The 67,459-nt window shown below is 44.7% G+C and overlaps 1 protein-coding gene across 1 annotated transcript; it reads left to right on the top strand.

Annotated features, from left to right (window-relative positions):
• The first annotated feature begins 10,610 nt into the window (after positions 1–10,610).
• Positions 10,611–65,898, top strand: CMTM7 (CKLF like MARVEL transmembrane domain containing 7). Its single transcript, XM_081286822.1, has 5 exons — positions 10,611–11,242; positions 55,767–55,940; positions 59,787–59,885; positions 63,029–63,110; positions 65,502–65,898. Exons 1-5 carry the CDS (start codon positions 11,096–11,098, stop codon positions 65,513–65,515), a joined length of 516 nt encoding a protein of 171 aa, XP_081142948.1. The 5' UTR covers positions 10,611–11,095; the 3' UTR covers positions 65,516–65,898.
• Positions 65,899–67,459: the final 1,561 nt, after the last annotated feature.

The raw sequence follows: 67,459 nt of genomic DNA, 5'->3' as shown, positions 1-67,459 counted from the left end.
AAACACAGGAAATAATTAGAAAATGAAAGAAAAGTATCAAATAGCTTCACTGTCTGAATCGAAAGTCAACTTGCCCTCACTGGCCAGGGTCAAACTTCCCTTCTGGCTAGCTGTTTTGAAGCAAACAGCTGGTGCCAATCTGCCAGATAGCATTGTACCTTATGGTGGCCTTTTCAGAGAACCATGCAGGGGTGGGGGAAGAGATGCAGGGACCTCTGGTGTGTGCAAGGCCAGAAACCTCTCACAGGCAGGAACTAAGCAGAGGATAGGAGCAGGAAGCAAATGTTAGCCATTTCCCCTGTCCCTTCAGTTGAGCAAGATCAGGCTCTTCATCTGATGCTCTTTGCATTATACTCTTTTCTTAAATCTCCAAATGTATTTCCCCATTTTCCAGCAAAGGATTATTCTGTATGCATGCACACACGCATATACCACACACACGCACACACCACGAACATGCACACACAAGACATAATGCAAACCGAGCTTTCATGTTTAGAGTTAGTTTAATAAAACAGTGAAGTCAATCTTACTGTTTATTAATATGCATAATTATTCTTGGATTCTGTGGTCAGTAACCATGAATATATGGTAAACAATTTTCCCACTATCAGATTTGGACATGATAAATCTGGACTACCATGTACCAGGCACCTTGGATGGTGATAAGGATGTTGGGATGAAGGCCAAGAAGAGCCGGCACACTTGAAAGCCTGCTGGCAGGCTCCGTGTCGAGCGCTCCAGGCCTTACTGTATTGAATCCTCACACAGGTATGGCAGATTGTGCTTTTAAAAATGGTCATAGGGATGGGTTCGTGGCTCACCCGTAGAGCACTTGCCTGGCATGTGTGAAGCCCTGAGTTCGATCCTCAGCGCCACATAAAAAATAAATAAGTAAATAAGGTTCATCAACAACTAAAAAAAAAAATTTTTTTTTAAATCGGTGAAGTTTATTTCAGCACCCCCTTAAATGTAGGCGGGGCCTTGAAGGTTCTGACTATTAGAACATAGAGGAAATAGTGATGGTCCCGTTCCAGGGATACCCCTAACTGTCTGCAGTTCCTCTTGCTGCTTCTTGGAATGGTGCGCCCCTGTCAATGCTCCCTCTTAGAACCCAGCTGTCAGGCTCTGAGAAATCCAAGCCCCGGGGTGAGGCCTCATGTAGACATCCCAGTCCCAGGCCTAGTTGAGCTCCAGCCAATTGCCAGCATCAACTGCCAGCAATGTGAGAAAGCCATCTTAGATGTCCACCCCAGGGGAGCTTCGGACCACTCTAGCCCTATCTGCCCTCTGACTATAACAGTGTCATAGACCCCAAATAAGAACCACCCAGCTGAGCCAAGTCAAATCACAAAACCATGAGAGAGAATAATAAAGTATTTTAAGTCACTAAACTTTGTGGTGATTTGATATGCAGCAGAAGAAGTTTATTTGTTTGTTTATTTATTTATTTATTTTGGGTTACCAGGGAATGAACTCAGGGGCACTCAACCACTGAGCCACATCCCCAGTCCTATTTGTGTATTTTATTTAGAGACAGGGTCTCACTGAGTTGCTTAGCAGCTTGCCTTTGCTGAGTCTGGCTTTGAATTCACCATCCTTCTGCCTCAGCTACCCAAATCGTTGGGATTACAGGCATGCACCATCACATCCAGCAGCAGAAGAGATTTGGATTAGGAAGTATAGGTATGCGTTTTCACATCCATTCGACAGATGGAAACTGAGTCCCAAAGGGGGTTAGAAATTTCCCACTTTCTGGGCACAGTGGCGCACACCTAGAATCCCAACAGCTCAGGAGGCTGAAGCAGGAGGATTGCAAGTTCAAAGCCAGCCTCAGCAAAAGTGAAGTGCTAAGCAACTCAGTGAGACCCTGTCTCTAAATTAAAATACAAAATAGGGCTGGAGATGTGGCTCAGTGGTTGACTGCCACTGAGTTCAATCCCCAGCACCCCCAAAAAATAAGAATAAAAAATAAATTTCCTACCTTTGAAGAGCTGGTGGGTGACAGAATCAGCACATAAACTCAAGCAAGCATGGTGCTGCATGGTGATTTTTTTCCCCCGTGTGAACTCCCAGTGTGGGAAGAGAGACAGCAAGGCTAAAGTGTGAGAGGCCACATACTTCCAGCGTGGGTGCAGGGTGGATGCACATACAGGAGTGAGGGGACCATATTTGCCATGTTGTCTTGCCACCTTTCCAGCCTCATCTATCACTTGCCTAAAACACTCTTCTCCACCCACCTGAGGCTGATTAATAGCTTTTTAGCCTTCCCAGACGTTCCCATTACTTCCCTTACAAGGTGAGGCGCTCCCCAGGGTCCCCCTAGCACTTCACTTTAACCCTACTTTTAGTTTTCATACTGTATTAAAATTGCCATTTTGGGGGCCAGTCGTGAAGCATCACCTTTAATCCCAGAGACTGAGGCAGGAGGATCACAAGTTCAAAACCAGCCTCAGAAAAAAGTGAGGCACTAAGCAACTCAGTGAGACCCTGTCTCTATAAGTAAAATACAAAATAGGGCTGGGGATGTGGCTCAGTAGTCGAGTGTCCCTGGTCAATCCCTGGTACCCCAAAAAATATAAAATAAAATAGTTTTATTTACAGTCTGGTCCCTTCATGTCAGGAAGCCCCAGGGGAAAAGAACATAGCTCTCGATCCTAACATAGAGCCTGGCACTTTCTAGATGCTCAGTAAATATTGGCTTAATACATGGCATGGAGAATTGCTCTTGCTCAAAGAAGGCCTCACAGAAGTAGTGACATTTCAAGGGACTTAGTTAAATTGCCAGGAACTTTGCCAGGTCAGTAGTTTTCAACCAGGCTCATGAAGGCATTGAAACTACTCACGAGGGCTAGTGTTGTAGCTCAGCAGTAGAGTACTTGCCTAGCACATGCATGATCCTCAGCACCACATAAAAATAAATAAATAAAATAAAAGTATTGTGTCCAACTACAACTAAAAAATAAATATTAAAAAAAAACTACTCATGAAACTTTCTTCATCATAATAAACTCATCATCATCATCTCCATCATAAGGGCCAGCAGGGGTTCTCAGCATTTGACATGTTTTAACTCTCATTAGATCCTTTCCGCTTCCACTACCTATATAAAACCTGATCCTAAAACTGGCATCCACAATCCTGCAATATCCCCCACAGAACTACCTCTCAGTCCAGCCCCTGTCAGTTTTCCACGTATCCTTACACTCTAGCCACCCCAAACCACTGGTAATACCTGGGGACCTGTCGCGACCCCCTTGCCCGCAAGGAAGACGCAACAACAGGAATCTTCTTTCAGCCGTTTATTCAGGTCCTTGATATTTCTTCTTCTTCCTCTCGGACGCCCCTCCCAGCCTTAATAAAGCATCTCAAGCCCCAATGCGAAGCTGCCACGTGGAGCTTTCTCATAGGGTGTTAAAAAACCATGCGCCAACTCTCCCAAATAAGGAGTTGTTTGTTACAGACCACAGCGGAGCCAGCGCCATCTTGTAATGGCGACCACAGTCCGCAGAAACGGCTCACCACAGTTCCCCCTTTTGTTTTCCAAAAACAATACAGGCGAGAGTAGAGGTCCTATCCCACTGTGCAGAAGTGGCTGCATAGTATGGCTCAGCCCCAAGGAGGGCCCTTCCCCAGATCTGAGGCCATATCAGCCGACGCCTTTTTTCGTGGGACGGGGCGTGGACGCGTCTAACCCGCATGCAATAGGACATGCTCTCCTTGAGGTCCACTTCAAGGATCACTCAAGTGCAGTGCCTTGCCTCGCATCCTGTATCGTGATGATGGTGGACGAAGGGGGATGGCTGAGGCTGAACTGTGGCTGTATAGAAATACGACGACAAACAAGTTGGCAACACCCTAAAAGAAAGGCACGGGTCTTAAGGCGATAGAAAAGCACTAGTGTGGAAACCCATCTGCGTGCAATGGCAGTAAAGCCGGCAGAGTGCAAGGGCTTTCCAACACTAAGAGAATAACAAAGAAAGACATGTCGATCCCAGTGCAATGTTCATAAAACTTGGGGTGCAACGACCATGTCAAAGATTTACTGTTTAATCTGCGCAAGCCAGACTTGAGATGAGATGCCATTTTCTAAAGCTGCAAGAGCTTGTATGATCATAGCTTTATCTGGACCAATTTCCGGCCAAATATTCGCCAATGATACGGGAGGCATTCCTGGAATCATTAAATCATGAACCGGCATCGGCATTGGCCAAGCCTGTGCCGCTGCCCACCACTGCATTGGTGTCGTCCATGTCATCGGCACCAGCACCAGAGCCAGAGCACTCAGCAGAATGAAGATCCTCATCACGGGGTTGCTGTGGTATTTCTTGTTGCTGAGTAGCTGGCGTCAAGACTCTTCTTGTCAGGCGTTCAGGGACCCACAATGGTTCCGTGCGATCCTGGGAAAAAACACATACAGATCCTCGTGCCCATGTCAGCACGGGGTCGGGGCCGTTCCATTGGCCCGTAAGAACATCTTTCCACTTAACATAGCCAATCACAGAGGGCTAAGGGGACACATGTCTATCGGCCGCAGAGCGACCGTGAATATCCAAATTCAAAAAATTAATGGTAAAGAGAGCTAAGGACAGGCGTTCTTTAGGAGTATGTTCAGCTCCTATTCCCCCCTTTTGTTTTTGTAAAGTTTCCTTTAAGGTGCGATGAGCACGCTCAACAGTAGGCTGCCGCATAGTGGCAAGCACACATAATTGGAAAGGTTTATCACTCTGGAGCCTGCATAAAGTAGCATGTTGTATAGCTTCTTCTACTGTCATAAGGGCCGCTCTAGCCTCTTTAGTGAGGCTACGAGGGGAAGTAAGATCTGGATCACCCCTAAGAGTAGCATACAAAGGCTGTAGCATAACATTAGAAATATGTAAATATCCTCGTATCCAATTAATATCTCCCAGCAGTTTTTGATAATCATTTAGAGTTTGGAGATCCTGAGTTCGTATGGTGATTTTTTGTGGTCGTAATTTGCCATACCCAATTGTTGCTCCCAAATACTTAATAGAATCCCCTGTTTGAACCTTTTCAGGTGCAATATGCAGTCCATATTGAGCTAACAACTTCACTAGGTCTTTATAGGCCTCATGAATTGTCTGCTCTAATTTAGCAGCCAATAATACATCATCCATATAATGAATGATCTTGATGGAGGAATACTTTTGTCTGAGAGGTGCGAGTGTCTTCCCCACATACATCTGACACATCGTGGGACTATTAGCCATTCCCTGCGGCAACACTACCCACTCAAACCTTTGATCTGGTTCCTCGTGGTTACACGATGGAAGGGTGAAGGCAAAACGCTGCGAGTCTTTAGGATGCAAAGGAATAGAAAAGAAACAGTCTTTAATGTCAATAACAATAATGTGCCAGCCTTGAGGAACAGAGGAGAGCAGAGGCAGCCCTCTTTGAATGGGCCCCATAAGTTGCATTTGAGCATTAACTGCTCGTAGATCATGCAGTAGGCGCCACTTCCTTGATTGAGGAACAGAGGAGAGCAGAGGCAGCCCTCTTTTGCAATCCGAAGGACAGCAGCTGCAAGACCTGCATTAGTTAAAGGTCCTCCAATCTCTCTACACACCTTCATCCATGCTTCTATGCCTTTGTTCTTATAAGGAGCGATTGCTGCTTTACATTCCTTGGTGCATTGCTCAAAGACCAATTGCTTAACAAGGGGCATGGCTCTATCAGGATCCCCAAAAATCTTTCCAGCGGCATCCACCATCCTTGCTACAAAGTCTGAAAAGGGTTCTGTAGGGCCTTGTATAATCTTGGTCAAATTACCAGATACCTCTCCTCTGTTTGGAAGTGACTTCCATGCCCGAATGCAAATGTTATTAATTTGATCATATACCTCAAGAGGGAATCCTGTCTGTTGATTAGCAAATCTACCTTGCCCCAAAAGCATGTCCTTATCCCAATGAGGATGTCCCGCCGCATGGTTTTGGGCGGCCTGTTCTATTGCGCCCTCTAACACAAATGTTCTCCAGTCCAAATATTTACCTGGGGAAACACAAGCCCGAACAAGGCTAGCCCAATCAGAGGGAGTCATACAGTATCTAGACAGACTCTCCACCTGAGTTAGTGTGAAGGCGGCATCCACCCCATAAGTGCGCACAGACTCCGCCAGGGTCTTCACAATTTTAAAATCTAAAGGCTCATGGAATCTTCCCCTATTATCGTCCTGAAAAACTGGATAAGCAAGACCCATCTCAGCGTGAACAGCCTTCCATGTTTGAGCATGGAAAGCTCTCCCCGAAACACCCCCACCATACGGCGGTGGATCCGGAGGATCACATTTCTTGAGCCCCTGCTTATCTTTGCTCCCTTCTCCTACAGCTAAACTCCCTAGCTGGCGAGACAGCCTCCCAAGCTCCTCCTCCTCATTCTCCTCTTCCTCTGACCCACTTTCACATGGAGGTGTGCGCAGCGCACTGAGATCTGGATACAATCGCCTCTTCCCCTGTTTCACGCTCCGCACACTTCCATCCTCCCGAGATACCTCACTTCCTGCCGTCTCTGATTTCTCCTCATGTAATTGTTCTAGAACTTCCTGTCCTTTAGTAAGTGCGTCATGACATCTGTCCTCTGTGAGGCAACTACGGACTATTCTCCAAAGGGGTATCACCCCGCCCTCTAATATGCCCTGCTCAGAAGCAAAGTCAAGATCTTTGCCTAATTTATCCCAACTAGGTATGGTAAGGCTGCCCGAAAATGCAAACCACGGTGCAGCAATATCTATCTTCTGTAAAAATCTCTGTAAAGTACGATGCTTCACTTCCAGGCCCTTGGAACGTAACAGGCCATCTAGGGCCAGGAGAAGCGGACTTGAAGATGCGGCACCCATGACACAACAACAAAAGAAACACAGAAAACAAAAGACACAGACGACAAAAGAAACACAGAAAACAAAAGTGAAAGTACACATTGCAGCTGCAATAAAATATGAGGCTCTCTCTTTCTTTGTAGAGGAGCTGACCCCGCTTTGGTCGCGGATCCCACTTACTGGGACTATCCCCGCTTTGGTCGCGGGTCCCACTTACCTGGGACTATCCGGTGCACCACCCCTGACGTCTGAAAGTTCTGGTTCCCGGGTCTCGGCACCACTTGTCGCGACCCCCTTGCCCGCAAGGAAGACGCAACAACAGGAATCTTCTTTCAGCCGTTTATTCAGGTCCTTGATATTTCTTCTTCTTCTTCTCGGATGCCTCTCCCAGCCTTAATAAAGCATCTCAAGCCCCAATGCGAAGCTGCCACGTGGAGCTTTCTCATAGGGTGTTAAAAAACCATGCGCCAACTCTCCCAAATAAGGAGTTGTTTGTTACAGACCACAGCGGAGCCAGCGCCATCTTGTAATGGCGACCACAGTCCGCAGAAACGGCTCACCACAGGGACCATGTTGCTATTTTATGCCTCCTTGGGGTGGGCCATTCCCTCTTGCCTACCCAGTAAGTTTGTTTGTTTTTGTTGCTTTTGAAGTACTGAGAAATGAACCAGAACCTCCTGCTTGCTGGGCAAGTGCACTGAGCTACATCCATGCCCCCACCCCCATCCCCCACCACTATACGTTTTAATCACTCTTCAAGACCCAGTTCAAACACCACTTCCTCTACGAAACTTCCCCCTGGTTCAGGACAAGTTGGTTACTCCCCTCTGTGGACTATCCCTGGAACTCTACATTAATTCCACAGATATATACTGAGTACTACTTTGGGCCAAGAATTCTGTTAAACACTGCATGAACAGGGAACTTTTAGTCCAGACCTGGACTCCACTCCATGCAGATGACAATCACAGCTACCTGCTACCTAACTCCATTTCCCAGTATTACTAAAATTACAAACTCCCTGGGGAAGGAGTTCCTCTTCCAGGAATTATTTGGTCTGAAGAGTGCATAGGTGAACCACCTTTTCCTGCCTCCCAGACACTGAAGAAGTGAAATTTCCCCCAGATGCTCCCTCAATTTCTCGTATTGCCTAAATCCAGAAAAAAAATCTTTTATTTCTTTATTAAGCTAGAAATAGAAGCCCTGACCAGATCTGATTTGAATTCCTGGATCAAACCATGCCTGATATAGGAATTCACCTCTGCATATTGTAGTTACACAAAGCCAATGAATTCTTTTTGCTCAAGTTAAGTTTCTGCTTCTGCAACAAAAATCACTATGACAAATACAGAGCCAACTCTTGTTTTTATTAATTTTTCCTTATATCTGATCCAGATATATCATCTTAATTGTGTTGGTATAAGAGTTGCAGTCACTGACATTCCACTTGAAGTCTTGGAACTGTTGATAAGCACCTGAAACCCTCAGAGTAGAGAAAAGGAGAACTTGGAAATTCCTGAATTCTCAACAGCTACTCAGGACCACCCATCTGGCTCCCTCTTATAGTGTGACATATTTATTTATTTATTTATTTTTTTAAAAGAGAGAGAGAGAGAGAATTTTTTTAATCTTTATTTTTTAGTTTTCGGCGGGCACAACATCTTTGTTTGTATGTGATGCTGAGGATCGAACCTGGGCTGCACGCATGCCAGGCGAGCGCGCTACCACTTGAGCCACATCCCCAGCCCTAGTGTGACATATTTAGAGGACTACAAAGTCCTTTGTCCAAGCCCTTGCTCCCTCAAGGGGCAATCATTAACACCCAGCAGGCAGTGCACCGTGCAGACATCTCCTTGTACTTGGCAAGATCTGATCTCTGCAGCCCTTTCTTGTACATCAGGCCAGTGAAAGTCTCTTGCATTGCAAGTATCTTAAATGATTATGATAAAATGATTAGCACAGTGGCCAGCATTGGTGATTATTTCCAATCAGGATTGGGTTGCACAATGGTCAACACCAGGCAGAGAAACCCAGTAATGTGTCAGCAAGCTCTCCTGGGTAATGACAGCTCTCAACCTGGAGCACGCAGGGTGGGGATGAACGCCGAGGACTTATTCAAACACAGACTGCCACGCCCCATACCAAGAGCTTCTGATCCAGCAGACCAGAATGGCATCCTAGAATCTGTATTTCACACAGGTGATAACGGTGCTTCTGGACTGAGAGCCATTAAACTGAAAAATCACCAGACGATTCCTAGAGATTTGCACGAAGACTCTTCAAAGGAAAAATTATCCAGCGCTTGTGTTTTCTGCTTCTTTGAAGCCTTCACTTTAACAGAGATCTCCTGTCACCTCTGTTGTGGGTTTCAAAGACTTGGACAAGTGCAGGAGTGAAAACATAAATCTACATGAAAAGTGATGAGCAATACCAACTTCATGCCAACTTCATGCTTTGGCACGTCTGCTTGTCTGTCACATTGTTGCAGCAGCCCCTAGTTGCAATTATACCTGTTTTACAGAGAAAGAAATAGAGGTATCAAGCAGATGTGCATGTTATTTAAAGAGAAGACAGATGCTGAAGACAAAAAAAAAAGTGTATATCAAAGTAGAAAAAAAGTAATGTAATGTCTCAACTCTAGTGTATCTGATCATGACAGTGGTTCTTGAACTTGAATGTGCCTCAGAATCACCTAGGAGACCTGTCAAAACAGAGAATGAAAGAGTATTATCCACCCTCTAGAATTATTAAGACTTTGCCATGTTGGAAAATCTTCTGATGCCAGGACAGTACTGGTACCTAATAAGCTCACGGAAGCAATCTTTGCTTTTTTTTTTTTTTATTGTGTTTGTGCATGCGTGCATGAACACTTGTGTGTGTGTGTTGCTGAGTATTGAACCCAGGAAGATAGATTATTTTTGCTGTTTTCTCTATATGAGTAAATATAACCCAGGGAACATTAATAACATAACTCTTTGGAGCTGTGTGCAGTGGTACACACCTGGAGTCTCAGCTACTTAGAAGATTAAGGGAGAAGGATTGCTTATGCCCAGAAGTTTGAGGCCAGCATGAGCAACCCAGCAAGATCCACTGTCTGAGGTAGGAGGACCCTAGACTCAGCAACATAGTGAGGCCCTAAACAACTCAGCAAGACCCTGTCTCTAAAATAAAAAAGAGTTGGAGATGTGTCTCAAAACTATAACTCATTTAGAGTCCTGCCACTTGGAAACTATTTGATAATTTCTAATAGAAGTAAACATTTGCTCACCTTGTGGCCCAGCAAACCTCTTTGTAGATGTTTACCCCAGAGAAATGAGAATTTATAGCCACCAAAAAAGAAAAAGTTCCAGAATATTCATCAATGCTTTATTCATAATATCCAGGAAAGGAGAGAAGGAAGGAAGAGAGGGAGAGAGGGAGGAAATAACCAGGTCCTCATCAACAGGTAAATTAAAATTTTAAAACACAGTAGAACGTTTACTCAGCAATAAAAAGGAAGGAACTACTGATCTGAATCACTGGTATTCCCAACAGAATGAATCTCAAGTGAGTTATGTCGAGTGAAAGAAACTGGACACAAATGAGAACATTCTGCATTGTTTCAAGTGTATGAAGTCCAAGTTCAGCTAAAACTAATCTAACAGTGACAGAAAGCAGACCACTTGGGTTGCCTGAAGTCAGAGGAGGGTGCTGAGGAGAGGCAGCAAGAGGAAAACAAGAAGCACAGGGAAACTTTCTGAGATGATGGGTATGTTCCATTCGTCGTTGGGTGATGGTCACACAGGTGCACACATTCATAAAAATTAATGGAGCTGCATGGTGCGGCCTGGACATTCCGCCAAGTGTAAGTTAAACTTCAGTAAAGTCTCGAAGCACACATCCGCAGCCTCAACCCACACAAAAGCCCAGGAGGCTCAGTGCCAGCTGTGACCCGGGTCTTGCCCACTTGGGAGAGGCCGCGGCCCCAGGCGTCCGGTTTCCTCCTCGCGCCAGTCCAACTTCCGTGCGTCTCTGAGCTCCGGGACCGCTGCAGCCTCCCTGGAGAGCGCCGGCCAGCTGATCCCGCGCTGGGTCCCGCCACAGCTGGCCGGGGTCTCGCGCGCAGGGGTGGCGGACGAGTGCGCCCCGCCCTCCCAGCGCCGGAGACCGCCGCGAGGGCCCCGCCCCGCCCGCCCTCCCGCTCGCCCGCCTGCCTGGCCCGCCCCTCCTTATCTGGTCCCGGGTCCCGGGCCGGGGAGGCGGCCAGCGGGCTGGGGCCACGCGATGTCGCATGGATCGGGGCTCGTCCGCACCACGTGCAGCAGCGGCGGCGCGCTGGGACCCGGGGTGGGCGCGAGCCAGCCCTCGGAGGGGCTGCTGGACTCCGTCTACCCCCGCACCCAGGGGGCCCTGCTCAAAGTGGCGCAGATGGTAAGAGAGGGCGGACGCGGGGCCGGGGTCACTCCATCGCCCGGGGAGGACTGGGCCGGGGAGCGCACGCGCCGACCGCTGGACCTGGCCGGAGTCCCTAGCCTCGAGCGGCGGGTAGGGTGGGGGCCGCGCCGCCGAAGCCGAGTCCCCGGGAAAGTTGCCGGCGCAGCCCGCGCCCAGCCCGGCCCCCAGCGGTGCCCGCCCTGCCCCCGCCCGATCTCGGGGCCCCCGGGCTCCCCAACCCCCTCTGCGGGCCTGACCCGCCTGCAGATAGAAACCTCGGCCCGAGTTCCTTGTCGCCTTCCTTCCTCTTCTCTGGGCCGCGCCGCTTCGAACCCGCGCCAGGGAGGAAAAGTCTCCCGGCCAGCGGCGCTGAGCCGGCCAAGCCCCACCTCCCGACCCGCAGCCGGCCCTTCCCTGGCCGTCGCCGCGGGGCTTCCCCGCTCCGGGAGCAGTTTGTCCCCCACGATGAGGGCGCAGGGCTTTGCATTCCCTTAGGTGGCGAGGATGACCAGGGAGAATGGGGACCCTGGGACCGCCTCCGGGTCCCCTGCGCTCTCCAGTTCCAAGGGAGGGCCCTGGAAGGCAGAGGATTGTTTGGGAAAGACCGGTTCTGAGGGGCTTGTCCTGTTTGGGGAAGCCAGTCTCCTGGATAGAGCCATCTGGAGCCAGGCAGCACGAAGTTGCGGGCTCTCTGAGTGACCACCGCAGCACCAAGAAGTTGCCCTATCTGTTCTCTAGTTCCCTGATCTTTTCTCCCTCCCATGTTTTTCTTTGAAAATATTTGATCTTAAACACCTTTCCGTTTGTATGATGCGTTTTGAAACTGGGTTGGGCTGTTCGCGACTCGTCCCTCACTGTAAGGAGCTCAGCAAAAACTGTAAAGAGGGGAGGGGTAGTTTTTGAGATGTGGGAAAAGAAGTGTGGGGAGAGGTATATAGGCTAATGGAACCAGAAGCTGGGGCCTGCGAAAGTGGAGCGGTCTCTCCGGAGCTGGACACAGGGTGGGAATCCTCTATGCTTCCGTAGCTCTTATTGCAAATGCTGAATGTGTTTAAAAAAAAAAAGTGGCTCCCTGTCTGGGGAGACTAGAGGGACCTGGACTCCGTTCCTTCCTCTCTAAGACAGTACCTAGCTAAACCCAAAATTAGGAAGTAGAGGCGTTTTAGCAACTACCAAAAAAGGCCTGGTGCTGAGCAGTGTTGAACATTTTTATTTTTCCTTCCTTCTTTTTATTATGGAGGGGGGGAGCTGATAAGAGATTTGATCAGCTAAATGGAGCAGGCAGCCTACCTCCTCCATCCTTAAAAGAGGCTGGGGTGAGCAGACCCTGCCTGAGCTTTGGAAGTGATGAGTTTGATGGGCACGGATGGGGAGCAGAAGCTTCAGCTTTGGCCCATATGTTTGGTGGAGAAAGATGTTGAGGGGGGGGACGGCAAGAAAACTCCTTGTTGGTCTGGACTTTGGTAACAAAGGTAGTGGAGGTGAGAAGCTGTCATGCTGGCCCATGAGTCTGAGGAACAATGGTATTGGGGCATGAGAGACCTCCATCTCTCATTACAAATGCCTCTTGCCTGTGGCCCTTGTGCTAGGTTGCAGGTGACCATCGATGATGGAGCCTGTTCTTCAAAGAAGAGAACAAAGACTTGGACAATTACTTTATCTGGCTTCTGCTTTTCTGTGTGCTCTCCTTAAAACCATGCTACCCCTGCAGGATTGTCAGGTAGCTACAGGCTAGTTTGATCAAACCCTGTGGGGGTGAAGTTGCCCTTCCAGGGTGGTCATATTATATAATAGACCACTTAGGACTGTCTGCTGGGGCCTCCTGTCTAACTCCTCGCTGTTCTTCTCTTTTCCGGGGTTCCTATTCGGGCATTTGACATTCATTTGTCTTCATTTCTGGACAGCACTCAATTAGCCAAGTTTTAACTTTGAGGAAAGACAGAAGCAGTTAAAATAGTGCCACCCTTTGTACATTCTATCCCTGGATATCTCTCTCTCTCTCTCTCTCTCTCTCTCTCTCTCTCTCTCTCTTTGTACTAGGGCTTGAACCCAGGGACCTTACCACTGAGCCACATCCCCAGCCCTTTTTTAAAATATTTATATATTTAATTTAGAGATAGGGTCTCCCTGAGTTGCTTAGAGCCTCCCTAAGTTGCCGAGGCTGGCTTTGAACTCACAATCTTCCTGCCTCAATCTCCAGAGCTGCTGGGATTACAGGCATGCACCACCACTCCAGGTGGGTCTCTCATTTTGACTGCAGATGTCTCAATTGCATGCAGGCCCTTTTGTCCTTGGCTTCTCTAGAAGTAGTTTCATCATGGGATGATTAACAGCCTTTCCATGTGTTCCCTTAAGAAGGAATTGCAGAGGCTGGGTCTTTAGAGAACAGCTTCCTCTACCTTGGGTGGGCCTCTTCTGAATCCTCCACTACCAGAAAGTGAAAAGAGAAGAAAATAGGAAGAAAGCAGTTCTCTAAATGACTGTGGTACTTGTCATGTCCTTTGTCCATGTATAATTCTTACAATTCTGTGGCCATGAGGGCTTCATTTCTTTCATCTTCCTTATGAGATCAGAGACATAGTCACAGTTCTTGACTTAAAGGAACCTTAAAAAAAAAAATAGCTGTTTTTTGAGCCCTACTATTGTTCTTGATAAAGCCCAAGGAATTGTGTACTATATACCACGTATATATCCTCTCATTAAATGTTTTTAAGAAACCTGTGGAGTCGCCTCTTTGACAGATGAGGAAACGGAGGCTAAGACTTACTAAAGCCACACAGCAGTCAGCAACAGCAGTAGAGCCTACCCAGGCCTCATTGCTTGTTAAGGGATCCAGTGAAATCAAAACCACAGTGAGATAACTTTACAGTCACAAAAATGACATTAACTGAAAAAGACAGATAATAACAATGGTAAGAATGGGGAGGATGTGAAGAAATTGGAACTCTGGGATATTGCTGATGGGAAGGTAAAGTGAGCTACATCCAGGAGATGTGAACACATGCCCAAAGACATATGTTCATACATGTTTGTGGTAGTATTATTCATTATAGTCAGAAAGTGGAAACAACACCAATGTCCATCAAATGATGAATGTATAACACCAACAATAAGGCAAGTGATACATTCATACAGTGGAAAATTATAGAGCCCCAAACAGTGGAGACTGAAGTACCAACATATGCAACTGAATGGATGACCTTTGACAACATTGTGCAGGTAAAAAAAGTCAGTCACAAAAACCCACATATTATATGGTTCTACTTGTATAAACGATTGAGAATAGGCAAATTTATAGACACAAAAAAACGAATTAGAGGTTGCTTAGGGCTGGACATGGTTGGTGATAGGAAAGCAGAAGTGATTGCTAATAGGTAGGATTTTGCAGGGGCAAAATGAAAAATTTTCAAAGATTGATTATAGTCATGGTTGCACAATCATTGAACTTTATACTTTAAATGGGTGAATTGTATAGTAATTGAATTATGTCCTACTTAGCCACTAAAAAGAGATCTAGAGAGGAGATTGAGGGGGGCATAGTGCTCTACATGCAACCACAAGATGTGAGGAGCACAACTATATTAGAGGAAACCCCCTTTGAATCCCCACTACACCTACCACTAGAGGAAGGAGTGTTCACTGCAGGCCTCACAGAGTCTGGGCTGAAGGACCAGGTCTCCTGTTATCACCAAGAGGCCTGGGCTGGAAGAGACCCCCCTTGGCTGGCCAGGAAGATAAAATTTAATAGTTGGTCACTTAAGGGAAGAAGGTCAGAGGCGAATCTTGACAGATGATCATGTTGGGAGTTCTCATTCACTTCTTTATACAGTATGTTTGATTTGGAGATTTCTGATATGTTGGAGGTGGTGAGAAGGAAAAAGATGTAGGAAGAAACAAGCCAGTATTGGGTAAATTCTTTTTTTATTAATTGATGCATGATAATTGTACCTATTTGTGGGGCATAGAGTGATATTTTAATACACACATATGTGTTTTGATCAAATCAGCATATCCGTCACCTCAAACATTTATCTTTTTTTTTTTTCGTACCAAGGCTAGAACCCAGGGTGCTTAACCACTGAGCAACATCCCCAGCCTTTTTTTTTTTTTATTGATTGATTGATTGATTGAAACAGGGTCTTGCTACGTTGTTTAGGGCCTCCCTAAGTTGCTGAGGCTGGCTTTGAACTTGCAATCCTCTTGCCTCAGCCTCCCAAGCCAGTGGAATTAGAGGTGTGCACCCCCATGCCTGGCTATCATTTCTTTCTGAGAGACAATTTTTAATCTTCCCACTGCAGACATTTCGAAATTGGTTTTATTTCATTGAGCATCTGCTATACTTTAACTCTATTCAAATTGTGCACAGTATATCTGTTAGCAAGGTAGACCGCTGTAGGAAAACAAAGCCTTTTTTTTTTTTTGCACAATTTTTGCACAATCATAATATGGAAGGAGAATGAGGATGTAGTTCATAGGTAGCAAAGATAAAAAGCTCAGTATCTTCTAGGAAGTTCATCTATTTATTCAGCAAATATTTATTCAGCACCTACTGTGTGCTATAGAAAGAAGACTACACAAAACAGATCATCCCCTGCCCTCCTTATACTGCAATGGAGGAAGCAAACATTAATCAAATGACTATAGGCAAATGCATTCATCCCTTGGTATCTGTGGGGGTGGATTCCAGGACCCACCTCTGATACTAAAATACACAGATGCTCAAGACCCTTGATTAAAATAGTGACATAATTACTAGGAATTTCCACACATCCTCTCAGATATTTTAAATCTTACTTATAATACCTAATACAATGCAAATGCTATGTAAATAGTTCTAGGTATTGTCTAGAGAATAATGACAAGAAAAAAATTAGTTCATGTTCAGTATAGTTGAAACCAGGTACCCCTTGTAATTACAAGCTGGGACAAAAGTTGGAGAGGAGAGCTGCTCTCTACTCAGTGGGTAAAGAGTATTTCTAGGAGTCCAAGAAATACTTTTCTGAGGAAGGGATATTTGATGTGAATTTGAGGAAACAGCATTACAAGAAGAAGAAAGCGTAGACAGTGGTCCTGAGTCTGGAGGAAGGAGTATCGTGTCAGATTGGATGAGCCTGGAGAAGTATGCAGACATCAGACCCCAGGTCTGCCAGATCATGGTGAAGATACTGTTCTTATTCTATGAAAATCTTGATGTAGTTCTCAATCAGTGGTTGTACTGCCCCCTAGAGGTCATTGTGGAATTCTATGGAAACTTTTTGGTTGTCACAGGAATATTAGGGTCATGTTACATATACATGTTATTAATTTCAGGAGAGTAATTGAATACTGCAAAATATTTTGTTTTCTAAAAATTTCTTTTGCCTGAAATAAGATTAAAGGAAATTACTCAGTTTGGATGGCACCTTGGATGTGAGTCTGGGGAGAGAATATACAAAGTTTTCTGGCAGAAAGGTGAGTCCTAAAGACACTGAAGTCAGGGCAATTCTGGGCCTCACTTTAGGAATTCACAGTACAGGTACCAAATGGAATTATACCATGAGGGATCTCAGCCTCTGGTGTAGCTGTGAATAGACCTGCGAGTGGAAAATGGCCTAATATAACCCAGAATGGGCCACCCCTTTGTGTTCTGACTTAACTATATGGTAGAGGGTGGAGAGGCTCTGGCTTGGTTTATGCTATGGTTTGGCTGTCATTTTTCCCCCAAAGGTTCATGTGCTGGAAGTTTGGTCCTCAGTTTGGCAGTGGGAGGTGGTGGGCCTTAGATATGAGGGGTCATGTCCTCAGAAGGTTTATGGGGTCCCAGCCTCAGTTTCCTTTATTGAGATGTGACTTCTTCCTCTTGCACACACTCTACTATGCACCTTGGGGCCCTTGCCAGAGCCTGCACTATGTTGTTTGGACTTTCATCCTCCAAAAACTAATTAAGCCTCTTCTTTTTAAAGTTAGCCTGCCTTCAGTATTTTATTATAGTAATGAAAAATGCACTAATATAGTTCCTAAGTGTGATCTGCACATCCATGTCCTACCTCCTGGAATATAGAGCATTCATTGAAGAAAAGAACCTCACTGCCAAGGTTCTTTGGCCCCCAACCCAATCCTGAATCCAAAAACAAGAAACACTTTCTCCCAATGGCCAAATAAAAAATAAAAATAGAAGCTGGGGTTGTAGCTTAGTGGTGGAATGGTTGCCTCGCACATGTGAGGCAGTGGGTTCAATCCTCAGCACTGCATAAAAAGAAGTAGATGAATAAATACATAAAGGTATTGTGTCCGTCTACAACTAAAAATATGGACACAGTACCTTACTTCCCCCACCCCAAATTAATATTTAAAGTAACTTTAGGGGCTGTAATTATGGCTCAGTACTAGAGTGCTTGCCTGGCATGTGTAAGGCACTGGGTTCGATCCTCAGCACCATCTAAAAATAAATAGATAAGACAAAGGTATTGTGTCCATCTACAACTAAAAAAAATATTTTAAAAAAATAAATAAAGTAACTATAGTATTTTATATTGGATACATGTAATCTTGTTTTTAATTAGGATGATGCTATACATGTTTTATAAGATGTTTATTTTTGCTTGATGTGTAATGAATGTTTTCTCCTATTACATGGTGTTCACCTGCAGTTTGATTTTTAGCAATATTGTCTGTACAGTCATGTGGGTTCCATGGTTTATGTGACACCCCAGCCCCTGTGGCTCAGGAGCAGCCAGTTCAGCTCATGTACAAACAAGGCTGTGATGAATTTCCTCATTGAGAAGTTCTGGTGTACAAACCTGTAAATACTTCCTCTGGATAAATGGCATTGACCTTTTGCTGAGAGAAAAATGAAGTGCTTCTTGCCTTTCTGAGGTGGTTGGCATTAAACAATTTTCTAGGCTATAATGTCTACAAATTAGTGGATGTTCCTTTATCATCCAGGAAACTCAAGGAGCCAAGTGTAATAGTAATAATAGTTTTAAATTATAATAGTATTTTTGGTGTCTGATGATTTGGGAAAAGAATAAAGACAGAGACTAGAAAGTTCAGTCCGGCTTTTAAATGCATTTTGTATTATGTAATGTCAATGGCATCTGCAGATATTTGAAGGATGATGGTACCACACAGGTGGAAGACCTTAGGTAGGCAGGCTACAGATCAAAAAGGCTTTTGTTATCACTAGTGAGAATTACCCTCCTGGGCACGGCAAATGACCACCTGCTGCAAATGACCACCAGTTGGGAACCACTGGCCAGAGGTGATTTGATACTGATGAATACAGTCCGGGAGGGTCCACCAGGTTGCAGGATCCTAAGTGGAGGCGAGGGGGAGACGCCCTGTGAGCCTGGAGAGTTCCACAGGTTTTCTGGCACTATAATGGGCACCAGAGACTCTCCCGCGCCTGGCATGGGGGATTCTGTGTGTGAGCTAACATTTATTTAAATTCTTGTTTCAGGGAAGGCCTCCTTTCTCCCCCTCCTCCCAGCCCTGGCGCTTCCAGTTCAGCCCACTGGACATCCATCTGTTTCCTCCCCTGCCATCTGCCCCGCCATGCTGTGCAGCTCTGCCCCAGCCTGCATCCCTGGAAGTCTCCCGGTGACCCGCCGGCCGCCACATGCCGGCTTTCATTGTCACCAGTTTGGCTCAGAGGTTTCCTAGCTGGCGGCTCACTCCCTGGCATTCCTCCCTGGGGCCTGTTGTGACTCCGGGCGCTGCGGGGGCCCTGGCTCCGAGCCGGGAGGGCGCTGGCTGGCTGCTCTGCCGCCCGGGGGCGTATGAGCGGAAAGGATGGGACAGAATAGCTCCCGCTCCCCACGCCCTGCTCCCAGCGGAAACCACGGAGACTCCTGCGGGATAGTTAGGATAGATGGATGGATAAAGAGAAAGCAATTGTCCCTAAAACAGGAATTACTCTGAAAGTGTTTTTTTTTTTTTTTTTTTTAACATGGAGAAAATAAAGTTTCTTCCAAAGGTAACAGGAAAAAGAGACTAATTAAATCAGTTTTGGGTACAGAGTAAATTGGAACTTTCTGGACAGCAGAGAGAAATACTAGCTATAGCATAATCTCAATTTATTTGTATTCCCTTCTTCCATTTATATTTTCTTTATCTCCCCCTCCCCCAGAAGGCAATCACAACTCTAAATATTATTCATGATGGTCTTTTTTTTTTTAAATTCTCTTTTAAATTAGAAACTAGAGCTGGGGTTGTGGCTCAGTGGTAGAGCGCTCGCCTCGCACGTGCGAGACCCTGGGTTCCATCCTCAGCACCATATACAAAAATAAACAAGTGAAATAAAGGTGTTGTGTCCAACTACAACTAAAAAATAAATCTTAAAAAAATAGAAACTAAATAATAGCTATCCCCACTCCTTCCACCCTTTTTCTTTCTTTCCTTCTTTCTTTCTTTCTTTCTTTTTTTCTTTTTTCTTTTTCTTTTTTTTTCTTTTCTTTTTTTTTTTTTTTTTTTGATACCAGGGATTGAGTCTAGGCGCGCTTAACCACTGAACCACATCCTCAAACCACCCACTTTTTTTTTTTTTTTGAAACAGGGTTGGGCACTATATTTTTACATGGGTTGATTTTCATGATATTACACGATGGGTCCTACCAAACCCCTAATTTACAGACTAGGAATTTGAGGCACAGAGAGCTTAGGTGATTTATCCAAGGCAAATCTTGGTTGAACCAGATGGTTGGGGTCTAGAACTTGAGCTCTTTTTGTTTCTGTTTTGCAGCACTAGAGATTGAACCCAGGGCCTTGCATGCTGATTAAATGCTCTACCACTGAGCTATCTGCCTGGCCTTACAACTTGAGCTCTTAAAAGGTCAAGTAGGGTCTTCCCCTCCACCCCATGATGAATTACTCTGTGCAATTTGCCAAATCATTAAACATTAGAAAAATGATGTCATGGGACTGAGGTTGTGGCTCAGCAGTAGAGCACTTGCCTAGCACGTTCGAGGCCCTGGGTTCAATCCTCAGTACCACATAATAGTAAATAAACAAAATAAATGTATTGTGTACAAATAAAAAATAAATATTAAAAAAAAAGAAAAAATGATGTCATGATACTGCATTCAAGTCTACCATAACTGACTGTGGTCCACAGAAATGGGCAGGCTGTGGTCCATCTAGCAGGAGGTGCTATGAGACATGGCAGCAGGTGCTATGATGGCCTGGCCTTTGGCCAGAGATGAAGTCATCTGGAATGTGGAAAACCCCTCCCTGGGGTGCTGAACAGACAGAATGTGCCTTGTGTTTTAGAAAGCATTTTCACAGGATACCCGCCATTATCATTCTTGCTTTTGAGTTGTAAGTTCCTCCAGGAAGGGTTGGGAAGAGAGAGAGAGAGTCCAGAAGGGTAGAAAAGATTTAAGTTCCTGTTCTATGTCAGGCATCGTCACTTGAAGTTTTCCTCTTTAACCCTTCTAATCTCTCTCTCTCTCTCTCTCTCTCTCTCTCTCTCTCTCATTTTCCCATTCTTTTGGTTTACCAGAAGCTGCAAAGTAACTTTGTAACTTGCCCAAAGTTTAAAAAAAAATCTGTTAAACTCTGTCTGTGCCTTTGAATCCAGGGCCAGTCAGGTCACCTTCTCCCAGGGGGCATGCTACTTCTCACTGTGTAGTGAACAGACTCCCAGCCTAGCCCACTGTGGCAGGCACCCCAGGGTGATGCCCTGTGCGTCCCCCATGATGTAAGTCCATTCTCTTGATTGTGGCTGGAATCTCTGACTTTATTCTAAACCATGTAAGATGGCAAAGGTGATGGGATGTCAATCTCTCATATGTTACATCAGATGCCAAGGTGAAGCCTTGTTACAGATGTAATTAAGATTCCCAATCAGTTGATTCTGAGTTAATCCAAAGGTGCTTTTTCCCCAAGTGGGCCTGACTTCATCAGGCAAAAGTTTTTTAAATACTGTGTCCTCTCCAAGGGAGGGCTCTGAAGAAGGAAACTGCCTTATTAGGAGGTGCTGGTACAGAGTCCTCATAATGAGCACTAATGGGTGGTGACTAGGAGCTAAAAGCAGCCACCAGCTCACAGCCAGCAAGAAAGCAAGGACCTTGGCTACAGCTGCAAAGAGCTGAATTCTGCCAATACCCATGTGAACTTGGAAGAGAATTCCAAGCATCCGATGAGACCCCAGCCCAGCCAGCATCTTGACTGCAGCCTTCGAGATCCTGTAGCAGAGAACTTTTGCCCCTCTGAGATGTCTGTTGTTTTAGCTCCTAAGTTTGTGGTCATTTATCGACTGCTTCTGTAGATAAATGACCCATCCACAGAAGCCTGTGTATCCCACATCAGAGTGCCTGTGGGTGTTCCCTACCAAAGGAAGATGGGAGCAACACTAGTGCAGGAGGCAAGAAGCTACAGTGGCTATCTGTATAACTGGGCTGTGGTCATGGCATTGGATTTCTGTGGAGTAGATCCATTTTTTGAGTTTTGATCTGGGCATTGTGAGGAATACTTTAATGCAAGAGCTCATCCATCATCATAACAACCCTATGAAGTGTTAGTATATATTTCCATTTTATAGATGAGGAAACTGATGAGTGGAGCTTAAATATCTTGTCTGCAGTCACTCAGCTGTAAAAACTAATTCCATTTCCCAGCTGTCAGTCTGTCCCCGCGTGGGTCCAGTCTAAAAAGTGTTAAAATTTCTGAACCAAACAGTAACCATGATTTTGCATTGTTGAGGTTATATTTGATCTTTTGAAATAGATAACATTTACGTGACCAAGATTCAGAAAGTAACCCAAATCCCCCAATTCCCATTTTCCCTCCCTGGAGGCTGCTGGAGGCTCCCTGTGATGCTGGTTTCTTATATGACTGTCAGAAGTTATTCATAAAGAGTGTCCTCTTTCTTCTTTCCCTGCATTGAAGCTGCATTGTGTTCCAGAGAATGGGTTTACTATAATAAGTTTAACCAGTCTCCTATTGGCAGACATTTGGTTATTCCCATTTTTGTCATCTAATGGAGCTAGAGCGGCTGCTTTTGTACATATCATAGTTTTGTGTGTATACAAGAAACTTCTTAAAGGAAAATTCCTGGACCAAATACTATGTGCCCTTAGAAACTTTTTTCATCTGCCCTGAAACTCAGACTCTAGAACATCACCTTTTGATCTTCCCCTGAGGGTTTCAGGGGTCTTCCATGTCCTTTGTCATTGCAAAGGACTCTAGTTTGGGTTCCAGTGTGTTTGGAGATCCATTTTTCTAATAATGCCACTTTTATTTAAGATATTAGAACCAGAAAAATGTAGGGGACAAGAAGACCTGTGTGGCCAGCGTTTTTCTTAGAATTTCTCCATCACAATGAGAGTTGGAAGAACAGAGTGGATGAGGAGAATGAGCAGCTAGTTTATTGAGTGAGGAAAGGAAGCCAGGGCAGAGTAACTAGACAGAGGTGAGTTTCTGAAACCTAGCCTCAGCTAGATCTTACTGGGAACTCTGGAGAATTAGGTGCACCACCGAGATTGTCATTTGAGGCAAGAAGCTGGGCCTTTAGACTCTCTTCATTGGCCATAGGTTAGGAATGAGGGTGGATGAACTTCCCAAGAACCCATGAGCCAGACAGCTCCTATCATCCAAGGGAAATCGTTTGCAGAAGGATGCAGGGGGAAGAGTTAGCAGAGCACCCCAGCAGTTGGGGATAGATGCTCTGACCTGGCAAAGACAGCCCTGGGGATCTGGGCAGCAGTCACAGCTTGTGTGTTGGAATCATCTCCAATCAAACTGATCTCTGCTGAGCCTCTAAGCTGATACTCTTTGTGGACATGCAAACCTGACTGCATTTTCCTCCTACCTGCAATCCTGACCCGTCTATATTCTCCCTAAGTGTCCCTCTGGATCTTCAGTCCCAGGCAGCTGCCTGACAGACCTTTCAGGACTTTTTTTGGTATTACTTTTTGCTGTCTACTTAAAGAGTTGTGTTATTTTTTTTTTCAACTTTAATCTGAAACAGGAAGAGAAAAACATCAATGTTTACTGAATGAAAAATACCATTCAATAGGTAGGAAAATTATTTCTGTTACCTTTTAAAGGAGAATTTCAAGCAATGACATGGTAATATAAATAACTGTATCAGTTTTAACTCCTTGGAAGGATCTAAGTGTGTAGCCACAGACAAATTTTCCTGGAAAGCAGATATTTGATTTCCGGCATGGGGACCTTATTGACACCTACTCTTGTGGGTTTCACTTGCAAAGGTAAAAGAGGCACCACAGACTCCCATATTGATAACGTGGTGTTGGTTTTACAAGGGCTCCTCCTATTATCGAACAGAAAATCCTGTTTTCTGGCTGCCGCTCTGGGCAAAGGAAAGAACTGTAACACAGCACACATCCCCTAGGCCCAAAGGGGGTCTGTTTGCTGACGGTTGGTCTACCGACCCAGTTCACACCCAGTTCATGATGACATCAATTCCTATTTTGAGAGAGCTGATTGCTACTTTAACTTACTCTGGTTAAAGAATGAAAAATCACTTTCCAGATGCAGTAGGTAATATAATGGCTCTCAGAATATACCTCCACATCCCAATCCTGGAACCTATGAATGATGCCTTGTTGGGAAAAAGGGCCTTCTCACATGTAGTTAAGAATCTTGGGGGCTGGGGCTGGGGCTGGGGCTCAATGGTAGAGCGCTTGCCTCGAAGGTGTGAGGCACTGGGTTCGAGCCTCAGCACCATATAAAAATAAATTCATAAAGCTATTGTGTCCATCTACAACTAAAAAAATAAAAATTAAAAAAAAGAATCTTGGGGGGGCTGGGGTTGTGGCTCAGAGGAAGAGCGCTGGCCTAGCATGCATGAGGCACTGGGTTCGATCCTCAGCACCACATAAAAATAAAATGAAGGTATTGTGCCCACCTACAACTAAAAAATAAATGTTTTTTTTTTTAAAAAAAAGAATCTTGGAATAAGGAGATTACCCTTATTAGCTAAGTGGGCCCTAGAGCCAATGAAAGTGTCCTTGTAAGAGACACACAGAGGAGAAGGTGATAGGTATGTGGAGAAGAGTCAGGGGCTGTGACAAGCCCAGACTTTCCAAGGCAGCCACCAGACACTAAGAGAAGCAAGTTCTGCTGCTGTAGGGTCTGGAGCAAGCATGGTCCTGCTGACACCTTCACTGATATTAGACTCTGGTCTCCAGAACTGTGAGAGAATAATAACTATTGTTCGAAGCCACCATATTTGTGGTAATTTGTTATAGCAGCCACAGGAAACTAATACAACCAATTAAAGACTTTCCATTGTGGTCAGAGTCTAAGTATCTTCAGCAGTGCAAACTGTAGGCATTTAATATTTTTCTCCTTTTTGATACCCTTTGCTCATTTCCAGGAATAAACCTTCAAAGAGGTGATGGCCGCCCTCTCTGCCCCTGAGTGGTAATTAAATCTCAGCCCTCTTTGAGTCCATCGTTCTCTTTGATAGCTCATTCAAAGACAGAAGCAGTCCTTGAATTTCTGCTGAGAAAAACAGAACAAGAAAGATGGAACATCAGAGAGCGATTCTCAGGTAGCAGGCTGAAGGCAAAAGATAAGAAGTATATTCCAAAGTAGTGTTGCTCTGGCTTTCCACAGACATTGAATAAAGAAGTTTCCTCAGATTCTCCACACATCAGGATGCCAAATAAATCTCACAGCATTCTAGTGGAATCTTTCAAGATAAGCTACTATAGCTCAAAAACATATGTCTGAAGGTGGTCAAGTTAGTGCTGTTTAATCAACTATATATGAGATGCTTGCTATTAAAAAAAATGTTTGTAGACATGTTGGATGATTTGTGTATGATTTTTTTTCTTTCCTTTTTTTTTTTTTTTTTGGTACCAGTGGTACCAGGGATTGAATCCAGGGGTGTTTACCACCGAGCCACATCCAGCCTTTTCTATTTTATATTTTGAGACAGGGTTTCAATAAGTTGCTTAGCGCCTCCTTAAGTTGCTGAAAGCTGGCTTTGAACTTGAGATCTTCCTGCCTTAGCCTCCCACTTCTGTAATTTTTATCTACAAATTATTCTAGATACCCAGAAATTTTACAAAAACAAGTACATAGAACTTCCCATAGTTTCTTCCCTTGATTCTCTAATTAGCATGTTACCGCATTTGGGTAATCCTTTTAAATTTATGTATGTAATATTGTTTTTTGCTTGAACCATGCATGCTCTTTTTTGGAGGGTATGGGTCATTGAGGATTGAACCCAGGGGCACGGTAGCACTGAACTACATTTTTATTTTTTATTTTGAGACAGGATCTCACTAAGTTGCTGAGGCAGACCCCAAATTTGTGACCCTCCTGGAATTACAGGTGTGCACCACCCCACCTGACTGACATCATGCATTTGTCTATCAGTACTTTAGTGTGTCTTTCCTAAGAAGGACCTTCTCTTGCATAACTGCAAAACAGTTACCTAAATCAGGAAATTAGTGACACCAGTGCTATTATCTACAGGTCTGACTTGGATTTCACCATTGACCCACTAACTATTCAGGTCTAGGATCCCATCCTGGATCACGTGGTACATTCAGCGGTCAAGTCTCTGTAATCTCCTTCCATCTGAAACAGTTTGTTGTCTTTCATGACCTTGAAAAGTGTGAAGAGTCCAGGACAGAGCAGCCCCATCATTGGATATTAAAGCCAATTTGGAGGGACCCTTTGATTCTCATTCTCATCATTTTCTAACTACAGTGGAGGAGAGAGCTGGGGAGAGAGAGAGAGACCCTATTAGGACCTTGGGATAGTGACTAAAATGTATCAAAGTCTTATCCCCAAACAAGTCCTCTTCTATGAATTACATTTAATCTTCAAACATTTTGGTATTATTACCTTATAGATGAGGAAAGAGCATCAAGCCCAGGTCTAGGGCATGGCTGCTTCTATCCTGTCCTGCTTCCTTTCTTGACCCACCTCTGAACACTCCACCCTGCAGCCACCACCCCATCCCCTGGCCTGGTTCCAGTTGCATCATGGCACTCTGCCAGTTGAAATCCCCTTGTTCTCACCTTGCTCCTCCATCATGGTGAATTTTCTCCACCAGGACCTGAACTGCAAGGTGGTACTTGGAACTCGAAAGCGCTCCCAATCTCTCTTTCTCGGAGACTAAATGCATATTTTCTTTGACAAAAGTTTTGGTAATATAACTCCTTTCAAAAATAAATATGAGGGCTGGGGATATAGCTCAGTTGGTAGAGTGCTTGCTTTGCATGCACAAGGCCCTGGTTCAATCCCCAGCACACACACACACACAAAAAAATGAAGTGCTTGAGATGAAATAATGCATGTCTTTGGGAGCCTGCAGAGAGAGAGGGCTGGGTAATGGGCCCAGCTGTGGGAAGCACCCCTCTGAGGGCCCAGACCAGGCCATGGGGCAGGGATATATAATTTGAGGACTGCAGCAAGTAGAAGGCACAGGGGGACTCCAGTAAGGAGAGGCTTGGACGCCTGTCTTGGAGCAGCCTCCCAGGTCTCTGATAGATGCAGTGTTGTGGTTTGGGTGCAAAGTGTCACCCAAAGGCTGATATGTTGAAGGTGGTGCTCAGAGGGAAATTTGGGGGAATGATTGAATCATGAAGTTTCTGTCTGACCTCATCAGCTGAAAGGACTCCTGGTAGGCTGTGGAAACTGTTGAAGGTGGGATATGGCTGGAGGAAGTAGGTCACTGGGGACATGCCTGGAAGGGTGTTTCTTGTCCCCAGCCCCTCTCCCCTCACCTCTCTCCCCTCTCTTCTCTCTCTGTGACTGTCTCTGCTTCCTGGCTGCCGTGAGCTGAGCAGCTGTCTTCTGCCACACCCTTCCACTGGGGTGTTCTGTCTTACCTCAGGCCCAGAGCCGTGCAGCCAGCTAATCATCAAGTGGGAACTCTGGAACCGGGAACCAAAATAAATCTTTTCTCCATTAAGTTGTTTATGCCAAGTATTTTGGTCACAGTGAGGAAAAGCTAACACATGCCGTTTCTGTAGGTTTCTAGGATAACACCTTTCTATCTTATTTAGTTGACTTTGACTTGACAGGTTTCCACTGACTCACCTCGTCAAACAGTGGGTCCCTACACCAAGGCAGAGACAGGCAGAGGAGGGAGAAAAGGACCTGTGTGTTTGTCAGAGTAGGCTTCCTAATTTGAAGCAATACCAGGAAACACTGAGTAGTGGCAGTGCTGTCACATGAAGGCCAAAAGAGTCAAACGCCGGAAGTGGCAAGCTGGCTTTCAAATTTGCAGGTCTGGCTCAGGCATTAGCCCTGTGGCATGGTCCTCATCGTGGCTCTCTGCCTGCCAAGGGCTCCACTTCAAGTTACTTTGTAGACATTTATTTAGTGTCTACACTAGCTCAGTTGGGTGCCAGCTGCTAGGGACCCAAGGGTGAAGGAAGCAAATCTGGCCCTTCCCCTGTGGACTAAAAATCCAGACACTAATCAGCTATGGTATTTCAGCACAGCTGACGCACCATTGTTTCAGGCACTGCTAAGACATTTTAAAAAATGCTAACTATTATTATTTTTTAATTTATTTTTTAGTTGTAGGTAGACACACAATCTTTATTTCATTTTTTTTTTTTTAATGTGGTGCTGAGGATCGAACCCAGTGCCTCACGTGTGCTAGGCAAGCACGCTACCACTGAGCCACAACCCCAGCCCCCCCAAAAATACTAATTATATAAAGATACAAATCTTTCATATCATTTAGATCATCTTCATTTTATGCTATTGAAAGCATTTAGAAATTAAATATGAACTGTATATTTTCCTGTGAATAAGAAAAATTGGTGAAGGAAAATAAATTGGTTAAGATATTCCTAAAATGCTTTTGCAGTCAGAGCCTTCCTCTTCTAAAGCCCTCCCCCCTTTTTCAAAAATATTATTTTAGTTGTAGATGAGCACAATATCTTTATTTGTTTATTTTTTTTTATGTGGTGCTGAGGATGGAACCCAGGGCCTCACACCTGCAAGGCATGAGCTCTACCACTGAGCCCCAGCCCCAGCCCCTTCTAAAGCCCTTTTATAGAACATTTTCGTACACACCTGTTGTCCTCTGTGCCACCAAAAAGACCTGTTGTCCTCTGTGCCACCAAAAAGATGAGCCATGAAGTATTTCTTTCTTTCTTTCTTTCCTTTTTTTTTTTTTTTTTTTTTTTTTAGTACTGGGGATTGAACCCAGGGACGCTCTGAGCTATATCCCCAGACCTTTCTGTTTTTTAAATTTTGATTTATTTTTGTTGTTGTTGTTTTTTTTTTTTTTTTTTTTGGTGCTAAGGATCAAACCCAGAGCCTTGTACAGACTAGGCAAGCACTCACTTGACCTCTGAGCCACATTCCCAGCCCCTTATTTTTTATTTTGCGATAGGGTCCAAGTTGCCCAGGCTGACCTTGAACTTGCAATCCTCCTACCTCAGCCACCAAGTAGCTGGAATCAAAGGTGTGCACCACCGTGCCCAGCACCACACAGCATTTCTTAGAACTCATGAAAGACCTAGAAGCCATTGGTGCTGGGTTCCTAAGCTGACTTTTGATTGCCGTTTTGGAAATGGTCCAAAATGTGTCTGATTCACCATCCCTGTTATCCGAGCCCATAACCCTTGGGTTCCCAGGGGTTACGAGAGCTCTGCTCTTGTCTCAGGGACTTCATTTCCATGCCACTGGCACCTATTCTACAAGTTTTGATGCCTGCGCATTGAACATCGGCATGTGCACAGGCAAAGCCAACTTGTGCACAACTGCTTTTGGCCAGCAGCAACTGTCAGATACACCCCTGACTTGACAAGGGAAGTAAATATGTGAAAGGAAGAGCATCTGTGAAGTGTGGTTAGTATGGGGTGCGAAACACCACGAAGGGGGAAGAAGTTGATGCTGTGATCTCAGCTAACAGGGCCCCCAGTTGGTAGTCAGACTTTCCTGGAGAAGGAAAAGCCAGACTGAGACCTAGTGCCTGGAAAGGGGCGAGGCAGGAAGAAGAGATGGGAGGGAAGAGAGAATAGCCTTTGCCAATGCCCAGAGTTGAGAGAAGGTTCAGGGTTTGAAATCTTCTTGATCAGTTTACAAAATGGGCTTTTCAAGTGATAAAGGAGGATAGAGCTGCCAGCCATGAAAGTAGGCCAGGAGTGGTTCTCTTAGATGATGCCATCTTCTTCACTGGGGTGTGTGTCTGTCTGTCTGTCTGTCTGTGCATGCGTGTGTGTGTGTGTGTGTGTGTGTGTGTGTGTGTGTTGCTAGGAATTGAACACAAGGCCTCACATATGCCAGGCAAGCTCTCTACCACCAAGCTGAATCCCCAGCCCCGCTCCATCGTTAATTTAATTTCTTCATCACTGTCAGCTTCTGTCTCATCGAAACTGCTGGAGAAATGAGGGATGCAGTGATGAGCAGGTTAAGTTCACGCTGTCTCACCTGGGTCTTCCACCGAAGGAAATTTTAGGTGTAGCATTTTTATTTTTGCAATATTATTCCACAGATATGATTAGATAAACAATAATATAACTAAATCGAGAAGTTCTTAAGATTCCACAACTTTAGCCAGGCGCAGTGGCACACGCCTGTAATCTCAGCGGCTTGGGAGGCTAAGGCAGGAGGATCAAGAGTTCAAAGCCAGCCTCAGCAAAAGCGAGGTGCTAAGTAACTCAGTGAGACCCTGTCTCTAAATAAAATACAAAATAGGACTGGGGATGTGCCTCAGTGGTTGAGTGCCCCTGAGTTTAATCCCTGGTACCAAAAAAAAAAAAAAAACAGATTCCACAACTTCTATGACTGTTCTGTTTTGTTTCCCTGTGTCCGGCCCCCGAAGTTATTTTCAGGAGAGGACTGAATACCTCTCAGAAGACTTTCTGTAAGCCAGTCTCTTTCTCAGAGTAGATTTCCAAGGAACTCTCACCTCCTCCCACCCCAAATGGCCAACCTGAGCCTTCTTGGTTGGTTTAGTTTTCTTCCTTAACTTTCCATTGATTCTGAACGTTGCCCTTCAAAATGACATTTCAGCCCTGAACTCCCAGTTCCTGTTTGGCACACGCCTCTGCTCTTCCTTTCATTTCTGACATTTCTTATTAAACTTCCTTTTATTGCCTCACTGCTCTAGGAAGATGTGAAGTACAAATCACGGAGATAATAAATATTCAAACTGCACAGACCATCTGCCCCCGAACAGATGTCCACTTCAAGTCAATATCAATCTGTTTTCCTCGGGGCAGCGGGAGAGGTGAAGAAATGGAAAGGCCCTCCACAGGGAGGGGACGTGGGCCAGGGAAGTGGTAGCTTCTACTAAATTTTGAGTTCACACGTGAAAAGGAGACTCCTTCCAGAAAATTCAGGAAAAGGAAATGATAACCCCAGAGTGTTATGATAGGGATCCTGGAGATTGTCTACTGCAAGGTGAGTCTTCTGTGGGCCAGTGAGGGGTTTGTGTAGCATTTCAACTTCATATATAACAGGGGCCAGGTGCTCTGCTGAGGGCCTTTCAGGTGTGGTCTTAGAGGAGCTCTCTTTCCAGTTGGGAAACTGAGGCTCTGGGAGGTTATATAACCTTTCTAAGTCACATCGCTAGTAAGAGTCAATGGAAATATGACCCTGGATTTGTTTGACACCAAAGACAACATCTTAAATCATATTTGATCAGAATTGTCTTATCTGTAGGATCAGAACTGTCCACAGTATAGTCCAGGGACCAGAGACAGACACAGTCCTTTGGCTGGAGGTGGAACCAAACTTGTTTGAAATGCAGATTCCTGGGCTCCTGGTCAGGCCCACTAGATCAGAAACTCCTGAGAGGCCACTCTTTGTGGGTGAGAATGGCAGGTATGGACTTCAGTACCATGCAGACTACGTGTCCCCTGCTTAGCTTCCCCCACCTTGTGTCTTAAGCAAAGCAGAAGAGACCGTAGTCTGTAAACACCTTCATGACTCCCACAGGTCACATCTCCATGGCTGTGTTGCCTGTCAGGAGCCCCTCCTGCTAGACACTGAGCTTTCTCTTAGGTTCCTCCCTGCTCTCATCTGCTGATCAAGAAAGGGAAACTGAGGCAGCCTCATTGCTGAGTGAGACCTTGGGTAAATCACCTACCCTCTCTGTGCCTCAATTTCCTCATCTGTGAAATGGGGGTAATAGTATTTTCAAGTTCCTAGGGTTACCCTGCAGATCTTTTATGAAGTATTTGAGCTCTGAGAAAATGTGAGTTATTATTCTGTTACCTCCTTTTGGTATTCTAGTGAGATCTTGAATCCTCTCCCTGGAAGTCAGCAGGGTCTGTTCTTGCTGTTCCATGATCATGATATTTCCTACAAAGTCCAAATTCCTTTTTCCCCTTTGCCTGTCTGCAACCTATCTTCACAAATCTATACTGGTCCCTTTGATAGAGATGTTAGACTGGCCCAGGTCCATGTTCAATGAGGAGAGAGCCCACATGGTCTTCATTCAGGAGTACTTGTGTTTTGCAGCCAGGCAGGTTGGCACACGCCTGTCATCCCAGCAGTTTGGGAGGCTGAGGCAGGAGGATTGAAAATTCAAAGCCAGCTTTAGCAAATTGGTGAGACCCTAACCAACTCAGCGATAAATAAAAAATAAAAAGGACTGGTTAAGTACCCCTGGGTTCAATCTCTGGTACCAAAAAAAAAAAAAAAAGAGAGAGAGAAAGAAATTTTGTTTTGCACTCAGTTATCACATGTAGAGCATGTAATTTGTGCCAAGCTTGTATTTTTGACTGAGTAGAGAAGCTTCAAAGTGGTGAAGAAAAAGTACTGGGTTGGCTTTGGCTTTGCTACCCACCAGATGGGCAATCCTGGGTCAATCACCTCTGACCCTAAAGAGAAGGTGACCAAACCCTGCCGTGTGGTGTTTTCTCTCCTGTGAGGTATGGGTGAACTTTATGAGGTCCGTGCTGTTCCAGTCATTTCATGTAAACGTGTACTGGGTCCGAACTGCTGGGCAAGTTCAAAAACAACCTGGGCCCTGGTGTACATGAGCTGTTGAATGGTGAGGGCTGTGGCATCCCTGATTCACGGGCATTTCTGCAAAGGTTTTCTGTTAGTATCAAGAAATGTCAGGGCAGAGAAAGCGTTCTGGAAAATCCTGTGGAAATTCTGTAGTAAGGGCTGAGGTTGTGGCTCAGTGAGCACTTGCCTGGCATGTATGAGGCACTGGGTTTGATTCTCAGCACCACAAATAAATAAATCAATTAAATGAAGGTCCGTCAACAATAACAACACACACACAATATATATATATATATATATATATATATATATATATATATATAAATTTAAAAAAAATTCTGTAGTGGGGTTTTTACCAAATGTAGAGAGTGTTGGGGCCTCTGCATCTCATCCCCTCTCCACAGCCTAACTCCCACCCCATGGCAGTGTTCTCAGGTGTCTCCCTGCAGATTTCTTGCTTTTCAGGCTTTTTAAATATCAACTTTATTGAAATACAGTTGGTATACATTACAGTTCAATTGCTGTATCTAATGCTTTTTGGTATATTTACAGAGTATGTACTACAACCATTGCAACCAACTTCAGAATATTTGGAACAGTGTTGTGGGTTTTGACAAATACATAGACTCATGTATTCATCCCCCAGTGTGATGCAGAATGCACCTATCACCCCCAGATTCCCCTGTGCTGCTGCTTTGTAGTTATTCTTCTCTCCCCCATAACCTCTGGCACCACTGTTCCATCCCTATAGTTTTGCTGTTTCCAGAATGTTCTATAAATGGAATCATTCATACAGTGTTCAGTCTTCAGACTGGCTTCTTGCACTTAGCAACATGGGTTCTTCATCCACGTTGTCACGTGAATTAATCAGTTGTTCCTACTTATTACTGAGTAGTATTCCGTCATATGGGATCATCTATTCACCAAGGAAAGGATGTTTATTTCTAGGCTTCGACAATTATAAATAAAACTGCTATAAACATTCACCTTCAGCTTCTTCTTGTGTGTAAGTGTAAATTGTTATTTCTCTTGAATGTCTAGCAGTGGTTTCTTTGGGTCAGATGCTAAGCATATGTTCACATTTAAAAGAGACTGTGGCTGTGGCTTAGTGGTAGAGTGCTTGCCTGGCATGTGTGAGGTACTGGGTTCGATCCTCAGCACCACATAAAAATAAACAAATAAAATAAAGGCATCCTGTCCATCTTCAACTACAAAAAATTTTTTTTAAATAAAATAAAAGAGACTGCCAAAACTTGATTTACAGTGGCTGTACCATTTTGCATTCCCATAGCAATGAATGAGAAATTGTAGTTGCTCACCATACTCACCAACATTTAGTATTATCCGAATATTTTGGTTTGGGTTTTGTTTAATTTTAGCCATTCAAACAGTTATGGAGTGATATCTTATTGTGGTTTTAACTTACATACCCCTGAGTATCTTTTCATGTGCTTATGTGATAGTCGTGTAGCCTCTTTGATGAAGTGTCTATTCAGATTTTTTTTTAATGGGCTTTTGAATTTCTTGTTGTTGCATTTTGGGTATTCTTTATAAATTCAGAATAAAGGTCCTTTGTCAGAAACGTGATTGGCAAAATTTTCCCAATGCCCTGGCTTCTCATTTCTTTCTCTTAACGATTTCTTTCACCGGACAAAAGTTGTTAATTGTGATGAAGTCTAATTTATCTTTGTTTTTTTCCTTTATGGATTGGGCTTTTGGTATCTTTTCTAAAATTTCTTTGCCTGACCCAAGTCTCAAAGAGAGTCTCCTGTGTTTGCTTATAGAGGTTTTATAGTCTTAAGTAGGTTTGTAATCCATTTTGAATTAATTTTTATATAAGGAGTGAAGAATGGTTCAAGGTTTGTGGTTTCCATTCTGAGTGTCCAGTTGCTCCAGAATTTTGCGGTATTCCCCTGGATATCTTTTTATACAGTACTCATTGATCTATGTGTCTTTGCTTTCATCAAAAACATACTACCTTTTTTTTTTTTTTTTTTAAATCCAGGCTGCTCTACCATTGAGCTATATTCCCCAGCACTTTTATTTATTTATTTATTTGAAACAGGGTCTTGCTAAGTTGCCTAGGCTGGCAGAGAACTTGGGATCCTCCTACCTCGGCCTCCCAAGTCGCTGGGATTACAGGTGTGCACCACCACGCCTGGCCATTGAGGAGGGCTGAAAGACTGGAAACTTTATCCATAAGCTCATTAACAACTCAACCCACGTTCAGTCCTTCCAATTGAGACATCCACATACTAATAGCCCAATGCAGTGTATTCTGAATCCTTGTCTCGCTTACTTCTTTCTGTGGTTGCTGTTCTTTTTGGCTTTGCCTGTTTCTCAATTCTGTCCACATGTTAGAAAAGCATGAAGTTATGCAACTCAATTCCGAAACAGGATCTAGCAAGAAGCTTTGAGTCCAAAAGCTAGATTCAAGTCCACCTAAAGTTGCCTCAAGTTACTGAGTTCCTACTGAATGGCCACCCCCTCCCTTGTCACCCTAGAAGGACAGTTTATGTTTGATTCATTTGACTCCAGTTTCACCTTAACAAGTGAGCGAGCGAGTATTGTTGAGGACAAACCTTTTGTTGGGTCTCTTTGTGGCCCACTAAGGTATAAGTCCAAGGCACAGGTGGAGTTGTCTCTGGGAACTGAAAGACCCTTTTGTCCAACTACCAGGTGACTTTTACAGTAACAAGGAGACCTCAGAGCCTGATTGTCTTTAGCAAGTGGAGGGCCAGGAGGTGCAGAACTTGTGAAGGGAGGTCTTTGTTTTCACCTGGCACTCAGGTGACAGATGAGAGAGCAAAACAGAACACTGGCATCCTGTGTCACCTCCTGAAGTGACTTCTGTGGGACCTGGGCTGCAGGTTTGAACCATCGTGCCTGTGGACTGGGGTCAAGAAGGCCAGAAGAGGGAGGAAGAAAGGGTGAGGGGCCCCTCCACGGCCCTCCATCCGCCTGTGAGAAGGGCAGTCCACCACATGGCTCTCCCAGGAGAGCCCCCCTCTGCCCAGCTGTGCGTCAGAGCCAGGCTGGGAGCCGGAGAGGAGAACAACTAGTGGCCTGCAGGAGTGAGGCCTGGTGCTTCCTTTCTTTAATCAGTGTTTTGGTTTGTGGAAGCATTTGGACAGATGCAGTCACCGGAATCTGAGGAATGGAGGCAGCTGAGCTGGCAGGGGAGTTCCCCCGGGGTGGCCACCAGCTATCTGTCATTTGTGTGTGTGTTAAGGGGCTGCTCCCTGCATCACCACGCAGCCTGGCCCCCTGCGTTCTCCATGGGCAGCAGCACAGGGGCCACTTGCTGCCCTCCTCCCACCTGTTTCCTCTAGTGGGCACACTGACCTCAACCTTAGGACCTTGCTAGGACTGGCAGGGTCTCCTCCTAGCTGACATCTGTGTCTCTTCTTCCCCGCCGGTCCACCTGCCACTTGGTCGGTTTTCCTAAAGTTCACTTCTGCCTGTGGCTCTCCTCTGCTCTGTGACCTCCACTGGCTCCACGTGGCCCACTGGTATGTCTGCCTCCTTGGCCTAGAATCTGATGCTCCACTCTACCCTCTGAGCTTCGCTTCCAGTCACATTTCTTCACACACGTGTGCAGCTTGTCTAACGTGGACAGGCCTCATGCTTTTCCATTCCAGGGTCCCCTGCTGGTCTCCCTCTCAGAAGCTTCCATTCTCCCTTCTCTGCATTTGAATCCTCTTGTGGATTCCACGCCTGCTCTTTGTGTGACCAGATCTGCTCATCATAAGGACAAGCCTGACCTCCCTCCTCCAAGCTTCCTTCCTTACAAAGGGAACCCGTCTGCTGTCCTGATTCCTTGTAGTTTCTTGGGTCTGGCATCTTAAGCTCCTACCTTCAGGACAGAGCCTGTGTTTAAGCTGTCCGGTTGTGCTCATCTGGTGACAACACATGGCACTTAGAAGAATCGCCATTTGTGTGCTGTTCTGTGCTAAGAGCATCTCAAACATCATCCCCTCTATTCCTCCCAATAAACCTCACACGGGAGTTTTGACACCTAGCATTTGTGATTTGTTGAGTATTTATTTGAGCAGTACCAGGCTATTCTAAATCTTCTTTATTTTATTTTTTTTAGTTGTCCATGGACCTTTATTTTATTTATTTATATATAGTGCTGAGTCGAACCCAGGGCCTCACACATGCTAAGCAAGTGCTCCACCACCGAGCCACCACCTCAGTCCTAAATCTTTTGCCTGAATCAGTTCATTTAATCTTTGTATGAACTGGTGTGTAGGTTTTATTATTGTCCCCATTCAAAAGGTAAGGAAACTGAGGCCCAGGGAGGTTTACTGGCCCATTGGTAATGATGCTTGTCAGATGACTGTCCCACCTGTGAGGTTGCTGGCTTAATTGCCTCCTGTCCGCTCTAGGTATTCTGATGGGTGATCAGCCTTCCTCCAATTCCCCAAACTTCTTCTCTACTCCTCGCTGGATGATCCCACATCCTAAACACGAGTGGGTTTCCATCTGTGACAGGCCTACAGTCCCCTGCTAGTTCTTGTGTTCTTGCTTTGTCATTTTTTTATCCCAGACTAATTTCTTTCTCCCCAGGCTGGCGCTGATTTGGCATTAGACAGCTGGGTTTTTAATCAAGGCATCCTGCAGCCACATTGTGGAACTCAGCTGGCACTTGGTTCTGGCGAATGCCCAAGGCTGGATGCCAGCCCCCTTGCTGGGACTGTCTGGCCTCAGAGCTTCTTCAAGTAGTTATTTCCTCAGGATAGTGGCCAAAGTACTGAGCAGCAGAACTATTTCCTCTGTGTCAAGGTTTCTTTAGGATTCTCTTTGGCAAAATGGAAACCAGCGTGGTCTTGTATCCCTAGTGACAAGCACAGGAATGGGTATAAATAATAATAATATTATCAATAAATAATCATCACATAAATAAAATTTCTTTTCAGGGAGGTACTGGAGATTGAACCCAGGAGTGCTTTTTACCACTGAATTCTATCCCCAGTTCATTTTTTACTTTGAGATTGTCTTGCTAAATTGCCCAGGCTGACCTTAAACTTGCAATCCTCTTGTCTCGGCCTCCTGAGTCACTGGGGTTACAGGTGTGTACCACCACACCCAGCTGTTCTTGTTTTCTTTTTTAAAACTAGAGTTGTATGACCAGGAAGCCAGGGATATTCTGTAAACAGGTGTATCAGTTAGCTTTTGCTGCATAACAAATAGTTACAAAACCCTGATGTTATCCAACACATTTTTACTGCTCGCATGACAGGGTTTAGCTAAGGGCTGGTTCTGCCAATCATGACAGGGTTGCTGCCATGTCTAGTGGTTGCTACTGTCATCTACTCCTGGCTGGCAACAGCTGGGGTAGCTGGGGTAGCTTGGCACTGTGCATGTGTCTTTCATCTTTCTGGGCCCAGCAGGATGGTAGCCTTAGGAGAGAAAAGTGAGGGAGAAGTGCACTGTCACAAAACACACCTCAGGTGGTGTAAGCAGAAAGCTCAAGAGGGCCAGTCTCTGCTGTGGCACTGCGAAGAGTGGCCACATTTATCAATTTATTTTTTATGTGGTGCTACAGATCAAACCTGGTGCCTCAGGCATGGAAAGGAAGCACCATACCACTGAGTCACAGTCCCAGCCGATAATGGCCACATTTAAATGAAAGAAAACCAATATGTAGACATATTTGAAGTAGACACCTCTTTTCAGTGGAATCTTGCAGGAAGCATAAATAAATAATTCTCAGGGGTGGGGTCCAAGTGGATGGTGGGGACAGGTGTTCTGTGTCTTCCTCCTGCTTCCTCTTGGCTTCCATAGCTACCAAGGAGCAAATCCAAGAGTTTCAGAAGCTGCCTCTGACTGTCACTGGCATTCCTCATTTACCTAGAGCACAGCTTGGCTCCTCCAGGCCCTGCAGTATTGACCCTGTCAGAGCCTCTAGCCTGCAGGTGACTCAGAATAATTATCCACTCAGTGGCGTAGCTCAGAGGTGAGGATTTATCAAGCCATTCTCAAATCATCTCAGCCACCATGGTTTTGTTGTATGATAGTCAGTGACACAGTTCTCAGACGCTACAGCTGCCTATCAGCTGAGCCTGTCCCAAGAGCATCTCTGCTACGGGGATATTTTAAACCAGAGACACAGGTGCAGTTCACAGATGTTGGGTCTCCCTCACCTGTTGCCCATTACTGTCCTCTGGACAGTTCTCAACTTCCCTGTGTAAAGAATCAAAACATGAAACCCAGCACAATTCATATGTTACTTTCAAAACAGGTCATACATGCTGGGTGTGGTGGTGCACACCTATAATCCCAGCAGCTATGGAGGCTGAGGCTGGAGGATCGAGAGGTCAAAGCCAGCCTCAACAACAATGAGGCACTAAGCAACTCAGTGAAACCCTGTCTCTAAATAAAATAGAAAATAGGGTGGTATAAACACCGTGGCTCCGTGTTTAAGCACCCCTGGGTTCAATCCCCAGTACCGAAAAAAACAGACCACACAGGAACCTTCTTAAAAGTGGCTATTCCAGCTACTTTTGTACACAACTGATCAATATAATAGTGTAAAACAGCTACTTAAATTCTCACAAATTCTGCAGCAGGAGTTTGGGCAGGGCTCAGAGGGCACAGCTTGTCTTTGCTCTGCAATGCTGACGCCTCAGCTGGGAAGATGTAAAAGGTGGGGTCAGAATATCTGCAGGCTCTTTTCACCTGTGGCAGCGGATGCTGGCTGGAGTCTTGGCCTTGGGGCTGTTAGTCAGAACACCTGCACGCGGCCTCTCCAAGTTATCTAAGCCTCCTGTCTGCATGGTGGCAGGGTTCCTAAGGTGAGCATCCCAAAAGAGGGGACCAGAAGGAATTTGTGTCTTCGTCTCTGACCTAGTCTTATCATTGTCATGCCACATGGTCAGTGGGCACAAAGTCCTGCCCAAGTTCAAGAGGACAGAAATAGATTCTGCTTCCTGATGGGGAGCAGCACTGTTTTGCAAGAGCATATGAGTCTAGAAATGTCTCTGTGGCCATTTCTGGAAAACGCGGTCAACCACAGTGCATTAACAGACTGTGGGGTTCTTTTTATGCCTCATTACCAAGGCCAAAGGAACCAGAATACCTGGCTGAAGAAAACTTGTTGTAACCTCTTGCCCCTCACCCCATTGAGTCCTCAGGAAGGCTTTCCAGCTAGGGCTTTGCACATCTGCCCAAGTTCACAACCTGGAGAAAACACAAGAGAGACCAGAAGCATAGGTCAAGAAGCAGACTCTAGAGGTGGATGAAGGGGACTGAGCCCATCACTATACATGCTGCCCAATGGCCTAGGGCTGTGCCTCAGTTTCCTCATCTGTAGAGTGAGAAGAATAATAGCATTTAGTCCCTAAGGCTGTAATAATTCAATGACCCTACACCTGGCACATGGGACGTGTCCATTAAGAGCCTGGTACAAACAAATTTTTACAACATGCACATCAGATAGAGCACTAATATCCAGGATATATAAAGAATTCAAAACACATAAAAATAACCCAATCCATAGATGAGCTAAGGACCTGAACAGACACTTCTCAGAAGATACATAATCAATCAACCAATATATAAAAAAATGTTCAACATCTCTAGCAATCAGAGAAATGCAAATCAAAACTACTCTAAGATTTCATCTCACTCCAGTCAGAATGACAGTTATTAAGAATACAAGCAACAATAAGTGTTGGCGAGGATGTGGGGGAAAAGGCACACTCATTCATTGCTGGTGGGACTGCAAATTGGTGTAGCCAATTTGAAAAGCAATATGGAGATTCCTTAAAAACTTGGAATGGAACCACCATTTGACTCAGCTATCCCACTCCTCAGTTTATACCCAAAGGATTTAAAAACATCACACTACAGTGACGCAGCCACATCAATGTTTATAACAGTACAATTCACAATAGCTAAATTGTGGGACTTAGATGTCCAATAGATAAATGGATAAAGAAACTGGTATATATACACAGTGGGATATTAGTCAGCTAAAAAGAGAATAAAATCATGGCATTTGTAGGTAAATGGATGGAGTTGGAGAATATCATGCTAAGTGAAGTAAGTCAATCCCCCCAAAACAAAGGCAGAATGTTTTCTATGATAAGCGGATGCTGATCCATAATGGGGGGGACGGACAAAGAGGAATGAAGGAACTTTGGATTGGGTAAAGGGGAAGGAGGGGAAGGGGGAGTATGGGGGTAGGAAAGATGGAGGAATGAGATGGACATCATTACCCTAGGTACATGTATGAAGACACGAATGGTGTGACTGTACTTTGTGTACAACCAATGAAAGATTGTGCTCCATTTGTGTACTATGAATCAAAATGCATTCTACTATTATGTAGAACAAATTAGAAAAAATTAATTAATTAATTTTTTAAAAAGAGCCTGGTACAGTGGCGTATGCCTGTCATACCAGTGATTTCAGAGGCAGAGGCAGAAGGATCTGGAGTTCAAAGCCAGCCTCAGCAACTTAGAGAGACCCTGTCTCAAAATATAAGATGGAAAGGACTGGTGATGTAGCTCAGTGGTTAAACATCCCAGGGTTCAATACCCAATACAAAAAAAAAAATGTCTAATAAATATCAGACATTCATGAAAACAGTTATCAGTGTAATCTCAAGCTCACACCTCAGCATGTTCTGTAAATCCTGCCTTGCTCCTGCGTCTGGAAGATTCCTCTGCAGTCACACTTTAATTGTATTAATCATCTCATCAGGGAACCGCTGGGAAGCATTAGCTCTAATCCCACTAAAACCCTAGCTGCATGTAGGAGTCTCATCTGTCTGATTTTATCCAGTGTGCTAGGCCTTAGAATCTTATCCAAAAAATTTTAGTGTTTATATTTTCACCATTTCTAAGTTGATACACTGTGTTTCCTCTGTTCTAAGATGCCACCAATTATATGTAACCATTGAATTTAAAATTCATCTTAACATTAAAACGTGAGGAGAGAAGAGTACAAGTCAAAATTAAGGAAGCCTGTTTTGTTTGTTAAAATTTCGAAATATGGAAAACAAAAGGGGAAATTACAGCTTCTTACGGTTAGGTCAGGAATAGGATACTTTTTTTTTCTTTTTTGGTCAAGAATAGGATACTTTTTTTTTTTTTTGGCCGCGGGGAGGTACCAGGAATTGAACTCAGGCACACTCGACCACTGAGCCACATCCCCAGCCCTATTTTGTATTTTATTTAGAAACAGGGTCTCACTGAGTTGCTTAGGGCCTTACTAAATTGTTGAGCCTGGCTTTGAACTCACGATCCTCCTGTCTCAGCCTCCCAAGATGCTAGGATTATAGGCGTGTACCACCACACCCAGCTACGTGTAGGATACTTTTGAGATCAAGGGGGACAGAGGTCTGCCTGCTGTTCATGTACGTAAAACATGATTATTTGTTTGGGATTATCCCAAACAAACTGGAACATAAGCTAAAACCATGAGTTAAAGAGTTAAACCAGATTTAACCCCTGTTACCCTGATGGGGACTTGGCTTCTATCTTTTCTGTCAGTATACATGCAAGTGCATTTTCACACTGTAAATCTTCTTTGGAGCTTTTTAAAATTTTTTTTACCTTTATTTTATTTTTTTAATTTTTACATGGTGCTGAGGATCGAACTCAGTGCCCCATACATGCAGGGCAAGTGCTTTGCCGCTGAGCCACAATCCCAGCCCCATGGAGCCTTGTTTATATACATTACTATGTTGTGAATATCTTCTCAAGTTACCAATAGCAACAAGAGTGTTTAAAGCTGTGGTCTATGATTTTTAAAGTAAAAATATTTTCAATGTAAAAGTTTTTTAAATCCCCCCAAAAAGGGGAGAAATCACCTTCATGCCATCACTACAAAATATTCATAGTTAACATTTCATCTACAGTATTTTTCTTTTAAATATTTTTCTTTATTTGTAGATGGACACATGACTTTATTTTTTTAATATTTATTTTTAGTTGTAATTGGACACAACACCTTTATTTCACTTGTTTGTTTATTTATTTATTTATTTATTTTTTTTGTGTGTGGTGCTGAGGATCGAACCCAGGGTCTTGCACATATGAGGCGAGTGCTCTACCGCTGAGCCACAACTCCAGCCCCACACATGACTTTATTTTATTTATTTATTTTTATGCGATGCTGAGGATCGAACCCAGTGCCTCACGCGTGCGAGGCGAGTGCTCCACCGCTGAGCCATAACCCCAGCCCGGCAGTATTTTTCTTGAAATACATTGTCTATTGTACTTATTAGGGTGGTGGGAAGGGGGGATGAAATTATAACTTTGTGCCTGATACTTTTTTCTTTGATAATAATGTTATAAGGATAAACTACAATTTATTTAACCAATGTGTACTATTGGATATTTAGCGTTTTCTAATTTTTCCACATTTAGAACACTTTGGGATGACTAATTTTTAAAATAAATTTTGGCCTACATCCATGAATAATTTTGCTAGGATGAATTATTACAGGTGATGTCATTGTGTCCAAGGATACATGGTTTGGGGTTTTTTTTATTTTTTTATTTTTATTTTTTTAAGAGAGAATTTTTAATATTTATTTTTTAGTTTTCGGCAGACACAACAGCTTTGTTTGTATGTGGTGCTGAGGATCGAACCCGGGCCGCATGCATGCCAGGCGAGCGCGCTACCACTTGAGCCACATCCCCAGCCCCTTCAGTTTTTTTTTAGACATTTGATAACTTAGTGTTAAGTTAAAGGCACCTTCTAGACCCAAACTCAACAGTCAATGCTTATGTGCTAGTTTGCCATTAATATTATTTCACTGCACAATACTTTACATGTGTTAAGTGATTTTTATCCTCATAACATCCTTGTGGGGTATATTATCATCATTATGATACGGATGAAGAAACTGAGGCATGAAAAACCAAGGCCACCCCAAGGTGGCACCAGTATTTGAACTGAGCTGGTTGCATTTAGAAATAAAACTCCATTGAAGTGGAAGGGAAACCAGGGCATGGAACAACCTTCTGTTGGCCAGTATCTGTAGATAGTTGTCAACCTCTTTGGCCATTCTTTCTTTCCTTGGCAGTACGAGGGATGGAATCCAGGGGTGCTCTACCACTGAGCCACATCCCCAGCCCTTTTTTATTTCTTTATTTTGAGACAGGGTCTCACTAAGTTGCCCAGTCTGGCCTCACTCTTCCCAGTTGCTGGGATTATAGGCATGCACCACTGGCCATTCTCAGAAGCCTGGTACTTAAATCTAGGAGGGATGAGGGTCTGGTCCAACTACATAGGACAAGCATGTAGTGAGTTCTCTCACTGAGAGGTTTGTTTTGGGAAATCCAGAGCCCAGATCCTGTTTGTACCTGCAAGGAAAGTTTATTCTCATGAAGAACATGAGACCTGAAAGGAGATGTGGCAGATGCTAAGATGGGCGTTGGAGAGGGATATCTCTGCAGTCTGGGGATCAAGAGGGCAGAGTGCTTTAGGGAGGGTCTGTCTAGTGGCTATAATGCAGTCACTGGACCCTTGTGGCTATTTAAATTTAAATTAATTAAAATTAAATTAAGAATTTAGTCCCTCAATTACACCAGCAGGTTTCAAGTGCTCAGTAGTCACAGGTAGCCATTGGTCACCATAATGGACTACATGGGTGAGGAATGCTTGTTATCACAGAGAGGTCTATTGGACACCTGATCTAGAAGCAGGAGTGTGGCCAGGGGAAATGGAAGAAAAGGGTAAAGAATGGCTAGAAATCCACTTTAATTTGGACATGGGGTGTACAAAGGATATTGGAAAGGGCTCTTGGAGCTATTCCTTGGTGCCTCTGATAGCACCAATAACCCAAGTATGCCTGCTTAGGGGTTGTACCCTTGTGTTATGAGGAAAGACCACCAATCTCCCCATGGTCTGCCTGAGAGGTGCCCTTTACCCCACTACCTGAAGTGCCCAAAGGGGTGACCTGCTCTTTGCCACACCAGAGTTCAATTGCCTGACCTTGGGTGCCTCAAAGAGGAGGAGCAAAACAAATAAACAGGAGTTTTGATGAATTGTCAGGAAGGGATTTAAATGGCCACTGAGCCTTGAAAGACCAGGAAGTCAAGGGTATCTGAGACTCAGGCAGGGAAGGGTTAAAAAGGAGGGAAGTGTAGGTATTGGGAGGCAGCCACCTTGTGAGGCCTTGGGTTTTGGCTGTAAGGATTCCATCTCAGCTTAGTGTGGGGTTTCTTGCTCCTTCTGCACACGTAAGCTCTTTGTTTGCCTTATAAAATTATAGCATGTTAGACATCTGGGCTCCTTAGAGATGATCTCCATACCCCCTGCCAGGATGATCCAAGAGCTCAGTGTTTTCCCTGTCAGTCTTGGTCTCCATTGCCCCAGAATATTCCTTCTGTTCTTTGCAGAGACACAGACAAGTTGTGTCAGCCCACCTTGCTTCTGAGAACCGTGGGAAGCGACAGACACCAGCTGCCCACCTGTATTCCACCTGCGCCCCACCTGGCCTCAGTCAAGGTTTGCTTGACTGCGTCAGATACATGCCTGCCAAGGCTCTGCGGGAGCCTCGGTCTTTGCACTGATGACTTTTGTGAATGGAGCACCTTGTCGCTGGGTCTGGCTGTGGTCAGAATGTGAACTATTGCACTTTCAGTCTATCAGAGGGAACCAAAAATCGTTACGTACTCTTGGATGAAGGCCCACGCTGTCATGCTGCCCGGTTTGCTTATTAAATGGAATTATTACTTCTAGTTTTACAAATAAGAACAGTTTCCGATCTTCCTCTCATGCCCTTCGGGGAAGAGCGATGACTGCAAAACTCAATTAATTTTTCCCTGGTCTCCATTCTTTCCCCTGAACCTATTGGGCAGTGTATTTTATTAGTGGAAAATTTCAAACATAGATAATACTATTGAGCATGACACAGCAAGCCTTCTGACCTGTCACCCTGCTGCAACTGTCTGCCACACTTCCGGTCCTTGCCACCATATTATTTTTTTAAAACTTTATATTTGGTAAATCGATGGTTGTGCGCGTCACTGTAATCCAAGCTGCTGTAAGACATTTCCATCATTCCCCCAAATCCATTGTGCCCATTTGCCATTATAGTACTAGGAAGCAGACCCTGTACGTACTCCAGCTCATCTACAAACATTTCCATGTGTGTGCGAATTGCTGGGCATCGTGCTGGCTTGTCATGTGGTTTCTTCTCAAGAACCACCTCTACATGCCTACAAACCCAGTCCTGTATTCATAGCTATAGCCCAGGGAAATTATCACAGGAAAGAGCCGGCACTTGGCCTGCCAGCCAGTTTTACGTCGGAGAGCTGTTGATAATTCAGTCTAACCCCAAATTATCTTTTACATAGATTATTGAAGGCCTACTATGTACTGGGCACAGGGATACAACCTTTAAGTCATTGTGGACCCTGTGTGTGTGTACAACAAGGGCCAACTGCGTGCACAATTGGGAGAATGCATTAGTCAAGGGCTGGGACTAGATCATCCAAACTCTCAGGCCTGGCATGTAAAAGGCCCTCAGAAAAAAATATATGAAATTGCATTCATGCATTCATCTGCCTATTCATTTATTCAACAAATGTTATAGAGAGCCCAGATTCTATTCAGGAATCCCAGCACTGAGAAAAGAACAGTGAACAGAACAGATAAAACCCCGTGATCATGAGCCTCACACTCGGGAAGTTTCAGACAGTAAACAAATAGATAAGTGTGATATACAGCTTGCTGGGCAGTGATAAGGGCTCTGAAGCAGAATGATTGAATGAGTGGCATCTATAAGGTATAAAATATTTAGCTTTTTAAAAAGAATATGAAACTACACGTACAGTGTGATCTGATTTTTGAAAAGGAAAAATAATACATATTTGCTTAAAACATATATATATATATATATATATATATATATGAAAAGAAATGTCCCAGATGCCAGGGGTGGGGTTACCACTATGGGTAATTTTTGTTTTCATAGAAAGACACTCGCATGTATGAGCTTATGAGTTTTCTTTAATGAACAAGTGTTTATTGCATAATTAGAATAACACTTTTTCTTTTCTTTTTTTTTTTTAAGCAAGAGACTGAACCACTCTTCTATCAGGCCTACCTTTCTGAGTTGGAGACCCCGAGCCTATTTCCCAGCAGGAGGGAATATGAGTCAGGGTTAAACCACAGACACTCCTTCTATCATCCAAAGTCTCAGGGCTGCTCAGCACTCATTCCCAGGATGGACAGGACAGAGAAATTTCCATCCTTAGTTGAAAATAAGAGCAGAGCTGGGAGAGGGCTCTAAAGAGAAACAAGTGGTAGCACAGTGATTAGGAGCTGAGACTACAGCCTTGGCAATGATCCAGAGTCCCAGGCCTGGCTCCAAAGCCTGGCTGTATGTGACTCTGAGCAAGTCATGTAACCTCTCTGTGCCTTTGTTTCCTCGTAAAAGGAAGATGATGGTAGTACTTATGTCCCCAGGACCATTGTGAGGATGAACCTGGTTAGAAACTGTCAAACCCTAGGCCCTGGGAGCTAGTCAGTGCTCAGAAAAGGAAGCGGCCATCTGTTGTGGAGCATAGGGTCAGGGAGAGCCAGTGGGACATCAGTGACTGAACAAAGAAAACATGGCAGAAAGCAACTCCCCCGGGAAATGAGAAGGGGAGAGGCAGCAGCCACCGAGCATACCTCTGGCAAGCCCTCACAGCCTTTGGTTGGGCAACATCCTTCTCCTCTTCCCCTTAAGCTCCAGGGATTTGTCCCTTCTCCCTGGATGCCACCACTTTGGCGGGTCCCCCTGCTAAGCATCAATGCAATTTGGATTCCCATAGGCAAATGCTGGGCAGATACGAACCATGGAAGAAGAAAGGGAGCTCTGGAGGCCCGGGTCTGGTTCCTTGCTGCCCCTTAGTCACTACCTTCTGACACGCCCCTGTGGGACTCTTCTTGTTGCTGGCTTTGGAGGAGACGCCCCTGCCCTGGGTGAGCTGGGTGGGAAGCTGGTCAACCCAAACCCTCAGGAATATGCTCACTCTGCCCAGAGTCTTAGGGTCCGACCTTGGATTTGCCTCCAGGTTCTGTCTACCATCTATGTGAGCTGCTTTGGGCAGATGGCCCATCCGGGTCCCCGCTTTCTCAGGGCTGAAGGAAGGAATCACTGAGCCAGCATCAAGCTGCCCGAGACCTAGTGGGTGCTCAGTAGAGGGTTCTCACCACTGCCTTTCTCGCTCCCTCGCCCCATGGGCTCCCACATTGCTCTTTGAGCCTCTACCCAGCCAGTTTCTTCACCGTTCACGGGTTGACCTCAGACATCTTTCTTTGTTCCTCTCAGTCCCGTCCGTTTTTGCTGACATACACACCAGGTAGCCAGTGTGGAGACTGTGGAACCCTTTGGGGGAACCATCATTACCATGGCAACAAGATGCTGCAGCTGAAGTGAGAGTCTGCTAGCGCCAGGCTACCAGGGTCCCAACCCTGGCAACACTAGTGTGCTTGGTGCAAATCACTTAATCTCTCTCTGTACCCCAGCTTCCTTTTTGTAAAGCGTAAATGACAGTACCTATTTCGTAGGTTCTTGTGAGGACAAAATAAGAGTGCAATGCAGAGGAGCAGAGCTTGGTGCACAGTGAGCACAGTGAGGGATCGTGGAGACTACCTTTGGTCTTTGGGTCGTCCCAGGAGCCATGCTGATATCCATGGCAGATGTCCTTCTCTTTATGAGGTTTACCCTAGTATCTCCTGGGGTGTCTCCACATTGCACCAGCTGCCCCTGGTCCTCTCTGATGACCCATTCCTCCAAGGGCCTCCTTGTAGAGGTGACTGTCCTTACCCTGTTCATTCACTCTGCACAAATACAAAAATATCCACCCACGGTACAGCAAGACTGCGAGGCAGAGGATGCTTTGTTGTATTGCCTTGAACTTCAGTTACCACTAAAGAGTGAGAAACTGGGTCAGATGCTAAAAGAGAAGTAAGCTAGAGAGAAACCACTGCTCCTTGCAAACAAAAACTTTTGACTTGAGCTTGGTCCAACATAAAACCCGAAACCACCAACTATATATGAAATGTCAGCGGGGCTTCTTGCTCTTGTGGGTGTGATGACATTTTTGCTAAGTTGGGTGTTCCAGCCCAGCCTGTCTACATGTGATCCTGATGACTTTTGGCAGTGAAGCAGTCTTGAAACAGGTGACACAATCATTGCATGGATCCTCTGGACCACAACTGGGGTGGGAAGATGGTTAGAGACCCGGGGAGTTTGGCCTGACCTGAGGACCAAGCAGAGTGTTCTGGCTCCATCGCAGGCCCACCATGATGTTCTGCCTGGACAGCCTCAACACCAGGCCTCCAGAGGGGGTTGATGAGGACTCTGCCAGATTGGAGGTGTTTCCAGAGGCATCTTCAAATCATTCTCCCTTTCTTCATGCCAGGCACCGTGCCCCGTCCCAAAGTGATGCTCAACAGCAAATATCACTGTCCTCTCCTCAAAGGGCTATAGAGGCCAGTCAGGGAGGGACGAATGTTTTTAAAGTGTGGTAGAATGCCACGAAAGTGTCACAGAGGATGGCAGGAGGACCCAGGTGACTTCATTCACCCCGTGTTGAATCGAGCACCTGTTATGTGCAGGGCACAGGGAAGGTACACCCAAGGGTCCCTGTCCCTGGGCAGTTCGCATTTCAGTTGGAGAGGACAGTGGTAAACGAGTTAAGTGACACGCATATAGATACAGTGTGGGTGAGAAAGGTGCCCCAAGAGAATATTGGACGCTGCTGGGAGGTGGCTAAGTGAGGAACCCCAGATCCCCCTATACCCAGAGAAGCAAAAGGAATCAGATCAGAGCTTGCAGCTCCCTTGGGCCTTCTGAATAAATTCTAGGTCAAGAATATGAGAAACTATTGAGGGGTTTTATGTCTTAGGCCTTTAAGGAGCTCCAAAATGGATGATTGCTTTGTAGACAGCAGATTGATACAAGTTGGTGTTCACATCAGTAGGGGAAAGGTTGGGTTGTCCAATAAATAATGTTGTTGCAGTTGACTGACTAATTGGATTCAGTTAGAAACCTATTGTGTTCCCCAGGTCATGCCTTCTACAAAAGGAAATCCCAGTTGCTTAAGAGCTAGAAGTGATACGTTCAGTTGGCCATCCTGTCTGCTGGTTCTGCATTTGTGGATTCAACCAACAATGGATTGAAATAATTGGAAAAAAATTGTATCTGTACCAAATATGTACAGACTTTCTTGACATTATTCACTAAGCAATACAGTATAACGACTATTTACATAGGATTTATATTGTGTTAGATATGATAAGTCATCTAGAGGTGACTCAAAGTATATGGGAAGGGGTTGGAGGTGTAGCTCAGTGGGAGAGCACTTGCCTAGCACGCATGAGGCCCTAGGTTCCATCCCTAGCATTGTGTATGGGAGAAGGTGTGCGGGCCATATGCAAGCACTACACCCTTTTGTGTAAGCCACTTGAGCATCCTCGAAATTTGGTATGCATGGGGCATCCTGTTCTTTGTGGGTACCAAGGGACAACTGCTTTTTTGTTTTTTTTTTTAAGGAAACACATTTATTTCTGTAGAAGACTTTTTTAAAGAAATTAATCTCGAGGTAGAGAATAAGAAATAAAACCCAGAAGTATATCTTTAAGTGATGCAGATTGGAATATATAAAAAATTTTAAATTTAGTTAAAAGGCTAACATAAGGGAAATTAGAGATGGAGAGAATATATTTGCAAATCTATAATAGACAATAAGTTAATGTTCAGACTACAAAGAATTCTTCAAATTTTCAATAAAAAATAGGCAATAGAAAAATAGACCAACAACACAAACAAGCAGAACCAATAAAACATGAAGAGATATCCAACCCACTAGTAATTGGGGAAATGAAAATTAAAGCAACAAGATATTTCTATCCTTTTCAAATACCAATAATACTGATAATCAGTGTTGGCAAGCTTCCCAGTGTAGGGAAACTCAAGTATTTGGGGGATAGCATTTTGGCACCAAACAACAAAATCTTAAAACGTGTATATGCTTCTGCTCAGTAATCATACATCTACTAACAAGTACGTCCAATTCTTTGCAGGATTATTTGCATTAGTAAAAAATCTGGGGATGCACTAAATGCCCACCAAGAAAAGATGGTGTCAGTAGCAGCTCTCATCCAGAGGCAGTCTTCTCTCCAGCCGGCTTTGGGCGATGGCTGGAGACAGTTTAAATTGTGGCAAGAGGAGTGGGTAGAGACGGCATCTAGTAGGCCAGGATGCTGTCACGAGGCCACCTGCAGGACAACCGGCCACCACAGAGAATAACCAGCTCACAATGTCCACAGAGCCGAGGTGGAGAAGGGGTTAAATAAAGCTGCAGACGTATAATACCGTACTGAGGAATACCGTGCAGCCAATTGAAAGAAAAGGTTAGATCTATGTATATGACACTAAAGAACTCCAAGATGTGTCGTTAAGAAATTGCTTTTATGAAGCTTACTATGTAATCCTTATAATGAAAGAAAACAAGTGAATTTTTAAAAATGCTAAATATCATTTCCCTTGCCCAGAGGCAACCACTGTAACCAGCTTCTTATAAATTCTTCTAGAACTACTCCCAGCATGGACAAACATAGACTCTAGCTTTTATTATGCTGACCCATGACCTTACTGCATGATTAGATTCAGAAACCAAGTTGCTGGGATTACAGATGTGCACCACCACACCCCATTCCTCTCTTGCATCTCTATGGCATTTTAATTTATAGCTACAAAATTAAATTATGCATGAGGGAGGGGTGGGGCGGGACTAACCCTTGAGAGTTTGGGGTGAGGCTCCCAGCTACATGTCTGTTCATGAGAGTGAACTAAAACTATTCTAAGATGCTGATACAGTGGAGGGCTTAACAGGGAGGCATCAGTTAGTTTCCTTAGAACCAGGGCAAAATTCAGCCAAAGTCAGGAAGGTATCAAATTCCTCTTGTGCCTGCCCACTGCCAAGGCAAGTCATTTGTGAGCCTATCTGCATTAGAATGCAGTTTCCAGTCCCCAAATCATCATCCGCATTCTGACTTTGGGAATAAACCTGGCTTTCATCTCCTGGGCTTTTCTAGAAAAGCCTCTCAGAGTCGAGTCTGAGAGTTTCTGATGCTGGCTTTCATCTGTTCCACCCCCCTTCCCTTACGCCTGTTTGTCTGTCACACTAAAACATCATTCTAAGGTCAGGCCAGGGAGGGTGGAGTTGGGTGACCTGCTGGCATCCAGCCTATGACTCCCCAAATAAAGACATCTAGTGCCATCTTCAGCCAGACACAGGTAGGTGCAGTGAGCAGGCCTGGCCAGGATGGGAGGGCTGCAGTCAATGCGTCAGTGTGGGACAGGGGCCCCAGAGACCATCACACATCTCCTCTGCCCGGCTCAGAATAGGGCATCTGACAACTTCTTCCTGAACTCTCCAGAAATGTCTTACTATAGACCTCAAAATGCCATTTCTTCCTGGAGAGAGATACCCAGGCTGAGGGCCTGAGCAAGAGCACGGCATCTGGCAATGCGTGCTCACCTGAGTATGGCAAAGACTGGCTTGGCTCTGAAGTCTCTCAGGTAAAGCCAATTTCCTCCTTTTCTTGTGAACTGGAAATCCATGGTGCCATCACAAAATCTTCTCTTCCTTGAGTAAGAATTCAGATAAGATGGAGTCGGAAAGGACATTAGTTCGGGAGAATGGATGTATCTAATCTGAGGTGACTCCATTGACTCCACACAATGTCACAGCCAGCCTGAGGGAACCCTGGCTTTGATTTTTTTTTTTTTTTTTTTTTTTGACTGGGGATTGAACCACTAAGCTAAATCCCCAACCCTTTTTATTTATTTATTTATTTTTTTGAGACAGGGCCTCACTCAGCTGCCAAGGGCCTCGCTATACTGATGCTGGCCTTGAACTTGTGATCCTCCTGCCTCCGTCCGAGTTGCTGGGATTAAAGTAAATCACCTGGTACCTTGCTTAGATTTGAGGGCTCTTGCACATTACTTTTAACCCCCTGGCATCTATGTTCGATATTTTACTTTCAACTCTCATGACAGTTCAGTATACAAGAACAAACCTTTATGAGGGGAGCTAGGCAGCTCGTTAAGAAACTAGTTAGTCCTTTGGCAGCTTTGGTGAAGCTGCTCCATCAGAAGCACATCTGTCTTCCAGAGCACCTGCCTCTGCACCAGTCCTGTACAGAACTCCTGTCTCAGCCATCTACCACTTCAGTGTGTTTGTTGATTCCCTTTTCTGTCTGGAAACAGGAGTCCCGAGAAGGCTGAGAAGGAGGGGGAAATTAACAGCCTTTTCTCCACCACTGTCTTTTCTTTCTTTCATCTTTCTGGTTGGGTCCTGACTGTTGATCTAAATGATTCAGGGTCCCCTGCATTTGCAGAGTTACTGGCCTTAGAATTTCTAAAAAGTTTGATTTCAATCAAATCCTTTTTGGGTTTGTTTGCTTTTGTTTAGTGCACTAGCTAAGAGACTGGCTGCTTAAAGCTGGGATAAATAAATCCTTGGGCCAGGCATAATGGGCACACCTCAGTAATCCCAGTGACTCAGGAAGATGAGGCAGAAGGATCACAAGTTTGAGGCCAGCCTGGAACAATTTAGTGAGACCCTTTTATCAAATTTTTAAAATTCTTTAAAAGGGCTGGGGATATAGCTAAGTGGTAGAGTGAACCTGGGTTCAATTCCCAGTACTATAAAAGTTAAATAAATAAATAAATCCTTGGCCAAAAGGAAGCTTTTAGGAGTATGCATAAGCATACATCATGTGCGAAGCCAGTGAGATTTTCTTAAAGTGGGCTTTCCCAGAGAAGAGTGCATGGTAGGTGGCCTTTGGCCAAGTGGACGGAATTCAGGAAGTCTCCCTTTACAACTACATTTCCCAGAGAGATTTGAGATGGTTTGTTACAGAGAAGTCAGTACTTCCTGCTGCACAAAATGCTCAAGTGGCTTATACAAAAGGATGTAGTGTTTGCATATGGCCTGCACAGATCCTCCCAATACACAGTGCTAGGGATGGAATCCATGCTAGGCAAGTGTTCTCCCACTGAGCTACATCTCCAGCCCCTTCCCATATACTCTAAATCATCTCTAGATGACTCATCATACCTAACACAATGTAAATACTATGTAAATAGTCGCTACACTGTATTGCTTAGTGAATAATGTCAAGAAAGACTGTACATATTTGGTACAGATACAATTTTTTTTCCAAGTATTTCAATCCATTGTTGGTTGAATCCACAAATGCAGAACCAGCAGACAGGATGGCCAACTGAATATATCACTTCTAGCTCTTAAGCATCTGGGATTTCCTTTTGTAGAAGGCATGACCCGGGGAACACAATAGGTTTCTAACTGAATCCAATTAGTCAGTCAACTGCAACAACATTATTTATTGGACAACCCAACCTTTCCCCTACTGATGTGAACACCAACTTGTATCAATCTGCTGTCTGCAAAGCAGTCATCAACTTTAAAGCACCTTAAAGGCCTAAAACATAAAACCCCTCAATAATTTCTCACACTCTTGAATCAAAATCTATTAAGGAGGCCAAAGGTGCTGCCAGTTCTGATCCTGGGAGCTTAGAGGAGTAAGACCTTCTCAGGCCTCTTTTGTCTTTTGGGAAACTTCCACATCCCTGTATCACCATGAAAAAGTGCTGACTCTGTTACCCCCATGAAGAGCTGGGAAAAAAAAAAATCTTTGCATGAAATTAGTTACAAAAATTGCCTCTCCATCTAGGCATCTTACTGCCTAATCCCAGATTATCTGCATTTTAAGGCAGGCTTGGAATAAAAATCACCCAGCGCATGAGGATCTCAGTGTAGGTCTGGGGAGGCCCATAGACATCCCCAAGTAAGGGAGGTCTGGAACTGGCACTGATGAGGCAGCAAAGCCCTGGCAATCGTGCACACCCGAATCCGGCAGAGGCTCCCTTCGAAGTCTTGAAACAGCCTCCAGGTGTGAATCATTCTATTACCATGGCTGGGTGGCTGCAGAGGAACTGAGAAAATGAAAATACTCACGTTGCTCATTAGCAAACTGAAATATGCAAATATTGAGGGTGCCTTCATGTCAGGGCCACACTCTTCTTTTTTTCATCTGTTAAGTAGAGCATTCCTCAGCCCCACTCCAAGCTTCAAGCCAAGAGTCCTCTTTGTACTTATTACCGAGGATCTTGATAGAGTGCTATGAATGAGGACTTTAGAAAATAAAAGTGATTGCAGCGCTGACCACTTGAACTGGAGTTAGATCCATTCTCGTGGCCTAATTCTCATTGCAGACTAACATTTTCTACACTAGGGTTTTTCAACAGCAGTTCAATAGTTAAGGGGCTACATTTGGGGCCAGACCAATGTGGATTATAGGGGCCATCCTACCCATGGTGATGTTTTTTAGCAGAACCTCTGGCATCTTTAAATCATGCCCTTTAAATACCAGCAGCAACCTCCTGCACACCTGCTACAGCAACCCAAAATGTATCCAGACATTGCCAGATGTCTCAGAGGACACAGAGATCACACACGGGCCCACAAACATACATGTATACACAGCCTTTGAGAATCACCATCTTTATAGGAAAGAGGTAGTATAAAAGAATCTGTACTAAATTGATTGTGCTCTTCAGATAGAACCTAACAGTTTATGTACACTTAATATCTGTGGTTTGGTTTGTTCCCTGTGTGGAGTGGACAAGGTTTTAATCTCTTTGGTCTTCACAAAAACTCAGAATCTCCTCTTCCCTCATCCCAGTCTACTCTCCTAACATGTTCAGATGTTGCTGGTAACAACGTTTACCTGACCTGTTAATTCAGTAACAGGTCATTAATAATTCTGCACAATAACTTATTCATTTACGCAACACTATTACTTAGGACTGATTAAGCACTGCCTCCTAAACAGGATTCCTGTCTGTTTGATGCTACGCTTCTTTTGTGATGTGGGTAGGCAGAACAGCATCCAACATGGAGGAACATGGTCCCTAGAGTCAGACCTGGATTCAAATCCAGCTCCACTGCTTACAAGCTGGGTAGACCTGGACTGGTTACTGAGTTTGCATGTCTCCATTTCCCCCATATGAAAATAGGAATGATTTTGTCAATCTGGCAGATCCTACAAAGCCTCAATGCAATCACATTTGTCACACATCAGTAAATGGTCCCTTAGTGCCTGCCGACCAGAACGTCATAAAGTGTGAGTCACCATCTTTGTAGGTCTGAAACAATCAAATGTGGGCAGCTTGGTACAGCTCAACCCAACATGTAACCCTAGGTCTAACATCACTCTAGTCTTTGCTCTGAGAAGGTCCAGCAAATGAATGAAACAATTCTGCTTTTTTATTTTCTTATACTCCTCTTTCTGAGAAGAAGGCATCCTGCCAGCACAACATAATAAACTTCAGAGAGGCCAGAGTCTGTCGCAGCACCCATCCTTGCTCACAACCAGCATGTGTTTTAAAAAGATTGTACTACATGAAAGGGCACTTTTCTGACCTTCCCGCCAATTTGTGTGGAAATAACCTGAATTGGAACAGCCTGTCAATTCTGGCTGTCAGGGGAGCCTTGGGTGGCTGTTCTGCTGTTTGTTTCCCAGGTGCCCATCTTGAGCAGGCATTTCTCTGATGTCACTTACTGTGTTTGTGTCTCAGGTCACTCTGCTGATCGCCTTTATCTGTGTGCGGAGCTCCATGTGGATCGACTACAGTGCCTTCAGCTACTTTGAAGTCGTCACCATTTGTGACTTGATCATGATCCTGGCCTTTTATCTGGTCCACCTCTTCCGCTTCTACCGTGTGCTCACCTGCATCAGCTGGCCCCTGTCGGTAAGACCTAGCACTGTCCTCAGCATGTACCAGACAAGGTATCGGCCAGGGCGTTAGGACCCAAGAGAGTCCCTTGCATCTCCTAGTCCACCTCTTGAATCATCCTTTGCTGCTTCAGCCCTGATTTTCCAACTATTTGGTGGACATCTCTAATGTCCTAGTGGTTTCTAGAACTCACTTTCCAGCTACAAGAAGTCTGTAGCTCTTGGGTATATTTCCAGAGTTGTGCAGCCCATCACCACAGTCAATTTTAGAACATTTTATCTCAAAAAGAAATTCCTTCCCTTTTAGCTACCACCTCCTTACCTCTCAGCTCCTCCAGCTCTAATCTTTCTGTCTGTACAATTTTCCTATTCTGGATGTTTCTCTTGCATGGAATAATGTATGTGACTGGCTGCTTTCACTTGGCAGAATGTTTTCCGGGTCCATCCACACTGCAGTATTATCAGGACTTCATTCCTCTTTATAACCAACTATATAGATACACCATCTTGTTTTTCATTCATCATTGGTGGACATTGGGTCAGATTCACCATTTGGTTATTAGGAGTCATGCTGCTAATAGTCGGGCAGTTTGGCAAACTGCCATACTCTGCCAAAGGGGCTGTAGTGCTGGATGTTCCTGTTAGCAGTGTGTGAGTGTGGCAATTTCTCCTTGCTGATGCCAACTTTTGTGATTTTCTGCTTCTATCCATTTTAATGGGTGTGAAGTGGTACCTCATGTAGTCTCCCCCCCCCCCCCCCCCCCCGTGGTGCTGGGGATTGAACTCAGGGCCTTGTGCATGCAAGGCAAACACTCTACCAATTGACCTATATCCCCAGCCCTAGTGTAGTCTTGATTTGCATTTCTCTGATGACTAACAAAGTCAGCAATCTTTTCATGCTTGTTGATTGTTTGTATTTTTTTTTAAATAAATGTCTGTTCAGATCTTTTTCTAATTATTTATCTTTTTATTATTGAGTTGATTTTTTTCTATTTCTAGAGAAAAGTCCCTTATTATACATATATGATTTGCAAATATTTCCTCCCATCCTGTTGCTTGTTTTTTAACTCACTGGTTGGTGTCCTTTAAAGAAGAAGTTTTTAAATTTGGTTAGTCTAATTTGTCTTTTTTTTTTTTCCTTATGTTTTGGTACCATATTAAACAAACTGTTACTAAATCCAAGATCATGAAGATTTGCCTCTATGTTTTCTTCTAATTTTTTATAGTTTTAGTTTTTATACTTTGAGTGGTTTTTTTTTTTTTTTTTTTTTTTGGTTTGGTGTCTGTGTGTGTGTGATACCTGAAATTGAAACCAGGGCTCACATACACTAGGCAAGCGCTGTACTGCTGAGCCACATCCCCAGCCCTAGGTTAATTTTTGCATTTAGCAAGAGGTAAATGTTCAACTTTATCATTTTTCCCGTGGAGATACAGTTTCCCAGAACTATGTGACAGAAAGATTGTTCTATTCCCATTAAATGGCCTTGGCACCTTTGTTGAAAATCATGGATTTATTTCTGAACTTTCAGTTCTATTCTGTTGGTCTATATGTCTATCTTTATATCATAATTACACTATCTTGATTTTTTGCAGCTTTGTAAAAAGTTGTGAAATTAGGAAATGTAGTGTTCCCAGTTTCTTCTTTTCCAGGATTATTTTGGATCATTGCAATTCCATATAAATTTTACAATCAGCTTTTCAATTTCCACAGAGAGATCAGCTGAGACTCTAATAGGAATTGCATTGAATCTGTAGATCAATTTGGGGAGTACAACCATCCGAACAATACTACATTTTAGTATCCAAGAACATGGATGATCTTTTCATTTATTTAGATCTCTTTTCATTTCTTTCAACACTGTTTTGTAGTTTTCAGAGTATTTTATTCTTTTTGATGCTATTTCAAATGTACTTTTTTTTTCTAACTTTCATTTTTAGATTGTTCATTGCAAGTATATAAATAATTTTTTGTCTGTTGATTTGTAACCTGAACTCCTTATTAGTTCTAATGGATTTTTAGGACTTTCTTTACACAAGATCATGCCCTCTACAAATAGAGACGGTTTCACTGCTTGCTGTCTAACTAGTTGCCTTTTACTGCATGGTCTTGCCTTATTGTAAGAAATTAGTCGAACAAATTAGTTGACTGTCAGATAGAAGCGGCAAAAGAACAGACATCGTTCTCTTTTCCCTGGTCTGAGGAGGGAAGCACTTCATCTTTCATCATTAAATGTAATGTTAGGTGTGAGTTTTTATAGATGCCCTTTATCAGATTGAGGAAGTTCCCTTTTAGTTCTACTTTGTTAAGTGTTTTTATCATGAAAGGGTATCAGATCATGCTCTTAAAAAAAATCCAGTCTGACAGCCTCTGCCTCTTGATTATCCACTCTGTTATTTTGAGAGAAAGTCCTTTGTGCTCTTACGTTATAAAGCCCCTTTCAAGTGATGACACCCTTTCGCTTCTTTTGAGAACAAGCTTATCCGGGCATCTGGATGCTGACAGTGAACAAGCAAAGCAGAGAAGAAATGCTAGAGGACAGGAACAAAGGAAGGCTGAGAGGGGAATGTTGAAAGGACAGGTTCAACCACACTTTTTTGGCTGAGTACTCTTTAGGTCCCTTGCACTTAGGATTCTCTCCAGTCCGTTTTCTCTGTCCCTTGCCATCTTCCTCTTCCTCTGTGGGTGAGAACCCTGGGGGTGGGGAACTTCCAGTTGTTCATCTGCTCTTAGGTAGATTCTCTGTGGTCTCCCTTGTGATCCTCCTAAGGAGGATCTCCACTAAGGAGAAACCCAAGTCTTTGATTTTACACAGTTTTGAGAGGAGCTGCAGCTTGAAAGTGGATTGGGGGAAAAGGTTTTCCAGAATTCAATAACTGTCACCCTGATGGGCAGAATTTCATTGAGGAATAATTTCTAAATTTTCATCAAAGAGAACTGAACGTGGAGGCACTCTGGGTTTCGAGGAGTACTGTAAATGGCCCCATGCTTAAGTTCTCCTCTGAGCTGGTGTTGGATGAGGAGGAAGAAGGAAGAGTGAGGTGTCATTCATCCTGTGCTGATGAATGACAGAGGTCCAGCCCCTGCCAGGGCCTGCAAAGGTGCTGATTTAAACAGAAATGGACCCTCCTGGGCTGAGGCAAGAAGGGAAGGTGGAGTCAGACCCGCTAGTAGACCCCCCCTGGTAGAGCTCTGCCAGAGGGACACTGGAGAGACCAGCAGGACTTGGGAGAAAGCCAGCGGTCACCACACCCCCACAGACACTTCACAGAAGAGCTGCCGACCTCATGCTGGCCTTTGACTCAGAGTCTGAGGGATCCCCAGGAACAAGCACCCCTCAAGTCCACACCTGGAAGTGTCCAGAGTGGGAAGGTGCTGTGGTCAGCCACACAAAGTCAGCACATTGTTAGCCCAGAACGTCTCCAAAGCAGAAGAGAAAGGCTCAAGTCTCTTTAAGGGGCTTTGCTTCTCAGAGCTGGAGTTTTGTTTAGACTCTGAAGCCTGGGAGTTGTAGGATTACTCATTTTGCTTTTTAATAGCCTGAGCCAGAGGTCAAGGTACTGGCTGCGAAAGGACCCCGGAGTGGAACCATCCTTAGTGCATACCTTTGCTTTCTGGAGAAGCTTCCTTCCTCTGTCCTGTTCCCTTCCTGCCTGCTGGGCATCGTGGCTCTGGTCCTTGGCCTCTTCCTGGCCAGCCTCCTTCTGGCTGCTGGCATACTATGCTACTCCTCCTGCCAGGGCAAGCGAATAGAGGGAGCATGGCTCTCTCTTCTTCTTGTCATCTCTTCTGAGGCCCAGCTACTCTCCAGGAACCAGGAGTGGTGCACATCACCCACCTGTTTGCCTCTGTTTCGCCCCCCAGGAACTTCTGCACTATGTCATCGGTACCCTGCTCCTCCTCATCGCCTCCATCGTGGCAGCCTCCAGGAGTTACAGCCAGAGCGGACTGGTAGCCGGAGCGGTGAGGATGCTCTTGGAACCTTTAGGAATGAAGTTATAGCTTAGTCGCTCCTTTCTTCCCGACGGGGGCAGAGAAGGAGTTGGTTTCCTGGGACCCAACTTCAGAGACTTGATAACTGCCTCCAGCCAGCCAGCAGCTGTCTCCAAAGAGCCTGGCACTTGGACTCACAGCACATGATCCTAGACAGTGGACAGTCAAGGGCTGTTAGCCAATTCTAATGGCCCCAGTACTCCTGGCCTCTTTCGCACAGCCACTACTTAAATGGAGGGGCAGGGTTTTAATTCACAAGCCCACTCTGAACGTTTGCTTTGGCTGCCTGTGCAGAGAAAGATTTGGTGGCCTTTTTTTGGATCCAGGAGGAAGAGTACTATGATCCATCAGTGATACCTGCCTTGAATCTTAACTTTGCCATTTCTTATTTTTAACAGTGTTCAGGCCAGGAAATAATACTCCTGTACCTTTTGGAGTCAAAAATTGATCCACCTGATACCCTTGAGTAGAAGTAGCTGGAAATGTGTAAAAAAAAAAAAAAAAAACTATAGTGCAGTGGAAGATATATACATAGGGAGGTATGATTTTTTTTTTTTTTTTTAGGATTCATAGATTCCTGTCATTTGACTTATGATTTCACTAACTTTATAGTTCAGTGGCTTATGGGCCAGTATAGATTTGCTTCCCTAGGGCTGGGGATATACCTTAGTTTGGTAGAGTGCTGGCCTTGCATGCTTAAGGCCCCTGAGTTCAATACCCAGCACTACCAAAAAAAAAATCACCAGATTTGCTTCCCTAATGAAAAAGGTAATTTTTTCGGGGAAGGGAGGGGGTACTGGGGATTGAAACCCGGAGTGCTTAACTACTGAACCACATCCCCAGGCCCTTTTTTAAATATTTTATTTAGAGATAGGGTCTCACTAAGTTGTTTAGAGCCTCACTAAGTTGCTGAAGCTGGCTTTGAAATTTTGGTCCTCCTGCCTCAGCCTCCCTAACTGCTGGGATTATAGGCATGTGCCACCACCCTCAGCAAGAAGGCAAATTTTTTAGGGGCTGGGGATGTGGCTCAAGTGGTTATGCGCTTGCCTGGCATACATGAGGCACTGGGTTCCATCCTCGGCACCACGTAAAAATAAAATTAAGATATTGTGTCCACCATTTTTTGTTTTTGTTTTTGTTTTAAAAAGAAGGCAAAATTTTTAAAATGAGTTCTAAGATAAGTTCTGTTTGTTTCACTTATACACATCACCAGGTTCTCTGGAGTCTGGCCCAGGGCTGGGTTTGTTCCTGAATTACTCTAGAGATGGAGGGTCTCCTCTGAAGGTCAGCACAGGGAGTCAACATCACTGCATATGATGGCCAAGATCCTAAACACCTATGCCCCTAATACACCTCCACAGGCCCCTTTCTGTGCTGTCTCTGAGGAGAGGAGCAGCATCCATTGCAGGTCAGCATTTGCCTGACAAGTGCAGGCTGGTGAGAGAGGCACTCTGTGCTCCAGGGGGCACCCAGTGACAGTCCCACTGGGCTTTATAAGCAGATCACAAAGAACCACATTAGCTCAGGAGTCCCAAGAGCTAATACTTATCATACACTGGCTTTGTACCTAAGTCCAAATCTGGACCATGGAGAAATCAGAAAAAAAAATGTAAAAAATATGGTCCCTGCTTAGGAGAAAATGGTCATCAAGCTTCAGAGATGGGGACAGGGCCCATGAAACAACTAGCAAACAAGGCGCTGTCGTCTAGAATAGCATTCTGTAGTGACATAATAATAAGCTGTTCAATTATGCAGTGCAGACAGTTGGGGACCGGGATGCTATATAATGTGCTAATTGTGCAGAACAGACAATGAGAGGCCAGGACAGGCTCTAATAAGCTAATTATATGGTGCAGACAATTGGTACAAAGGGAGCCAAGGAAAAGGCACTGGGGGTGCAAGTGGGAGTGGGCTAGTGGGGGCAGCTGTTTATGTCAACCAGCAGCTGTCCAGAAAAGAAAAGCAAACCTTGTTGAAAAGCCTACTTTTCATCTGGCTGCTCGTGGACAGTACCTGTGGGACATCAGCCGGTGACCTCAGCAGTGAACTAGTGGTAGCATGGCATCCCCGAGGCCTCAATATGCATCTGAGAACACCCAGACCACCGACTGGCAGAGCGTGGGTTCTAGAGTCAGACCTCAAGTCTCAGACCCTGTCCCTGACTCTAGCTGCTCTGCAACACCTTAGGCAAACCCTTGACTCCCCCGTTCTTCCATTTGTTTAGCTGTGAAATGATGAGAGATGTGATACCACCCTCCACCTCGAAGAATTGTGAGGTGCAAGGAATCTGCTCAGCTTAAGAGCATAAATCCAAGCAGCTGCATAGTTAGTGCTCAGTGGATTTCAGCTGCCACAGCTGCCAAGGTTGGTCACAAGCCAGGAACATGACTGCAGACCTTGTGGTGTCCAAGACACCAGGGCGGGGACTGCACCCTCTAGACCATTCCATGAGCCCTTTTCAAGGTCCTCTTCCTGTCCGGGCACCCTGTTCCTCCCTTGCAAATGAGGAGCTTGGGCCTAGGTCAGTCCTGCTCATACCTGAGCACTGGCTGGGCCCTGAAAAGAACAGAGGACTGCCGTAAGCTATTTTAATCTAATGTTATCTAAATATGTGCACACATGAAACCAGGTACACAGGCCTCAGCTTCTGGCTCACACACAGCGATAAAGCCACAACAGAGCAGAAAGCTAGTATGAGTGAAAGGCAAACAATGCCAACACATCAATCAAATCCATTTGAACATTAAAAATTGTAAAACCCAAATTAAATTTAAATAATTTAATTATTAATAATACATTTAAATAATTAAATTTCCACTTTTTTCTTCTTTATTAGTCCAGGGTAATCAAAGTCCAGTGGTACAACTTGGTTGTACATATGAATGCCAGCCTGGGAACTGGAGTTGCTTAGGGCTAAGGGTGGAGACCCAGAGGCCTGGCTGTCAGGCCTGACAGGGGCTGAACCCAGGAGGACTAAAGCCAGGGACTGGCCCCTGCAGGCTTCATCTCTGTATCTGAAGTGGTCAGGTCAGATGATAACCCAAGCAGATAAAAAACAGGAATGCCCGAGGGATGGGCCTGTGGCCTATGAACTTCCTCTCTCTCCTTTGCAGATCTTTGGATTCGTGGCTACCTTTCTGTGCTTGGCAAGCGTGTGGCTGTCCTACAAGATCTCGTGTGTAACCCAGTCAACAGGTGAGCTCCCGTTATCTGTATGCAGAGGTCTCCGAAAGACCCCCGCTCAGGAATAGGACAGCTTGTCCTTGGCTTTGGCGGTCGGCAATGCCCCAGTGCTGAGGAGGCCATGACCCATGTCAGCTCAGGATTGGTATCAGAGCCCAGGGCCTGGCAGAAGGAAAGGGGGAACCCAAGAGACCCTGCTGTCATTCCCATCTCCATACACCCAGGGGCGCCCTGACATTTAAGCTTCTGATGGCAAACATTTTCTTAAAAATAAGTTTCCTAATGGCAGAAATAAAGCACTTGCCTTGCAAGTGGGAAGCACTGGATCCGATCCTAGCACCATATAAAAACAAATAAAGGCATTGAGTCCATGCAGAACTAAAATATAAAGAAAATACAAGTGAAAGTTGTTTTTGTTTTTGTTTTTGTTTTGGTACTCCTGTTTGAACCTAGGGGTGCTTTACCACCAAGCTACATCCCCAGCCCTTTTTATTTTTTATTTTGAGACAGGATCTTGCTAAGCTGCCCAGGTTTACCTCAATCCTCCTGCCTTGCCTCTCAAGGGGCTGGGATTACAGGTGTGCACCACCACACTGAGTGATAATTTTTTTTAATAAAAATTATCTGTCGGGCTGGGATTGCAGCTCAGGGGTAGAGTGGAAGGCACTGGGTTCGATCCTTAGCACCACATAAAAATAAAATAAAGGTATCGTGTCCATCTACAACTAAAAAATTTTTTTTTAATTTTTTAAATTTAATTAATTAAAAAATTTAATTAAAAAAATCTGTCCTCATACCATCTGGGTATCTATCCTCACAATATTTGAAAATATATATTTCTTATATGAAAAGGATCAGATCTGTGTGCTATTTTGTAACCTGCTATTTTTCTCCTACTTGATTGCCCATCACACATTTTCCCAGCACCATTAGGAATTCTTCTCCATCATTCTCAGTGGCTCTGTGGTGTTATGCTAACTCCATTGCCTGGCTGTGCCACAGTTTATTTAACTTGTCTCCTATCTGAGAGCAGTAAGGTTTTTGGTTTTGTTGCTAAACAGTGCTATAATGAACATCCTTGCAAATAAATGCCTATGCACATTCCTAATGTTTTGTTTTCTATGATACCAGGGATCGAATCCAGGGGTTCTTAACCACTGAGCTACATCCTGCCCTTTTTCATTTTTTAATTTTGAGACAGGGTCTCACTGAGTTGCTTAGGGCCTCACTAAGTTGCTGAAACTGGCTTTGAACTTGCCATCCTCCTGCTTCAGCCTCCTGAGCCACTGGGATTACAGGCATGCACCACCACACCCAGCCTTAATGTTTTTTATCTTTAGAATAAGTTCTTAGTAACAGATGACTATAAACCTGAACCAACTTTTGGTTAATACACTTCTTTCTTTGAGCCATCCCTTCCTTTCTTTATTCTTTTTCTTTCTTCTTAAAAAATCACATTAGAAGTATCAAAGCCTGCACACCACAGAAAGGGGGCCACAGCAGAGCTTAACCTGCTGCAGCCTTCACTGGCAGGAAGTTCACAGGACGCCCAGTGAAAGGAGCCAGGCATGGAAGCCCATGCAGTGCAGGGCTCGTGCAGAGCTGCCCAGAACAGGCAAACCCAGAGGTGCAGAGTAGGCCAGTCGGTGCCTGGGAATGCAGGGGAGGGGCATTTGAGGGTGACTGCTCATGGCTTGGGGTTTCTATCTGAGGTGATGGAGATGCTCTAAAACTGTAGAGGAGGTTGCACAATTCGGTGAATATTCTGAAAACCATTATTGAAATAGTTTAGATGGGTGATTTGTGTGGCATGTGAATTACACCCTAGGACAGCTGTTTGGCAAAAAATAAATGGAGAATTTAAAAAATAAATAAATAAAAAACACAGTGGTGAATGTGGTAAATAAAAAATAAATAAGAAAAGTGATGCCTTAAAACAATAAATTTATAAATATTTGCATAAATACATTATTTAAAATCAGGGAGAGACAGCTATTGTGGTATGCCCTTGTAGTCCCTGCTACTCAGGAGGCTGAGGCAGGAGGATTGTTTGAGGCTGGGAGCTCAAGACCAGCATGCACACACACACACACACACACAAATAAACTCATGGGAGAATTGCTGAAAGAAATTGTTAATGAAGTCGAAGGGGGTTACTACCTCTAGGGAATAGGATTGAGGAGGGAGATGTAGGAATAAGAGCCCCTCCATACTATTTAATTTTTTTGTCTCTAAAAAAATATTTAAAAAGAATAAAATAATTCCAATGAAAGTTGGTGCTGGGTGGAGGAAAGAAATGCACAGAGAAAAACTTGGGGAGTCAAGCTGTGGCTTCTGGTTGAAGCCCTTGGGTCAGTTCCGTCCCCCCACAAACTGATCTAACTTTGCCATTTCCTTCCCAAGATGCAGCTGTTTGACAAGGCTTCAGCCTCTGGGTGCCTCAAAAAGATCTGTAGGACGTGGGCCTGGCAGACAGGAGGACCAGTGACCCCAGGCACGGCTTCTGGACTGTTCCTATGCCAAAGTTACAAGCAGACACCAGGAAGCCCCCCTGGCTTCCAGCTTCCCCAAGACACCAGGACTCAGCTCCTGGGCTGGCCAGAGCCTCTGTCTCCAGTCTTCCCTGGAGAACTTTCCTCCCCTTCTGGGAAAGGAAGCAGCTCCAAGGGCAGCCTGTCTCTCCTGCCTGCTTTTAGCAGCACCTCAGGTACTGAACACGACGGTGGGCTTTCTCCTTCACATTCCTCGGGGGAGCGAAGATGCCTCAATCCTCATAAAAATAAAGCCACCTCCTAATTTATCTAGCCTGTCAATCTGATCTTGAAGATGCCCTCCTTCTTAAGGTGACATGCCTGCACAAACACTAGGTGGTCAGCCTGTTGTCTCCCTCCCTCTCCTCTCTCTGCCTTTGTTACGGTTGTGTGTGTGTGTGTGTGTGTGTGTGTGTGTGTGTGTGCGCGCGCTTGTGTGTTTTTAAATAAAATATTAGCCAAGTGCAGAAGACTTTCTTATTGAACTAGAAGAAGCCTGTAAAGCTAGGCCTTTGCCTTTGAGTTTATGTCTGGCACATGACCCTAAACCCAGTGCTGTGTATATACTCAAATTCTCATAAAAAAAGGAGAATCTTTTTTTCTATTTTCTACTGTTTTTTTTTTTTTTTTTTGAGGTGGGGCAATGGCAATAAATTTGGGTTTTAGGTAAGTATATGCAGTTCTAAATTTATATTTGCTTCCTTCTCTGACATGCACCTGCTCATTTTGGAAGGGGTTTTGGAGGAAGCTAAGGGTCCAGTTTACACTTGACCCTTATCGTAAACTTGCCACTCCCCTGGGCTTGGGTTGCTTGATTGGCTAGAAAGAGGACAGGGAGATACCTCACAGTAGCTCCCTGTTGGGAACTGGACAGCCCAACTGTAACCTTTTTTGGTGAAGAACATTCTATGGAAGGCCTTTGATGTTTCCCGATATAAATAAAGCAGGTGTGGGCTCCATTTTGCCAGAGTCTAGAAGCTCCATCCATCTGATCAGCTTGCCCGTCCTGCCCTGGCTTTTGAAACTCCTTCCTGTGTTCTGTGGGGTTTTTTTTTTTTTCCTAGCTTTTTTTCTCAATCAGCCCATTCCACTGAAGGGAACCCCATTTCTACCGCCCATGCAGGATGCAGGCGAGAGATTACGATAGCACCCACTTTTTAGAGATGAGGAAAGTGGCGCTCCTCTCCCATGGCACAGGGCAAGTCAGCAGGGAGCTAGGCTCACACTCCAGCTCTGCCTGGCCCCTGGCCCCCATCCTGTCCTGTGCAAAGTGTTGATGAAGCAGAGGCAGCTCCTGGGGCTGCTCTCATCGGTGCTGGTCAACTGGGGACACTGAGATCTGTCTGGGATTTTCAAGGGAAACAGCTCCCACTATATCCAGGCCCAGTGCTGCTCATGAGAGGGCATCCTATGGCTCAGGTGGACTGGAACAGGGTCACAGCTCAAGGCCCTGGGTTGGTCAGCTCTTCGAGAGCAACAGGATGGAGGTGACTTGGCCCAAGAGGGCACTGTCCGGGTGGGGCAGGGGGGCCTGAAAGCTCCTGCCTGTGTTGTGACAATGCAGGCCTCCCCGAGAAATAAAGACCCAGGTTTGACCATGTGGGTCTCCTCTTAGGGAGACTGAGGGAAGGTGAGGGATGGTCAGAATGGGAAGCAGCAAGAGCCAGAGTCTGCTCAGACACAAAGAGAAGCTCAGAGCTGGGTGAGATCTCCACAGACCAGGAGAGCAGTGAGTGCATTTGGCCCTGACTTGGCTGAGAAGAAACTGCCCCAAGTGTTGGTGGGAGGGGCAGGAGCGGTGGGTTTTAGGTCATGGGGCCTTTGTGGAAA

This window comes from Spermophilus citellus, assembly GCF_964194105.1.
Source record: "Spermophilus citellus genome assembly, chromosome: 3".
NCBI lineage: Eukaryota > Metazoa > Chordata > Mammalia > Rodentia > Sciuridae > Spermophilus > Spermophilus citellus.
This window is presented reverse-complemented; position numbering and strand designations above follow the sequence as displayed.

Bases quoted from the DNA above. Each gene is read 5' to 3' on its own strand.
- CMTM7 (XM_081286822.1), top strand. From the start codon at position 11,096: ATGTCGCATGGATCGGGGCTCGTCCGCACCACGTGCAGCAGCGGCGGC. The intron at 55,941-59,786 runs GTAAGACCTAGC...TTCGCCCCCCAG, and splicing joins GCATCAGCTGGCCCCTGTCG to GAACTTCTGCACTATGTCAT. The intron at 59,886-63,028 runs GTGAGGATGCTC...TCTCCTTTGCAG, and splicing joins GCGGACTGGTAGCCGGAGCG to ATCTTTGGATTCGTGGCTAC.